Source organism: Lactuca virosa, chromosome 8 (genome assembly GCF_052849685.1).
Source record: "Lactuca virosa cultivar CGN04683 chromosome 8, Lactuca_virosa_CGN04683_v6, whole genome shotgun sequence".
NCBI lineage: Eukaryota > Viridiplantae > Streptophyta > Magnoliopsida > Asterales > Asteraceae > Lactuca > Lactuca virosa.
The window spans coordinates 161,722,575-161,794,663 of NC_136433.1; positions in this window are offsets into that span (position 1 = coordinate 161,722,575).

The window sequence follows — 72,089 nt, forward strand, 5'->3', positions numbered from 1 at the left end:
AAATTATGTTTTAAAAATGAAAAATTGTTGTGAAAATTCACTTTGTTACAAATTGGTATCAGAGCCTTGGTTTGAGGGATTCAGATGCATCTTCGGGTGTATTTGAACTCAAACTGAGGATTTGAGAAAGTTTTTCATAAAAGGAACAATTTTTCTAAAAAGTAAAGGAATTTGAGGAAAGCGGAAAGAAGCTGTGTGTACGATCAGCCAGCGCCCGAACGGTGATTTCCCAAAATACCCTTACATTATGTGTTTTGAGATATGATATGATATGTTATGTGTGCTAGAGTAGGCCAGGTATTCATACTAGGACTAGAGTGGCCTGATTTGTGATGCCTTAGCCTAGGAGATTACTGCTGCTTTGAGATGCTTCGAGAGTGAGTAGGTAGCAGTGAGGAGCTTACGAGAAGTCTACCAAAGGGTAGCCTATGCTTAGCGAGATGTAGAGTACTTATGACCTGGGATCCTAGGAGGAGGACTTGGAATGAACGCGGATGCGATGTGGAAGGTAGTATAGGGCCCGTACTACTAAAACACCGGATCAGTGCGCCGTTCAAGTAAGAATCCTCAGGGTACCAGGGAGCAAGTAGGGTTGAGTTATCGAGTGCGAGTATACTCGAGCGAGTCTCTAATATTTTTATGTTGTATTTCAGAGACATCATGGTTGGGACACGCCACAGACCAGGGACCAGCGGCGTGAGTGACGAGGAGCTTCGTCAGATGATCCATGATGAGGTGGCTGCGGCTATCCGATGAGCGGTACGTCGCGGTTACTGAGACTGCAGCCGCTGCAGCTACGGCAGCTATTGCTGTTGCTAGACCTCAGGGGGGTGACTCGTTGCTATTCCGAGAATTCAGCAACACGAAGCTGCCAGAGTTTGATGGGACGCAGGACTCGATTGCTGCAATGAGATGGATTTCTGATATTGAGGGATGCTTCTACACCTGTACGTGTCCGGAGCATCTGCGGGTACGGTTCGCGTTGAACCAGTTCCGCTTGGGAGCGAAGGATTCGTGGAAGTTTGCGACGGCAAACTTCACCCTTGCAGAGATCTCAGAGATGACCTGGGAGAGGTTCACCACTATGTTCAGAGACGAGTATGTTCCTCCAGTGGAGAGGGAACGGTTGGCACAGGAGTTCTTGACTCTCAAGCAGGGGACGGAGTGTTGAGTTTTCAACATTCTAACACTCCTATGGTGTACATGCAACCCTATAAACCTTAGATCTATGTGTTTCTCTATTATACATGCAAATATTAACTATTCCAAGGTTTCATCCTAACTAGCATATTATGAAGCACCTATACTACAAAGTTCTAGTTAGATGACATACCTTTTGATGTAGCTTGATGTCTTCAAGCTTTAAGAGCTTAGCCCCAATCGTGTGGAAGCCTCAAATGGAATCACAAATCATCAAAACACCTTGGAAGAACTTGAGAGAATATGTATGCACACTAAAATCGGTCCACTCTTATTTTCACACACTTGTGCCCATTTTCTGAGCCAAGGACCCCTTTATATATTATGGAGGATTAGGGTTACATCCATGTAAACCCTAATACCCATGACCTTTCATTTACATAGGATCCATGGGTTAAAAGCTCCATGGACCATCCATGAAAGCTTAGCCCAACCTAAATGAACTTGGCCCATTCCATATATATAAGAATCCATATTTAATTAGTTCTTTTTTATCACTTAATTAATTCTAAATTAATTCTTGATCAATACTAATTAAATAATATGATTCCATATTAATATATTAGAACTTATAATATATTAATATAAATCATAAATATACTATTCTCAAAAGACTATCCATATAAATTGTGCCGGTGAAGTGCAACCCAAATGGACCATGCCGGGTCGGGTCAAGTACATACCAAATATAGTTATGGACTTAGACATTAATCCAACACATAGTCCGTGACTGAGATTACACGGATGTTCCACGAGAGGGCGATGTTTTGCCCTGAGCACGTGTCGTCTGATCAGGCACGCATGAGCTGATATTTGAGCATTCTGAGGAGTGACATGCGGGAGTTCGTGGCGAACTCGACTTACCAGACATTTACTGAGCTCCAGGAAAATGCCCGGAAGAGGGAGATTGAGCTGGAGACTCAGGCTAGGGAGGAGGCCGAGTCTCAGATGAGGGACAGGCGACCGGTACAGGTATAGCCGGCAGCCAAGTGGACTAAGTCCACTGATACGAGATCTGGAGGCCAGAAGGGCCGCACTTGTGGGAAGTGCGGCAAGGGACATGATGGAGTGTGTCAAGCGGGTGCTTGCTATAAATGTGGCAAGGAGGGGCATATAGCCAAGGACTGCCTCAAGGGATTTATGGTTTTCTTGCACTGCAACCAGACGGGTCATCGGAGGGCCGAGTGCCCACATCTGCTACAGGGATCTGCCCTTGCTACTGAGGGTCGACCAGTGAAGGCCGAGGCACCGAAGGCTCGCAGGAGAGCCTTCCAGTTGACAGCGGTGGAGGTCCGCGCAGCGCCCGATGTCGTGGCTGGTATGTATTCTTTCATTTATTTATGCTGAGTTGAGATATTGTGCTTATATTATGATATGCGTAAGTACTTTTCTTGTGAGTTATGTACCTTCCTTGGTGTTATTTGACTCGGGTGCGAGTCGATCATTTATGTCGTTAGCGTTTAGTCAGCACATCAGTATTCGGCGAGAGGCATTGAGTCGACCTCTACGAGTTTCCATTGCTGACAAGCGAGTGATGTATGCTACTGACGTGATTCGAGGATGTGTACTCGAGATCTTCGGTGTTGAGTTCCCGATAGCTCTGGTCCCGATTGCGATGGGGGACGTTTGCGTTATAGTGGGCATGGATTGGTTGATCCAATTCGGGGCGGTTATAGACTACGAGCGACAAACGGTGACGATACGAGACCCTAGTGGGGGAGTGCTGATGGTATATGGCGAGGGTACCCGACATGGGTCAGCATTTTGCTCGGATGCCAGAGCGAGACAGAATTTACAGCAGGGTTGCAACGGGTTTGTAGCTTATGTGATGGACACTCGAGTGGCCGCAGAGAGGCCGAGTTCGGTTGATGATGTTCCGATAGTGCGTGAGTTCCCGGATGTTTTTCCCGAGGAGTTGCCAGGTGTCCCTCCCGAGAGACAGGTGGAGTTCCGCATCGATTTGGTTCCGGGGGCAGCGCCTGTCGCCAAGGCGCCTTATCACATTGTGCCGCCAGAGATGCAAGAGTTATCCTCGCAGCTTCAGGAGCTGGTGGGGAAGGGGTTTATTCGACCGAGTAGCTCGCCGAGGGGAGCGCCGATCCTTTTTGTCAAGAAAAAGGATGGTTCACACCGGATGTGCATTGATTACCGGGAGTTGAACAAGTTGATGGTCAAGAACCGTTACCCCTTACCGAGGATCGATGATCTGTGCCATCAGTTGCAGGGAGCGTCTTGGTTCTCCAAGATAGATTTGAGGTCTGGATATCATCAGGTGAGACTGCGGGATGAGGATATCCAGAAGACGGCATTCAGGACTCGTTATGGGCACTACGGGTTCGTGGTAATGCCTTTTGGGCTCACCAATGGACCGGCAGCATTCATGGATTTCATGAACAGGGTGTGCAGGCCGATGTTGGATCGATCGGTGATCGTGTTCATCGACGATATTCTGGTGTATTCGAGATCCCGAGAGCAGCATGAGGAGCATTTGAGGGAGATCCTCGTAGTTTTGAGATCAGAGAAGCTTTACGCCAAATTCTCCAAGTGTGATTTATGGTTACGAGAGGTCCAGTTCTTGGGGCATCTCGTTAATCAGAACGGGATATTGGTCGATCCGGCCAAGATTGAGGCGGTGATGAGTTGGGAAGTGCCGAGATCCCCCACCAAGATCAGGAGTTTTCTAGGGTTGGCTGGCTACTATCGGAGATTTATCAAGGATTTCTCCAAGATTGTCGCGCCCCTCACCAGGTTGACCCGGAAGGGCGTTGCTTTTGCATGGGGTCCAGAGCAGCAGACCTCATTTGAGAATCTTCGCCAGAAACTGTACAAAGCCCCGGTGTTAGCCCTTCCAGAGGGAATGGAGGATTTTGTGGTGTATTGTGACGCATCGATATCGGGGTTGGGTGCGGTGCTTATGTAGAGAGGGCATGTGATAGCATACGCATCGAGGCAGCTGAAGCCTCACGACGTGAGGTATCCCACCCACGATTTGGAGTTGGGGGCCGTGGTGTTCACCCTCAAGATATGGCGTCATTATTTCTATGGGGTTTGGTGTGTCATATACATGGACCACAAGAGTTTGAAGTACTTGATGGATCAGCCCAAACTGAACATGTGCCACAGGAGATGGTTGGATGTGGTAAAGGATTATGACTGCGAGATCCTGTACCACGCGGGCAAGGCTAACGTTGTGGCCGATGCCCTGAGCCGTAGGGCGGAAAGTGCCCCAATACGAGATATTTGTATGTGGATGACAGTGTTGACTCCAGTGTTGGACACCATCTGAGAGGCCCAGGCAGAGGCTGTGAGACCGGAGAACCGCAAGAGGGAGCGGGTGATTGGGCAGGTATCGGAGTTTGTTACCGATAGTCGAGGGCTTATGACCTTTTAGGGTCGGATTTGGGTATCGTTTACGGGTGAGGCACGTACCATCCTGATGGAGGAGGCGCACAGATCGAGGTTCTTGATCCATCCCGGGGCCACTAAGATGTATTTGGACCTGAAAGGAGATTATTGGTGGCCCTGTATGAAGAGGGATGTTGCGTGGTTTGTTGAGAGGTGCTTGACCTGTCGCAGGGTTAAGGCCGAGCACCAGTGTCCGCATGGCAAGTTGCAGCCACTTGAGGTTCCCCAATGGAAGTGGGAACAGATTTCTATGGATTTCATCACCAATTTGCCGATGACTGCAAGGGGTGTCGATGCAATCTGGGTGGTCGTTGACCGGCTGACGAAGAGCGCTCACTTCTTTGTTATCAGTAAGAGCTCTTCCACAGAGAGGCTAGCAGAGATGTATGTGAGAGAGGTGGTATCACGGCATGGAGTACCGATCTCGATTGTGTCAGATCGAGATGTACATTTCACTTCCAGATTCTGGAAGAAAATCGATGAGGAGTTGGGTACGAGGTTGCATTTCAGCACCGCTTACCACCCACAGACGGACAGACAGAGTGAGCGGACGATTAAAATGCTCGAGGACATGCTTCGAGCATGTGTGTTGGACTTCGAAGGAAGTTGGGACACGTATTTACCCTTGGCTGAGTTTTCCTATAACAACAGCCACCATTCAAGTATTGGTATGCCTCCCTTCGAGTTGTTGTATGGAAGGAGGTGTCGGACTCCCATTTGCTGGGGAGAGGTAGGGCAGCGAGTGATGGGTAGCACTGAGATAGTGCTTCAAATGACTGAGCAGATACAGCGGGTCAGACAAAGGTTGCTGACAGCTCAGAGTCGCCAGAAAAGTTATGCGGATAGGCGACGATCCGAACTCGAGTTTCAGGTTGGTGACTTCGTACTCCTGAAGGTTTCGCCTTGGAAAGGAGTGATCCGATTCAGGAAGAGGGGCAAGCTGGGGCCCCGGTACATTGGTCCTTTCAGGGTGACTGCGAGGGTGGGCAGCGTAGCGTATCGTTTAGAGCTACCTGCGGAGTTGAGCCAGATACATGATACCTTCCATGTGTCCCAGTTGAGGAAGTGTATAGCCAACGAGTCGGCGGTAGTTCCACTAGAGGATATCCAGGTGGATGCAAACCTGAATTATGTTGAGAGGCCGATAGCGATCCTGGATCGGAGGATCAAGGTTTTGAGGAACAAGGAGGTGCCCCTGGTTCAGGTCCAGTGGCAGCATCAGAAAGGGTCCGAGCTGACTTGGGAACCGGAGTTGGAGATGCAGGAGCAGCATCCAGAGTTGTTTGCAGAGCGAGACTTCGAGGGCGAAGTCTGATTCTAATAAAAACTAGCACAAGTCTATCAGGGGATGAAATTCTGTCCCACATAAATTCCCTCCAATGTCAAAGTTGGTGCAAGACTATTCGAGACTCAAATTCAGTCCCCAATGTGTTTCCCACCAAACCTAAATCGACGCAAACATATTAGGGACTGAATTTTAGTTTTGAATAAGTTTGGTTAGTTTCTAATAAGTCACACATTAAAATCAGTCCTAGATTGTATATGAGACTAACTTATCAGTCTCAGATACATAGTATCTAAGACTGATTAACCAGTCTCTAATATTTTAGTAACAGAAGCCCCTTTTTCTTGTAGTGGTTGATGTCTAGCAACAGATCAATGCCCCCAATAGCACACAAAGAGGTTCCATCAATCAACTACCAATTTCTAATTTCTTAAAAGGAATAATTGCTTATAGGGTGTGGTATTAGTTATTCCTTTGTCATAAACATCATGTTGGACATGAGACATAGATCAAAATCAATCTCATATTGTAACATCCGGAATACCAGGTATCGAATTTTAATTATTTATTTTGTGACTAGAAGAGGGACTCGACGAGTTGATGCTTAGAGTCGTCGAGTAGGATCGTGATTTCTGACTAGATTTAATGAATGGACTCGACGAGCCGATGAGTCGACTCGACTAGTCTGCGATGTGGGCGGAAACCCTAACTCCCCGGGCCTGTACCTTATTTAAGGGATCTTATGGCCCTCATTTGCGGCCACCTTCACCCTTGAGAGCACCAGAGAACCTGAGAGCATTGTGAGTGAGAAAAGAAGCCATTTTCTTCATTTCTAGTGTGATTTTTGCAAGAAAGAAGGAAGGAGGGCAAGCTAGGAAGATTGTGGAGCTCAGATCTTCCACCATTTGATCAGAAGAGGCTGTTAGAGGTATAAATCTATGCTCATTCTCGTGTATATGGTGATCTACTTGAATCTAGGGTTTTCTTATGCCTTCTTTAGCTTGGATTCAAGCATATGAGGTCCCAAGGTGGAATCCTTCTTAGATCTGGACCTTAAGAGGTCGAGATAGTCCTATCTATCCTGCTTTATGCTATACCTTTGGAGATATGAACCTAGGTTGCCATTTTAGAAGCTATTTCACCAAAAGAAGCCCTATGAGTGTTGCATGAGTGTAAAGGTTGGACCTTTACGTGATTATTGTGTATTGGAAGGTCAGATCTATAGGTTAGAGAAACAGATCTGACCTCAGAAGGTCTTTTGAGCATTGCCATAGAGGGAACTCACAAAGTCCATAAGGGGACTCGACGAGTCGAGTCGGGTTGCCCCGCGATTCGTGACCAGTGGAAACCCGTCGAGTGAAAGGTTCACTCGACGAGTCAAGTGAGGATTTATGAGGATTAAGAGGACATGGACTCGCCGAGTCATACGAGTGCACTCGAGGAGTTTGGTCAAAGTTTGACCGATTGACTAGAGTTGACTTCAGTTGACCTTAGGGTTTTGGTCAAACCGGTTCAAGAGAGGTCAGGGAGGGGTAGAATGGTCTTCTACCCATTCTTTAGAAATGAGGACAAGAGAAAGTATTGATTAGAGATGTTATAATGTTGATAGGAGGAGGCTAGATCGGTTTATCGAGCAAGAGAGATTATCCGACAGTTATGTGAGCCACGTAACAGGGCATGGCATCACCTTTCATGGCTCGTTTTGTATCCAGAATCTCCTTAAGTGGAGAGTGTTGAGTTTGTGTATAGATCTATACTGGATTGACTATCCTACACCTTGTTGCTCGCTACAGTGGGACTTGCAAGTCTACGGGTGCCAAACGTCATTCCTTCCGACGTCTTACATCGTCGTGTTACTAGTTGGTAGTATGGTACAGGCTGATCACATGATACTTTAAATAAAAATTGGTTTAAGGTAGTTAGTACAGCAGTAGTTACTTAATACAAAACTACAGTACTATTTTATTTTCCCATTGCATTCACTTTGTGATCTTCACACAATGAACAATAATGTAAAAACTATATTTTTGGTTAATGATAGTCATATTTAGGAAAATACATACTCTTACAAGATACATACACACAAACACTTGATGCCTTGGTCGAAGGCTACTTTTAGTAGAAAAACATAGGGTTTTCTAGGAGATTCAAACATTTTAGAAACATTCACAAACTTTTACAAATTTACACATCAAATACTTACAAACGCTTTCATACAAACACAGACACTAAAATACTTATGATCCCACCAGCTTTAAAGCTGATAAACTCTTTCAAAATAACTTGTATTCTCAGGTCACCAGTAGGAAGGTACTGATGCCAGGTTTTGAGAAGATGGAGCTCGTTCAAGACTCATCTTTCATTTTGATTTATATTTTTGGTGTCTATTAAACTTGACAGAACACACTTGTATTAAGTTATATTATTAATGCAATGGATGATGTTGTTGCTTGTTTACTACTATTCGTTGTTGTGATACTGTACATGACGTCCTCCACCCCCGAACGATTCCGCCGTTCCGATTTTGGGGTGTGACAATCTTCCTTATTAACTTGGTTTGAATGCATTCCTCGTTATGAATCAACTTATGTGTATACTTGATATAACAATTATTGTCATTTCCATTTCTTTACTTTTCCGCAACTAACTCTCTAACTATCTAACTCTAACTTATTAATATTATTGTTGAGCTTTTAGATCCTTCGAGATTAACTATTCTGCAACTATACTTGTTTTAACGTTTGGTCAAGTGTGTCTCAAAGTTTTTCTCTCAACAGAAACATATTATAGGATTGTACCTTATAAGCTGAATTCTAAAAATCTATCTAGTTGGATTAAATGAAATGACAAAATGAATGGAAAATATTAGATGCCTTAATATCACTATGAATAATACTTCGTTGACAACCCTCATGAAGATACAAAAGACCTGAAGCAACACCTATGGATGGAGGCATCAACTGCTAATGATGAAAGAAGATGCTCGGAGACTGAGATGAAGGAAACATGGCGGATGGCTTCTTTCTTGGACCAAGATCATTGCAAAAAAGTAATATCATTCATTTACCTACACCATTTTATTGGAAAACGGATAAGAACTTATAACAACAACTCTATACCTTCTCCTCCAAATCTAAAACATTTTTGGCCATAAAAAATTGTTTTTACACCTGTTGGACATGGAAATCAACTACAAAAAAGTTTTCTTAATTAAATTTAGTAGTAATTCATGAAGGAATTTAGTAATTACCCTCTATAACCATACATTTAAATCTAAAATTCTTAAAAAGAAACAAAAAGTGCAACTACCATTCAATAATTAAAGCTCGAAATATGAGCAGGGGCAAAGTGGTATTATTTCCTATCTTAAGACCATCTGTTTCAGAACCTAAAATAGTAGATTTACCTTGTTTTCAACATGAATACTGAAATCTTTAAAAGTTGGTAATACCGCGAGTTGCTCTCTTTCTGTCATCAGAAAGGGGATTTCTGTATAGTAGAAATTGTGATATGTATGTATACAAGAGATTATGATCAGGTATGTTATCTTGTATAATCTTGTTTATGCTTACTTGATATAACATGTTCCTCCAATTCACTAAGCCAATATTCCACTCGAGCCTAAAATTTAAACCAAAAAGAAAAAAAGAAAACAAGTGAGGCGTTTTTCATATGACATTGTTGATTATTAATATGGTTGGTGAAACCCAACCTGTTGAAGGCGAAACAAGGCTAATTGGTAGAAATTGCTTCAAATCTTCAGTTTAAAGTAGAGGAATAAGTAAACACATGAATGTTAATTATGTTGTGGTTGTCACTCGTCGTACCTTCCATCATAAGTAGTCTAAGATTTGAAGTCCCACATGTAGAACGTCTCTCACCTCCGTCACTTGGTGTTAGTCTACGTATTAGATCTACAAATCAAAAATAAAAAAAACATATATATATATATATATATATATATATATATATATATATATATATATATATACAGGAAGAGAGAGAGAGAGAGAGAGAGAGAGAGAGAGAGAGAGAGAGTCTTATTGTTCAATGAACGAGAAGTTCAAAGAACATATTTTTCAAGCGGTTGAAACACAAAAAAGACAAATAAATTCAAATATTTGTTCGCATAGAGTCACCTGCATCGAATCGAAATTGAGGGAATCAAATTTGTTGATTTCATAAGATAACTTTGAAATGGGAGATACAACCCTATATCAATTTCTAGGTATTGAAATAGTGGATGTGAGGAGAGGAGGTACTAATTAATTTACATCTAGGGAGCTTATAAAACATCCAATCCAAAATCAAAAGAAACTAAACAAATGGGAAGATCAAATTCTTTTAACAATTGCAATTGCCGACTCATGGTGTATCATCCCTAATCCTCTTATTTTCCTTCTCCATGCCCACCACTTTCCCATATTTAACAAGAATTTCCTTTAAAACATTATGCAGATTATGAACCCAAGAATCGAAAAGGGAAAATAGAGGAATGATGGAAGACTAGAAAACATTTCACATACCTGTTAGAGCCGATGTAGAGACATAGAATCCTGCCAATGTAGTAGACAAAGGAGAAGGGCGGATGTGCGAAGAGCAGGGGATGGTTTAGTAGCAGACGCAACCAAGAAGGAGAGTGGGAACTGAATTTTGTGATTATGAAATATACTTAGGATTTCTTTTTCCCTCTCTACAGTTTTGGCTCATTAAAATTTTGGAACACAAACACATGATATAGAGGGGGGTTTAAAATTTTGGATATAAAAAGATTTTTTTTATTCTTTTGCATCCTAAAATAACACTTTTAGAGTAAATTACATATTTGGTCCCTATAGTTTGACTAAATTCACATAAGTGTATAATTATAAAATGTATATGAAGCTTTTCTCTTGAAATTTTGTTTGGAATAAAAATAAAAAAAACATATAATTCTAAAATATATATGGTTCAGCTTATAAATGGAGTGGATTGGTGAAGCAACTTCATCTTCCCCTATGGAACTCATCGATGATCTATGTAGGTCGTGCCTCCAATATTTTGGCAATGCCTTCGTTTGTCAAAATTTATCTTTCACTGTCTCTCTCTTTCTTGCTCGATTTTGATTTGGAAAATTTTCAGTTTTGGTTTGCGATTGAAAAACGAAATTGATTTTAGTTTTCAAGTTTTTTCATGAGTGCTAGTTTGTTCATCATTCCTTAAGGAGTTTCTTTCAAAAGTCAAAATTGACGCTAGGATATTTGAGAATATAATGATTCCCCAATATGTTTCCCTCAAAACTTAAACTGGCACAAAAAAATAGGGACTAAATTGTTGTCTCGAATATGTTTGGTCAGTATCTGATGATACACGTTCTAAAATCAGTCTTAGATGATATCTGAGACATAATTTATCAGTCCTAGATACATGGTATCCAATACTGATTATGCGGTCTCTGATCATTTTACTCCAAATTCAAAAGTGACTATTATATCCAAAACTAAACTTCAGTCCCTAATAAGTTTCTTCGAAATAGTATTCATAATTGATTCGTTAGTCTCTGATTTATGGATTCTATCACAAAATAATCAGTATTAGATATTAAAATTCAGTCAGTTATAAGTGTTTATTCAAATGTCAAATAGTATATATCTATTAGAAACTGAAATTCAGTCGTTAAAAAGTTTCTCATCCAAAAGAAAAATTGGTGAAACTCTATCAATGAAAAAAATCCAGTCCCTAATAAGTTGCATACATAATAAAAACTAGCACAAGTCTATCAGGGGCTGAAATTCTGTCCCACATAAATTCCCTCCAATGTCAAAGTTGGTGCAAGACTATTCGAGACTCAAATTCAGTCCCCAATGTGTTTCCCACCAAACCTAAATCGACGCAAACATATTAGGGACTGAATTTTAGTTTTGAATAAGTTTCGTTAGTTTCTAATAAGTCACACATTAAAATCAGTCCTAGATTGTATATGAGACTAACTTATCAGTCTCAGATACATAGTATCTAAGACTGATTAACCAGTCTCTAATATTTTAGTAACAGAAGCCCCTTTTTCTTGTAGTGGTTGATGTCTAGCAACAGATCAATGCCCCCAATAGCACACAAAGAGGTTCCATTAATCAACTACCAATTTCTAATTTCTTAAAAGCCATAATTGCTTATAGGGTGTGGTATTAGTTATTCCTTTGTCATAAACATCATGTTGGACATGAGACATAGATCAAAATCAATCTCATATTGTAACATCCGGAATACCAGGTATCGAATTTTAATTATTTATTTTGTGACTAGAAGAGGGACTCGACGAGTTGATGCTTAGAGTCGTCGAGTAGGATCGTGATTTCTGACTAGATTTAATGAATGGACTCGACGAGCCGATGAGTCGACTCGACTAGTCTGCGATGTGGGCGGAAACCCTAAATCCTCGGGCCTGTACCCTATTTAAGGGATCTTATGGCCCTCATTTGCGGCCACCTTCACCCTTGAGAGCACCAGAGAACCTGAGAGCATTGTGAGTGAGAAAAGAAGCCATTTTCTTCATTTCTAGTGTGATTTTTGCAAGAAAGAAGGAAGGAGGGCAAGCTAGGAAGATTGTGGAGCTCAGATCTTCCACCATTTGATCAGAAGAGGCTGCTAGAGGTATAAATCTATGCTCATTCTCGTGTATATGGTGATCTACTTGAATCTAGGGTTTTCTTATGCCTTCTTTAGCTTGGATTCAAGCATATGAGGTCCCAAGGTGGAATCCTTCTTAGATCTGGACCTTAAGAGGTCGAGAGAGTCCTATCTATCCTGCTTTATGCTATACCTTTGGAGATATGAACCTAGGTTGCCATTTTAGAAGCTATTTCACCAAAAGAAGCCCTATGAGTGTTGCATGAGTGTAAAGGTTGGACCTTTACATGATTATTGTGTATTGGAAGGTCATATCTATAGGTTAGAGAAACAGATCTGACCTCAGAAGGTCTTTTGAGCGTTGCCATGGAGGGAACTCGCCGAGTCCATAAGGGGACTCGACGAGTCGAGTCGGGTTGCCCCGCGATTCGTGACCAATTGAAACCCATCGAGTGAAAGGTTAACTCGATGAGTCAAGTGAGGATTTATGAGGATTAAGAGGACATGGACTCGCCGAGTCACACGAGTGCACTCGACGAGTTTGGTCAAAGTTTGACCGATTGACTAAAGTTGACTTCAGTTGACCTTAGGGTTTTGGTCAAACCGGATCAAGAGAGGTCAGGGAGGGGTAGAATGGTCTTCTACCCATTCTTTAGAAATGAGGACAAGAGAAAGTATTGATTAGAGATGTTATAATGTTGATAGGAGGAGGCTAGATCGGGTTATCGAGCAAGAGAGATTATCTGACATCGTACGAGGTGAGTATTCTCACTATACTGTACTTAGAGTGGTAATTATGTGTGACCGGAAGGTCTTATGTGCTATGAGGAGTATGTGATGTATGTTGTTATATGATATATATGTGTTATGTTATGTTCTGAGTGGTATGGTATGGACTGGAAGGTCATTATGATACGGACCGGAAGGTCAAGATGTTAGGGACCGGAAGGTTGACAAAGGAGGGCCGGAAGGTCTATCCGGATTGTGGGACGGAAGTCCCCTGAGACACGTGGATCGAAGATCTTGTAGAGTTACAGCCTTTAGTGGCGTATGTGCGTATGTGGTATTTGGGGAACTCACTAAGCATTTATGCTTACCGTTGATGTGAAATGTGTTTCAGGTACCAGCGAGGATCGCGGGAAGGCGCCAGCGTGATCTGTACACATTGATGGAGTTTTATGTATTAGAGATCTTGGGATTGTTTTATTCGGATGACATGTGTTACATTGGGTTTTTGATATTTCTTATGAATGAAATTATGTTTTAAAAATGAAAAATTGTTTTGCAAATTCACGTTGTTACACATATGGTGTTTAACTTCTAGTAAGGGCTTATATTGTTAACTCTCAACGAATAAGATGAATAAATCTCATCTTAACTACATACGACTATCATGTAGTTCATGTTATACCCAACGATGAGCCTTATAACTGCTTTTTACCAGAACTTCGTTAAATCATGTAAAAGCACAACATTTCTTACACTCAAGTCCTAAATATGTATCATAGGTTAAAGAATACAAAGATACTACCTTTACCAAACATCACTCATGGCTATGATCCATGAAGTGATCTTGATGCAGATCATGTCTAATACTTGATCCCTAATTAAGTACCTATGAACTTGGTCATATCCCTTCGCTATTTTAATCTCCATGGAAATCAACCAATCTATTAATATTAGTCTTATTTCATAGATGCTCCCACAACTGTGAACGACTATGGACATTTAGAAAACCATTTAATTCAAGGGTTAAAGATGATAATATAGAACAAACCAACTATTTGATGAAAAGACTATATCCAATATATCAAGTCATTACAATATATGTTGTATATATTGTTCCACTATCAAAATATTAAATTTCAATAATTTTCAATCACTTAGAACAACAAGGTCCTATAGCACCAACGTGACTTTCATGCTTTAGATGATGAAGGAAACTTGTTAAGTAGATTCAACAAACTTGATTTGTATGAACTTTGTGAATACTAACATTTTCCGTTTCCTATATATATATATATATATATATATATATATATATATATATATATATATATATATATATATATATATATATATATATATATATATATATATCGAGAAAACTCTTGAGAATATTTTAGATGCTTAGAATTGACTGAGATACCAATACTCGTGTAATGGGATTATTCATAGGCATAAATGAACTAATCATTTAAGCATCTTCATATGTGGTTTCCTAAACAAAAATGTATTCTGACTCTGTAGTGTAACTGTAAATAAAGTTTGCATGGAACTCTTATCCATGCAACTTTTTCTTCAATCATAATAAGGACACGCGTGATTTTGACTGACGATCATCTCAATTTTTTTGGAACTTTAGCATGTGTGTATCTATTTAAACCAAAATTTCTTTCAAATACTCTACAAATCGTGAATATTTCTATAATTTTTTTGTAATTACTTTAAAATGTTCCTTTTTGCCAGCATATGACTTACTCCTAGATTATATTGGTATCTTTTCGTTATTCTCTAAGAATATATAAAATATATCAAGTCTCACGCGTAACATGTCATATATGATTAATCCAATTGCAAGATGTGACAACCTAGAACATACGTCATGAACCTCCATTATAATATAGGATCTCAGAGTCATGTAATAGGACTATAATGTAATATTTCGATATATGAAGGAATATATTCAATTTGTTTGTCTTTAACGCGTACAGTTATGTCAAATATTAGGCCGAAAAATATGTACACGAAAAATCATTTCATCTTATGAGTTGGCTAACATTTTTAAAATGTACTCGTCAACAGGATTCTAAAAATATAAAATTCATAAAAATCTGACTTCGTGTGGAAGAGCTATGATTTTTATGATAAATAAAAATCTACCGCACATTAAAAGTTACAACGACGAAAACTACGAAGAAAACTGTCATCTTTTAGTTAAAGTCACAAAAAGGAAAATCGTAGTACTTCTCAAAATAGGAATTTTGAGACAAAGAACACCTAAAATGGAACCTGAATAGAAGAGTTATGATTTTTATAAAATCGTAACGGTTATAAAATACGGGCTAAAAATGAAAGTAAAAATAGCCAAAACGACCTAAAGGAAAATTGTAGTGTACGTGGAGACCTACACAGGGACATAAGAATCATCAGAAAGGGACCTCATACGCGGGAGTTATAGAATTTCAAAACTGAATTCTCGTAACTCGCACACTAGTGTGTGTTTTGAGGTCAAAGATCCATCAGGATACTGTTGATCTGACACACTATATGGAGGATACGTGGCAGCTCCCTGATGGAGCCACACGCACAACCTGCACGGTGTGATGCATGAAAACCTAGTCGTTACGCTGGAGAAACTTCTAGGCAACATCATACTTAGTTGTTTCGCTGGCCATCCTATTGTATAACTTAGTACCTAGCAGTTACTATACCCATAACATCCAATCAAAGGAAGCATTTCTAAACTTAGTTTTATATATATATATATATATATATATATATATATATATATATATATATATACATATATATATATATATATATATATATATATATATATATATATATATATATATATAAGCATAACTTAACACAACAACTCGCGATACGACGACAAAATATGATGACAACAAAATGCTTAGATGCGACACTATTCATCTTTAGCAAAATGACCTTTAAGTAGCCCCAAACTATAATCGTTTAATCTTAAGTGAGCGGGAAAGATATGTATAGATCTATACGAGGTTGACACCCCCACCTGTGGGTGCTAGCTACAACCTGATTGTCAAATCGAAGCAGGCATAACTTTCTAAACTTTGGTGACGTCCAATGAAATGTCGTTGAGGGGAATACAAAAATCATAAGCTCGATTATAGGAACTCATCATAACATTGTTGAACTTAACTACCTACGAACTACTATTAGGAATAAACCTAAGAATGTAGGGATTGCATACACAACTCTAGGATGCGAGTTAGAAAATCATAACAATACTGACATAACAAAAGCTCTATAATCACTTTAAAACATATAAACCTTTGAACTCACCAAAATTATGTTGACCTTGCAAAACCATATGTATTCTCAGGGGAATGAGTTTGGAAGATGATAGAATCAAAAATGGAAGCCTATGTGTTATGTTCCTTTATTTTTCCTTCCTTATCTATTTGTACCTAGAACACTTGTATAATATTTATTACATAGTTATGTATCTATGATCCAACATCCTAACATCGCACAACCAAGTGTTTCTGGCGCCGGCCGGGGATCTGACAAATTGGTATCAAACCTATAAGTTATAGTGAATTAGTAATTCCTTAGGAACAACAACTATAACCTAGGGCTTACACTCTAAAATAGGTATAACCCTGAAGCTTAATAGCCAAAAGTATTATTACTAAATACACTACTGATAAACTACTTATGGGAGAGGTTTCTAGTTTGAACTGTCGCTTGGGTTGCTAGATTTTAGAAAGTTTATATGTTAAAATGGTCCTGCCCTCCAACACTTCTCACATGGCCAATCCATACATGATAGTCTTGAAGTAGAAAACCAAAATTTAATAAAGTACACTCGACAAAATAAAAATTTAAGATATAGAGTTATATATATGGTCATATACACATATATACTCACCACAACACAAATCCATGAAATCATCAACTCAATGTGTTAGGTAAAAAACAGTATCTAGAATTAGTATAGTACAATGGCCGTATCAAAACTAGACCTAGAATTTGCAACTAAATTTTATTATGGTCCGACCGACGCACGACTAAACTCATATATGGTAGTTAGAAAACTAAGCACTTACGGACTTCTGTATTGGATACTTAGTTCGAGGATAATATGTTAGGGAATTTCTAACTTAGAGATTTCTACACTTGATGATTACTGACTTAGATGACTATTGTACTCGATGATTTATGGATTGAAAACATATCTTCGAGTTACTTGAGGATTAGGGATTGACAGCCTAGTAGGGAGTCACAGGATATACAAGTACTATCTATTACATACTTATAGCTAGAAATTATTTGTATTTTTTCGATCACCACATTCTCTCATAAACATATGTCATGTTTGATGTCTTATGCAAGTTTTTCGGAGCGATATGGTGGATATGGGGGTGTAGATGATGGTTCCCCCACCATAGGAGGATCAGGTGGTACCCAGTACAGCAAACTCTAAGGATACTCTATCCCTATTTGTCCCTACGATGCTCATACCCATGTCTTCTATGGAGGAGCCAATGGACCATGATGACGAGGGATATGTTGATGATGCTACAGGCTTAGAATAATCTGAGCTTACTAAGGACGACTCCACCCTGAAGGAGCTTGAGCACATCAGTTCTGAATACGAGCCAGAGGAGGAGCATGGTACTACTACTTCAGTGGAGATCTATCAGCCACGACCTCCACCCACCCGTAGGACATGCAAGATGCATATTACTGGTCCTCAGATCCCCTCGTAGAAGAGGCCTTCATCTTCTCCAGCATCACCACCACCAGTTAAGAAACTATGCAGGGAGTATTCATGGATGCCACAAATCGATGAGTGGAAATAGGAGGTGTACATTGGGATCCACTTTGAGATAAGAGATTCTTCTACCACTCCAACACCAGCCCCCATACCAGAGACTCATGTCGAGAGAGATACATCATTCTTGGTAACACGGATAGCCCGACAGTCTGACTAGATAGGCTCTTTTGATTCTGAGCTTGTCATGATACAGATGGAACTGATACAACTAACGGAGCGAGTTGAGCACTTGGAAGAGAAAAGAGATGTTTTCGGGATATGGACCTTACTTGTTCAAGACTATTTGGATGAGGCTTGAGCTGAGATACAAGTCGAATAGATTATGATAGAGGATGTAGTGTTGGGTCACTCAATTGTATAGATTGATGTAAAATATATACACTATAGTTATAGTTACTTAGTTAATTTGAAGATATGGTGATGGAAGTTCATATGTCAAAGACTGAAGAACATCCCTTGATGAGTGAAACACCCTGAAGACTTTATCCGCACCAAATGCATGAAGAAACCATCTACTAAAGATTGATCAGTGTGTCCAGATGCTGATGGTTATACATTGATGACACACTGATCAGATGATAAGCTGATAACACTCATTGATGGTCATTCACTAACTGCTGAAGCTGAAGCTGATCAGCTTGACCCTAACACTGATGACTGAAGCTGAAGATGATCTCGCTGATGCTCAAGCTGATGCTCGGATAAGCTTCTGATGTGTTGGTGACAATATCTGAATCTAGAGAAAATCTGATCTGATCCATTCCTTATTTACATGTTCATTTTATATTTAGATTAGATACAATCCCTTATTGAAGGGATATACTTATATAGATTAGTATATATTCAACGTTAGGTTAAAACCCAAATGTGGTGAACGTCTTGGTGACCGTCTTTGTGACAACTCATTTCTTGGTGAAAACAAACCTTTCTTGGTGAAAGACAATTTGGTGATACTTCTGTGTTCTTCATTATTCTTTATTGTTCTTTCTTGTTTATATTCGATCTTCAAATATACAAAGGGTTTGGGACTTTCAATTAGTATCAGAGCTGGATAGAACATTCAATCTAGGATCTGTTGAAGATTCAGAAGGTTATTCACTATTCATAAACTCAAAAATCAGAAGGAGAAAAAGAAGAAGAAATCGTCTAGATATGAAGAATATTTCAGAATCAGAGATGAGAGAGTGTGGTATTTTTCCCTATCTATGGTACTTTATGATTAATTCATGTATGTTTGGTCCTTATAATATTACTTATATTAGAAAACAATTCTTAAGTGGAAGAATAAACAAAGATATATGTTGATGAGAAAGTAGTCTTATCAAATCAACAGTCGAAAGTAGTCTCATCAACTAACTCTCGTTTGAAAGTAATAAAAGGAAGCAACTTCATATGTTGTTCAACAAAAATATCAATAGAATGATAAAGATCAGTCAACTTAGCATATAAGCGTTTTGTAGTATTACAATAAATATTACATTGTTTGACTTACGGTTTATTATCCATCCTAAGACCATCCCTATCACACATGATCATACTGTTCTTATCTTCAAACCCATTTCGAGCTTCGTAAAGGGATGCCTTAGATTAATAAGTTTCACTACTCATCGAAGTAAGCATTTTATTTAAATAAGAGAAAATTTCATCAAAATCAAATAAAACAGAATGATCAGAATTTAAAGGAATATTAAGGGAAACAAGAAGATCATGCACCTTGGCAGTCATTAGAGATTTTGGAGTTATCGAAATAAAACACATTCCTATGGTCTCCACCCCTTCTTCATCACTTCCCTCAACTTTCGCATTCTCCTCCCATTTATCATCACTGTCTTCCTTATCTTTCTCAGACAAGCTTTTCTCATCAGATCCACCTTCCTCATATTTTGCGAATAACAGACCTTGAGTAGGATGTCGCATTTCTTTGTCATTAGATCTAGACGACCAAATTTGATAAGTTTCATCGCTATCATCACCTCCTTTTTCCATTAGCGAACGATTCTTTTTCTTAACACGAACTTCCTCAAGACTTTTTGCATAATAGGCTTCATCTTTCACTTTCTCTTTCTTCTCTTCCATCTTTCTTAACATGCATCCCTTAGCGAAGTGGTTGTGGCCATTACAGTAATTGCAGTTTTAACCCGAATCTCCCTTCAATTTCACCTCAGACTTTTTCTCTTCCTCTTTCTTCTTAACTTTCGACATCACTATCTGACTTCCTCCAACATTCGACATTGCCTTCTTCTCCATACTGTTTTTAAAGTTTCCACTCATAGGCTTCTTGAAAGACTTTTTCACCCTACTATTTGAATAATAGGCGACAACTTCATCATCGGATTTATGGATAAATCTTTCTTCATCTTCTTTCTTATCTTCTTTAGACTCATCCTCTTTCATATTCTTTTCGACACCAACGCCATAGGACCACCATATTTCAACTTTTTTTCTTCAGCAATTTTATAACCTCTGATTCATGTGTGTTTAGAATGTTGTAAAAATTCAATAACGAATATGTATCAAAATTATCTTGTGTCTTGATCATCAAATAGATGTTTCTCCATTATTTTTTGAGCCCATAAATGAAAGTGAGTTGAATTCCAAAGTTATTTGCATCACCCCATACTGATTGCACTTGAAGATCAGATCATTCATCCTGCCGTAATATTCCTTGATATTTTCATTTTCCTTCTGCTTGAAATCTGCAAGTTCAGACAAACATTTCGTTTTCAAGATTTTCTTTGTCCTCTCATTACCTTGATACTTTTCTTTCAAATTATCCCATATTTCCTTAGCAGTTTTTCATCCACGAACATAGTTGTAGACGATATAAGGTAGAGCTTCTCACAGTTCCCAAAGACACTGCTTATCATTAGCTTTGTTCTTATTCCCTTGTGCAATCATGTCTCCTGCTGCTCCGGCATTACCAAGGGCTTGAACCAGATCTGTTCGATAAGGTCCAGTCTTTATTGATCTCCACAAATCCTCATCGATTCTGTTAAGGTAATCCTTCATTCGATTAGCCCACTGATCATAGTACTCTCGGATTAGCGTCGGGATCTTGGTTGCGAATCCAAGAAGATGCGCGAAGTTCATTATTGTGTTTACATTGATATTAGCCATTTGAATCTATGAAAAGAAGAATTTCTTGAAGAGAATTGAGATGAATATATGGGATTGATTGACAAAAGCAATTGCAGAATCGATTAATCACACTTGATTAAATGAAGAATTACGCTTTCAATCTTGTGAAAAAATGAATCTGAATTAACGACTCAAAAAGAGTAAAAAAACAATACAAACTCTTCAATCAAAGTAGTGATTCCTGCTCTGATACCAATTGAAGAGTGAAACAAATTGTGTTTGAATCAATTGATGTAAATAAATAAAGTAAGAACACAGAGATCTAAACAAGATCTATTTCAGCTCAATTAGCTGTCCGAAACAATACAAAGATATTTCAAGTACAAGAGAATATATGATAAAGTTCTTACTCTAACCCCTAAGTACTTACCCAATTTATAGGGTAGTCACAGACCAAAAAATACAAGGGCTAGAAGTTACATGTTAAACTCTAATATGCCTTGTAAATAGATAACGATAATGAAAGTCCTTAAACTTTTTCTATTTACATACACTAATACAAAGACACTACTTTCGAATATTACAAGAACTTTCAACTCTACAGGAATCCCCCAAGTAGTATTGTCTACCTGTTGTTGATGATGATCCGTAGGATAGGTCCCTTGAGATCAATATTTTAGGAACAGTATGTGAGAATAACGGGAATGGGTAATCGGGTGAATTATTTGATGTGAAGTATATAATTAAAGAACTTAATTATTATGGGTTGAAAACCATATGTGCTCACCAGGCCCCAAGCCTGGCCCACTCAGTTTCTTTGTATCACAAGTAGTGGTACAAAAGCAGAGGGTTGATGTGTGATTTGAAGATTCGTTAAGCCATAGTATATTAAATTGTTGTAAGGCCTACTAAGACATATTTATGCTTATGTCTCTTTATTGAAGATGACATCCCAAGGTTTTCATATAATGAAAAATGTTTCTTCAAAAATACATTGGGAACAAAGTTTGCATCAAGTTTTATACTATGGAATAAATAACCATAAATAAAAAGTTTTAAATTGGTCGTGAAGATGGGGATGTCACAAAAAGGTAAATACCAACTAAAAAAGATAATGAATTACCTAAGTGATCTAGTTATTAACCAGTAATCATTATAGCTCAATAGACATTAACTTCTATTACATAACTTCTATTACAACATGACTAAACATATGTTAACTTCTTCTGATCTTCACACCTCCTTTGAAACATACATCTTCTGGAAACTGATTGCCTTCGAATGTGACAAGCTTCGGTCAGCAACATATTGTCGATCTTCTATGGAGGGTCACTTCTAGTTCAACATGAGTATTGAAATGAAGTTTGAAGCGGTGAAACAACAATCACAGTTAGTCAAAAACCTATTAAGTTATTAAAGTTTATGCAACCTTCCTCTTCCAAACCTCAATCATGGTTTGATCTACAATCTTCCTCGGAAGAAATGAAATATAATGGTGATGATTATGATGAAGATGATGATGAGAAAGAAAGAAAAGAAGATAATGATGATAAACAAAGCAAGGAAGATGATGATATGGAAGTTTAACACAAAGAGGGCTCTAGCTCGCATATTGTATCCTCAAATGAACGTATTGGTGTTCCTTTTTTCGTTCTTGAGATGAAATAAAAACTTGTCAAGGTTGATGCAAACATCGATTATGTAACTTCCCAAGTTGGCTCTATTGATTCAAAAATGGATCTAGTTCTCAATGCTATTTCAGTGATCAAGTCTACCACTCCCTCAATTCAAGAAAGAGAAAAACAAATTAGATGAGTTGGTCTTTCTAAGGTTGAAGCACTATGTGGAGGAATCCATGGATCACTACAAAGCCAATCTCCAACATCACATTGACACTATTTCACGAACGCCAAAGGTCCATGATGATATGCTCGCTACCAAAAATGAACTCATCAAGTAAAAGGATATTCTTCATGAGAAGCAAATTTAGAGATTAGAGAAAAGAGATCAAGGGTAAGGATGGCATGAAACTTGTTCTTCAACAGGATCTGATCAAAGTGATTCAGTCTGCCCAACATTTTATGGATATTCTGAATTACGAATTTGATGAGGTTATTTTAATCTTTGAAAAAACTTTGGATGTTGTGAAGAAGCAAGCTCCTACCGTCGATGCTTACAGAAATCTCACCAAGATTGTCAACTTAAGCTTTTAGAAAGTTTTTAAGAAATTTGGCGAGTTAAAGGAACACATAAAACTTGAACTGAAGTTGGGCTCTCTGATATAAGAAGGGAGAAGGGATAAGTGGCAGATGGAAATGGAACAATAATTTAAGGCTTAGAGATGAATCCTTGGATGAGGAGGCATGCAACAAAGAAATTCAAGTTGTCAATGAACAACCTACTTCCGAGAGGCTCATTTTCGATGAAGAGAAAGCGAAATGGTTAACCTGGAAATCTACTCTTGTTGACCCTATAAACAAGAGCATCCAAGCTACCAAATTGAAAACTCAACTCAAAGTTACCACCTTCCAAGCTACTCAACCGAACAAATTTTTGATCCCTCCTCCGCTAATGTTTGAAATTGATGAAGGCTCTCAAATGAAAAACGATGATGGATTGCCTTCCCCAAAATTGGACGCTCGGATTTTTGAAGTGATAGTGACTCCTACTGCCTAATAAATCAACATCTCATCTCTAGGTTATCCTATCAAGGACAAAGGAAAAGGCAAAGTGATTTGGTATATCAGCCCAATGAAGCCGCTTGAACAAACCTAGGGCTGGTCATAAGAACATATTGACATAAAAATTCAAGAAAGTATTTTTATTCAAGCAATCAAGGACAATATGAGTACTCTCTGACATCTCTCCATACTTCCCTAAAGTTCATCTTTACGACTTTCACTATATTCCAGTTGTGAGTTATTCTCTTCTAACCTCGGATTCAGAATAACTTGATATTCCAATCTCTCCTACGGCAAGTTCTACAAGAAGTTTTATAGCCTTCATTTATCCAATGAAATGGTCGTTCAAATCCAAACCGAAAAGGAATTATTGCAAGCATTCTAATCCACCATTGCTTTACGAATCAAGAATTCATGATCTAAGAGAAGAATTACCTCAATTAAAGATTGTGGGATGAAGGTTCTTAACAAATTTTGGCTCAAGTGTCAGCTGCACTCCTATCATATCATTTGTAACACTCCAACAAAAATCAAGATTTCGGATGCGAACTTTTCGTCAATAAATCCAAATAACATCATTGTCATTGCGTCTCACTTTCAATAGAAGCAAACAACTAATCTCACAAGAAGTTCCTACCGATCTTTATTAAGATTCCTAAAAGTCTACATTGCTAAGTTTACTCGTACTGACATTGAACTTGCTCCACTGTTTAAAACCAATAAATTTCTTCCTCCTCTCAACTCGGATTTGGATGGAATTGAAAATCTTCTAGTCGCTCATGTTGGTGAACCAGAGCTTGGATATATATTTAAGAAGAAAGACTCGGATCATAAAGAATTATTAAGAGTTAGGCAAAAGCACTTAGTTGACACCAATGTGCTTAAAATATTCATCTCCGGAACTATGAAATTGCAAGCCTCGGAAGAAATCAAGGTGCAGTTTATTAAGAAAATCAGTTGGTTGCTTGAATTTCACAAATAGATCCATAAAGAATACTTCTTTGTTTTTTACAATGAAGCTTGAGTGTTGCAGAGATAGCTAAGGTCATATAGGGGGAGATTGTTAGTTCATGAAAGTGACCCTTAGATTATCCGAGATTGTTGTGTTTCCAAGTTGAGCTTGCATCCAAAGTTAAGGTGTTCTGAGCTAGTGAATTTTTCAAAGACGAGGGAATGTCAGTAAGTGAAGACATGTATAATTTTGTATTGCTTTGTTTGTCTTATTTATTAGACCATGGGGACAAGATCAACGGCAACGCCTTGACAGGAAATAGGTTGTTGATCTGTAGTCCACACTGAGTACTTATTCTATTTTGTCAACTCATGTAATTGTTACGCTTTTATGAATCAATAATCTCATCTGTCATTCTCTCTTTAATACAGTCTCTTTGTTTATTCTCACATCTTTACTATTATCTTTTGCATTGAGTACTTGGTTATTGTTCTGTAAGGCTTGATATACTCCAGACTTGACTAGAAATCTTTACTAGCCTCCATTATTTTTGTTTACTCAGGGTTTCATTTATCAAACCTTGTCTAAGATATATCCTCATGATATCATTTGTTCTTTCAACTTCAACTAAAATCCTTGTATATATGTTATTTTTTAAGGATTCAAGTATGCTTGTTATTTATCTTATGTTTATGAATCCTAATTCTTCATTCTTATGCTTATTTGATACTTTAGTTCATGATCTTGGTATTTGATGAGTAGTTGTTAGTCTTGTTCTTTGATTAAGTAATGGATCATTGAATTGGTATAGAAAAAGAGCTTGATGATGGTAGAAATCATCTCTAGTTTATGGGTCATGACTCCTTTATGGTTGCATAAGCATTAACATCGTCCAAGAATTGGGAATTCCTTCATATTAAGTGTCGCACCCCAAACCAGAACGGCGGAAACGTTCGGGGGTGGAGGACTTTTAGGTAAGTATCACAACACATGCAATATAGTAATCAAAGTACAAACAACCATTGCATTAATAAGTATAAGTTTTACATAAGTGTTTAAACATTACATATTTAAACACTAAAGTAGGTACAATAGAAGACAAGAGTCGCGGTACGGTACTAGGTAGTCTTCTCAAAAGCTTCTGGAGTGTACCTGTCTACTGGATTCATGAGAATACAAGTTATTTGAAAAGAGTAGATCAGCATTTAAGCTGGTGAGTTCATAAGTATTTTAGTTCTGTTAAGTATACCCTAAGTTCTTTGAATGAGTTCACTGGTTTCTCCAGGAAATCCTATATCTCCTGAGGTGATTAACTGATAACCTTAATAGTTTCCCTCTGTAATTACTTAGTTTATACTGATTATACATAACATAATATTGAATTGTTAGTTAAATGGGTGTATCTGCCCTAAGCCCACAACCAAACAAGGAACAGGAAGTAAGGCGCAAGTCACACATTTCACTGTCAATCGGACATTACTTATGTACGACTCTGATGTAATAACTAAGGAATTATAGAATTAACCACTAAAGGTGTTTTATGTTATACTAGTTTACAAAGATTGAGTGACTAAGTTTCATTTGATAAGTGGTTTAATTCCATAAACCGTTTCTTTTGTATATGTGGTTTAATCCCATAAACCGTTTCATTTGTAAAAGTGGTTTAATCTCATAAACCGTTTCATTGGTAAAAGTGTTCTTAGTTATATCTGTTCTACAGTAACAACCTTAGTATTAATCATGGAGAGTATTCTATTATCCATAATACTGCCTTGTGGTTTTAAATGTTCAAAACCAGAAGTACAATACTTGATTTCATGATATATAACTCTTACTTTAAGTAAAAGCTACTGAAGGTATATCTGGTCGGGATGTAATTAACTTTTCTTACTGTTATAAGAGAAGTATATCACTTTGTAATTCACTCATTTTTTTATCCCTGTGAGTCCTATTAACCATACTAATATGACGGAAATGCCTGCAGCGACGTTCTTCAGGCGTCGGAACGGTATGATATTTGACACCCTAGGCCTGCCGGCCAAACTGTAGCGAACAGTAAAGGTGCGGGATTGTCAGTTCCATATAGATCTATACACAAATTCACGCTCTCCCTACAAGAGATTCTGGCTAATAGTTCAGGACTTAAAAAGGTCGTACATAGATAAGCACACCGTGAAGGGTCTCACAAATTTATTGTTTCAACGAGATTTCTGATGTATTATTGTTATTACCCGATGAATGCTAACTCTGGTACTTTGTATCGTACCCTTGGTTAATGCAAACCCGGTAAGATGTATTATTACCTCGAGTTTGCTAAATCGGGTACTCTGTATAGTACCTTTGCTAATGTCAACCCGGCAGAATGTATTATTACCCGTGATTGCTAACTCTGGTACTCTGTATATCGTACCTTTGTTAATGCAAACCCGGTATGATGTATTATTACTCGTGATTGCTAACTCTAGTACTCTGTATATCGTACCTTTGTTAATGCAAACCCGATATTACCACGTGTTTGCTAACCCTGGTACTCTGTATCGTACCTGTGTTAATGCAAACTAGGTATGATGTATCTTTACTTCGTTAATATGTTGTTCGTATATTAAAGGTATTATACATATCTTGGTATAGTTGAATGAATTTTGGTAATTTCCTTGGAAAGTATACAGTTGTAAATCATACTTGTATCTTTAGTTTTGAATGATAAATTATACCTATTATAATTTATATGTTCTATCTGATTAGCATGGTTTCTCATGGATGAACACCTTTGCTCAGCCTGATACAAAGGTGGTAATACCAAAAGGAGTAACCTTTTGAACTCATATATGTATAACATATATATAATTAAGAAGGAAACAACATTCGGACAAATAATACAACCCTAATTCCACATCCAAACAAGGAAAAAGATATAGGATAATTCATTAGTCCTAAGCCCTTCAAATCTTAGTTATATATTTATACATATATAAACATGATTTTGGCATATATAATTTGAAATAGTTTATAAAACATTTTTCAAAGAATTTAACGGAGTTTTTACATGACTTTAAGCATTTAACATGGCTTCACGTTATTTTGAAAGTATTTGGTAATTCTTAAAAGCATACGAAAATTCTTTGTGTGATTATTATCACATATAGTTATTAACACAATTTAATATTGTGTTAAACTTGTATTCCCCCCCCCCCCTAAAAAGCATATAAAACCATTTAAAAAGGTATATTTTAGGGGTATGAACTCACTTTGATAAGCGGTGATTTGGGCAGCGTTTCGTTTCCCGTAAAGAGTTTATTTAATGAGAAACCGGCTCAAACCGGGCAGAGTTTCGACAGGAGAGAGGATGAATTCTCAGGAATTTCGGGGCTCCGGGGCTTGCTTCGGGCTTTAGACGTGATACCGGGGCCTTCGAGGGTCGTGAGAAAGTTTCCGGGGCTAAAATGTGAAAAAGAGGAAATTTTGGGGTGAAAAATGGGGTTTCTTCGGAAGCCCTCACATGCTATATATAGTCCGAAGGTTCGGACCCGAAGCTGTGCGAAGGTGACACGCGCCGGACAGGTGGCGAGGTTTCTGGCTTACTTCGGACCGCAGGCTCGCAGATGGGAGGCTCGGATTGGACCGGACTTCGGTCCAATAGAAGACTGACACGTATGCGAAGGGGGTGTCTCCGGGGTGTCCGATGCGAGGTTGTCCGAAGCTCATTGGACCTCGGCTGCGGTCCACTCAGGAGGTAACACGTGTACCGTGGTCCAACCAGAAGATGGCACGTGGAGGTTCGCACGTGATGATGACGTGTCCGAAGGGTGACATGCGAAATTTCCCGGTTTTCAAGATTTTCTTGATTTTTGTGCCAAAAACTTGCGAAAATCATAACTTTCGCATACGAGCTCCGTTTTTTACGTTCTTTATATGCACGCGTAGGTAAAATCATACTCTATGACTTTCGTTTAGACTTCGTATGCTGGTTTTGATTTTATTTTTAATATTATTATTTTAAACAGGCCGGGACGGGAATCCGTTAAAAATTCATAACTTCTTCATCCGACGTCCGTTTTCGTCTGTCTTTATACCGTTGTGCTACTTTTAATGAGACCTTAGATTCTCGTTTAAGTTGCGTCGGCTAAATATCGATCGATTTATATTTCGAATTTTTAGCTGTCTATTGCTAAAACCGAAACTTCGAAAAATCATAACTTCCTCATACGAAGTCGGATTTTCACGTTCTTTTTATGAACGTTCTCGGTTTAAAATATTCTACAAGTTTCATTTACATTGTTAAGGCCAAAAATACTTTTATCGAAAATTCGCTTTTTACACTGAACAGTGTTTTGCCGGTTTTACCGCGGATTTTCGATTGGGCATAACTTCTTCGTTATAACTCGGATTTCAGTGTTCTTTATGTTTTTGGAAACCTTGTTACAAACTCTACCACTTGGTTCATCCCAATTATGATTATTGATCAATTAATTTTTGACCAAAATTTGACTAGTGTCACATTATCCCCCCGTTAGAGGGAATTTCGTCCCGAAATTAAGTCTAAAGTGATAGTCATGGACTAGGTCTAATCTTTCCTATCCCAAGTGAATTCAGGTTCCTGGTTTGTAATCCAGCGAACCTTCACTAACGGGATGAGACTTAGCGTGGTTCTTGAGATTTCCCTATCCATGGTTTTTATTGTTTCTTCTATAGAGTGTAGACTTTTATTTAACTTGATTTAATTGAGTGAAATAACAAGTGTTTTATCGGATAGACACCTCTTTAGATTTGATATGTGAAAAATGGGATGAACGTTATTAAGTTTTTGTGGTAGTCTAAGTTTAAAAATGGGATGAACGTTATTAAGTTTTTGTATTTCACGCTTTCTCAAGCGCATCTTGTCCTTCCTGAGTGAGACCTTCATATGACAAGGTCATCAATCCTGGAATTCCAAGGTTTTTCTTTTATCGAAACTGTAGCTTCTCTGGTTAACTCTGGAAGCTATATGGCGCTTCTTGATTCGTATTTTGTTTTTGGTAGTTTCTTGGATGAATTCCAGATCAGCGAGGGTGCTGTGTGGAAATTGGATCTCTAGCTAGTTGCGTATTACCTACTTTAGTCCAGTGCAGATAGAATCTGTACTTGTGACCACAGAAGGTTTCGAATGGAGCAACTTAAATGCTAGTGTGTGAAAGGACTCGACTAATTGGTGAATGGATATCCCATTCTTTACCATAGCCGATCCCATAGAATCATGACTACTCTGGTTCCTAGAGGTTTTTGAGTGACGGCCTGAACTAGGAGATGATTCTATTATCTCAATGGATATAACAGATATTGGCATACCGTGCACTCACACGTTCTAGTTATCTTATCTACTTGCCACATTTTTAGGTTTCAAGGCTTCTTGTTGAGCCTTCTTAATCTATGTGGAGAGATTTGAATGGGTTATCATAGTCTATGATTGGAACTATGACATGGGTACTCTTTCCGACTTAGGGTGTCAGCTACTATATTGGCTTTGTCGAGATGATAACAAATTTCAAATTCGTAGTCATTTAGTAGCTCGACCCACTATCGTGGTCTCATGTTGAATTCTACCTGGTAGAATACATGATACTGGATTTTGCTCCGAAGTTCATGATCAGACTCATATTTGGCTCATCCACCACAACCTCGTGTATACAAGTCGTATATAATTTAGATTTCACAAAACGTTCGGATGCGTGACTCTGCCCCAGGTTCACAACCAAACAAGGAATAGGAGATAGGGCGGAATCACACATCCTTAATCTTGTTAAGTCTAACATATATACCACTCTCGTGTATACACTTAGCAGCGATAGATTAACTTAATGAGTTCTTAGTCTCTATTCTTGAACTTGACCTGCGGTACAATGATTTTCCTATGAGATCTATTGAGGTACTTCGGTAGTTACTGACTTCTATGACTTCTTCGGTGCTTTTCGTTTGAAGTTTCCTGTCTACTGAGTAGGCTAGAATGACGGGGTACTCTTCGCATGGGTACTTCTGAAGTTTTGAAACAAGAGACAACCTAAGGGTTTTGTGTTATGGATTGAAAGAATTTCATCTTATGGCTGATTAAGGAAAAGTTCTCTTATACAGCATAAGAATTTTCACATGGTAAGGGTCAGGCCAAACCATGTCGAACGAGGATGTCAGAATTTTCTTGATGAAATAGATATTAAGTCGTTATGGGAGGAATGATTACTAGGGTGATATCCTATATACCTAAGTTTTCCGTGCTTCTGGTTTTATTCTGTTATTATCAGTACGAACCCCTTTTGATTCGAACTTGGCGGGTACTACCAATATGAGGGTCCTGATAATTTGAAATTATGAACTTTCATGAAACGATCCTTACTAGGTCTCTCTATAATCGCTTGGTGTATACAAGTCATGTATAATTAAGATTGGTAAGACCTTTGACTGAGCAACCCTGCCCTAAATCCACAACCAAACAAGGAACAGGAATTGAGGCAGGATTACTCACTCTAAGTCTACAAAACTTAATTATAAATGACCCTTATGTATACACTAAGTCATCATAGCTTACCTGTTAGGGTTTCAAATTTTATATAATGGTTGTGATTTAATTTGAACAGAAGAGTAATCATAATTATAGATAATTATCGGGGTTTGGAAGCGTACCAAAATATAGCAGGGTTCTTTGATGCTTTCCCATGTATTGGGATCAAAATCCTCCTGCTCCCCCGTCGTTCTTCTCTGTTGGACAGTCCCTCTTGTAATGTCCTATTTCACCACAAAGGTGACATATGGGAATGGTTCCAACATCGGTAGCTGAAGTGATGAACTCGACCGGAGTTCTACAGATGCGGGCGGTATGCCCCTTCATGTCGCATCTATTGCAATGCAGCTCTCGGCAAACTCCATGATGATGGTAGTTGCACTTGCTGCAGTGTGGGAGGTTTCCTAAGTACGGCTTGGTTGGTGCTAGAATAACAGGGCTGATGGGGGTATCGACTGTCCCAGTTCGTTGCCCTCTGCTAGGTTCTTGAGTTGAACAACTCCCTTCCGTGTTCTCGAACTTTCGTTTAAGGATATTAGGCTTAAGGTTCGAGGTGTTCTTACAAGTAGGTGCTCGTGGCTGTACTTGGCCATCACCATGATCGGGGTTACCCGATAGCATTATTACTAACATTTGCATTGTTAGCATTAAGGTGTGCCGTGACAGCTGCTACAGCTGTTGTGACTACAGCTTGAAACGTAGCCGTATCTATATGAAGGATTGGTGTTTTGCTGGTGGGTTGGTTACACTTCTTTGGAGGCATGATTCTGTTACATGATAAGAAAATGAGTTCGTGAGCGACTATCGTGTCTTTTGATGAATTCTAACCATTTGTATCTATGTATTAATCTTTTGTTTTGTTATTTTGTTCTCAATGATTCGACCTGCATCCCTATGATGCAGCCCTGGTAAGGAACAGGAATAAGTTTCTAGAATGGTTATGAACCGAGTATTATCCAAACTAAGTTACCTTTGTTTGGTGGATAGCGTTTCCTAATTTTCGAAAATATTCGAAAACAATTCATAACAGTGTCTACATAAAATAGACTTACGAATTTGAGACGTAATCACTATCAATTCAGATTCCGTGATCTGATTTATTGTTATTAGCCGTGACAGGAAAAGAGGATAAGCTTCAAACCTAATGTGAGTAATGAAATCACTAACTCACTAGGTTGAACCGATTTACTAGTTATTACTTAGATGAAAAGGTGCTCGAACACTTCACATGAATCATGTGTGGTTTTCCTTTGTTCTTTGTGCTATTCTGGATGGTAATGATTTGTTCTCTCCTGGTATCTATAGGGTGTCCTTCTCCTCTGTAGGTATATGGAATTCCCGAGCTATCTTACTTCCGATTCTGACACTGACCCCCATTACTTCGTAATGAAGATTTTGAATCTTGGAAGTTCATGCGAATATCTCATTGGTGTCCTTAATAGGGTAAAGGCACTAAATGATTTCTATAGTTTATGTACTTCTCATATGTTTCCTTCTTGGGATTCCCCTAATGAAATTTTTTTGGATCGTCCTTGACTCTTCTATTGATTGCTGGAGTAACTATGTTTATCTAACGGGTTTATACGAGAATGGGAATGTCTAAAGAATCTATGAGAGAATTTTTACGAAGGTGATTCTTTCTGGTCCTTTTATAATCACATGGTGTGTACCGATTATATATAATCCAGATCAAATAGACCTTTGAATAAGTAATCCTACTCTAAAACCACATCCAAACAAGGAAAAGGAAGTAGAATGAAATCACATATTCTAAGTCTATAAAATCTCGGCTATATATAACCTTAGCGTATCCACTTAGTAATTATAGATCTATCAGAACAGATCTTTTTAACATTTTCCCAAAGGTATGAAACATACCTCCATGTTATTTTAGTTATGAGTTTGATTCTTGGACTTCTAGATACAAGAACTTAACAAGTTCTCAGTTTTCTTGTTATAGCATCCTAAAATACTCCCATAGTATTTTAGTCTTTTTGTTTGGTTCTAGAATTCTTCTGGTAGTTAGGTAAGTTTTAGACCAGTTGCAACACTACAATCACTCCCCTAAACACATGGTGGTCATATCTTGGATGAATATAGTTGATCAGGCTATATTGATCCCAGATATGATTACATCACTGTCTAGGTTTAACTACAATGTCCAACATCTAAATACTTTTAGTTTTGTTCTTCTTGTGATACTCATTCTGGTATATATACTCTGCATGTACTTATACTTTTATAAAATATTGATATATTTTTAAAGTATAACTCTTGGTCAGAGTGTTTTTATCCCAATGGGTTTATAGTTGTATATCTTTTATGACTGATATACTGAGTTCACTATAAACACTGCTCGGATACCAATCTGTCGCACCCCCAAACCAGAACGGCAAAAACGTTCGGGGGTGGAGGACTTTTAGGTAAGTATCACAACACATGCAATATAGTAATCAAAGTACAAACAACCATTGCATTAATAAGTGTAAGTTTTACATAAGTATTTAAACATTACATATTCAAACACTAAAGTAGGTACAATAGAAGACAAGAGTCGCGGTACGGTACTAGGTAGTCTTCTCAAAAGCTTCTGGAGTGTACCTGTCTACTGGATTCCTGAGAATACAAGTTATTTGAAAAGAGTAGATTAGCATTTAAGCTGGTGAGTTCATAAGTATTTTAGTTCTGTTAAGTATACCCTAAGTTCTTTGAATGAGTTCACTGGTTTCTCCAGGAAATCCTATATCTCCTGAGGTGGTTAACTAATAACCTCAATAGTTTCCCTCTGTAATTACTTAGTTTATACTTATTATACATAACATAATATTGAATTGATAGTTCAATGGTTGTATCTGCCCTAAGCCCACAACCAAACAAGCAACAGGAAGTAAGGCGGAAGTCACACATTTCACTGTCAATCGGACATTACTTATGTACGACTTTGATGTAATAACTAAGGAATTATAGAATTAACCACTAAAGGTCTTTTATGTTATACTAGTTTACAAAGATTGAGTGACTAAGTTTCATTTGATAAGTGGTTTAATTCCATAAACCATTTCCTTTGTATAAGTGGTTTAATCCCATAGACCGTTTCATTTGTAAAAGTGGTTTAATCCCACAAACCGTTTCATTAGTAAAAGTGTTCTTAGTTATATCTGTTCTACCGTAACAACCTTGGTATTAATCATGGAGAGTATTCTATTATCCATAATACTGCCTTGTGGTTTTAAATGTTCAAAACCAGAAGTACAATACTTGATTTCATGATATATAGCTCTTACTGTAAGTAAAAGCTACTGAAAGTATATCTGGTCGGGATGTAATTAACTTTTCTTACTGTTATAAGAGAAGTATATTACTTTATAATTCACTCGTTGTTTTATCCATGTGAGTCCTATTAACCATACTAATATGATGGAAATGCCTGCAGCGACGTTCTTCAGGCGTCGGAACGGTATGATATTTGACACCCTAGGCCTGCCGGCCAAACTATAGCGAACAGTAAAGGTGCGGGATTGTCAGTCCCATATAGATCTATACACAAATTCACGCTCTCCCTACAAGAGATTCTGGCTAATAGTTCAGGACTTAAAAAGGTCGTACTTAGATAAGCACACTGTGAAGGGTCTCACAAATTTATTGTTTCAACGAGATTTCCGATGTATTATTGTTATTACCCGATGAATGCTAACTCTGGTACTTTGTATCGTACCCTTGGTTAATGCAAACCCGGTAAGATGTATTATTACCTCGAGTTTGCTAACTTGGGTACTCTGTATAGTACCTTTGCTAATGCCAACCCGGCAGAATGTATTATTACTCGTGATTGCTAACTCTGGTACTCTGTATATATGGTACCTTTGTTAATGCAAACCCGGTATGATGTATTATTACTCGTGATTGCTAACTCTGGTACTCTGTATATCGTACCTTTGTTAATCCAAACCCGGCATTACCACGTGTTTGCTAACCCTGGTACTCTGTATCGTACCTTTGTTAATGCAAACTAGGTATGATGTATCTTTACTTCTTTAATATGTTGTTCGTATATTAAAGGTATTATACATATCTTGGTATAGTTGAATGAATTTTGGTAATTTCCTTGGAAAGTATACAGTTGTAAATCATACTTGTATCTTTAGTTTTGAATGATAAATTATACCTATTATAATTTATATGTTCTATCTGATTAGCATGGTTTCTCATGGATGAACACCTTTGCTCAGCCTGATACAAAGGTGGTAATACCAAAAGGAGTAACCTTTTGTACTCATATATGTATAACATATATACAATTAAGAATGAAACGACCTTCGGACAAATAATACAACCCTAATTCCACATCCAAACAAGGAAAAGGATATAGGATAATTCATTAGTCCTAAGCCCTTCAAATCTTATTTATATATTTATACATATATGAACATGATTTTGGCATTTATAATTTGAAATAGTTTATAAAACATTTTTCAAAGAATTTAACGGAGTTTTTACATGACTTTAAGGATTTAACATGGCTTCATGTTATTTTGAAAGTATTTGGTAATTCTTAAAAGCATACGGAAATTCTTTGTGTGATTATTATCACATACAGTTATTAACACAATTTAATATTATGTTAAACATGTATTCCCCCCCCCCCCCTAAAAAGCATATAAAACCATTTAAAAATGTATATTTTAGGGGTATGAACTCACATTGATAAGCGGTGATTTGGGCAGCATTTCGTTTCCCGTAAAGAGTTTATTTAACGAGAAACCGGCTCAAACCGGGCAGAGTTTCGACAGGAGAGAGGCTGAATTCTCGAGAATTCCGGGGCTCCAGGGCTTGCTTCGGGCTTTAGACGCGATATCGGGGCTTTCGGGGGTCGTGAGAAAGTTTCCGGGGCTAAAATGTGAAAAAGGGGAAATTTTGGGGTGAAAAATGGGGTTTCTTCGGAAGCCCTCGCATGCTATATATAGTCCGAAGGTTCGGACCCGAAGATGTGCGAAGGTGACACGCGTCAGATAGGTGGCGAGGTTTCTGGCTTACTTCGGACCGCAGGCTCGCAGATGGGAGGCTCGGATTGGATCGGACTTCGGTCCAATAGAAGACTGACACGTATGCGAAGGGGGTGTCTCCAGGGTGTCCGATGCAAGGCTGTCCGAAGCTCATTGGACCTCGGCTGCGGTCCACTCAGGAGGTAACACGTGTACCGCGGTCCAACCAGAAGATGACACGTGGAGGTTCGCACGTGAGGATGACGTGTCCTAAGGGTGACATGCGAAATTTCCCAGTTTTCAAGATTTTCTTGATTTTTGTGCCAAAAACTTGCGAAAATCATAACTTTCGCATACGAGCTCCGTTTTTGACGTACTTTAAATGCCCGCGTAGGTAAAATCATACTCTACGACTTTCGTTTAGACTTCGTCGGCTGGTTTTGAATTTATTTTTAATATTATTATTTTAAACAGACAGGGACGGGAATCCGTTAAAAATTCATAACTTCTTCATCCGACGTCCGTTTTCGTCTGTCTTTTTACCGTTGTACTACTTTTGACGAGACCTTCGATTCTCGTTTAAGTTACGTCGGCTAAATATCGATCGATTTATATTTCGAATTTTTAGCTGTCTACTGCTAAACCGAAACTTCGAAAAATCATAACTTCCTCATACAAAGTCGGATTTTCATGTTATTTTTATGAACGTTCTCGGTTTAAGATATTCTCCAAGTTTCATTTAGATTGTTAAGGCTAAAAATCCTTTTATCGAAAATTCGCTTTTTACATTGAATAGTGTTTTGCCGGTTTTACCGCGAATTTTCGATTGGTCATAACTTCTTCGTTATAACTTGGATTTCAGTGTTCTTTATGTTTTTGGAAACCTTGTTACAAACTCTACCACTTGGTTCATCCCAATTACGATTATTGATCAATTAATGTTTGACCAAAATTTGATTGGTGTCACATTAAGGCTAATCATTTTTCTTGGCTTTAATTATTTCAATTGAACTGTTGACTTTAATTAAGAATGAGTAGTATGGGCTTCCCCAACCTCCATACTACCTTTGAGGAATTTTGGTATATCATGATTCATGATTCCTAGAACCAATTTGGGTTGAATGATAAGCATACACATTAAATCCGAATGATAAATAAACAAATATATATGGTGTTGAATTGCCTTAGTTGACCAATTCTCTCTAATATTTGAGCATCCAAACATCTTGCTTAATTGCAAGCATTTTAAATTCTTCAATTCTTTTAGTTATCAAACATATAACAACACCCCCTCCTCCGTTTTTTTTGTTTAATTTTAGTTCTTTAGTTGTACTTCACTTCTTCAATTGCATTGTATTGGTAAATGAATGCAACCATTTCTTCGTGGAGTCGATCCCCTTGTAACATTATATTACATTTTATTACCAAGCAAAAAGGGAGTAAATTTACTTGGTGGCTTGACATTCCACCATATATATATATATATATATATATATATATATATAATATATATATATATATATAGAAAAGTGAATATACCCAACAAGGTATATAAGCTTAGGTATCCAAACCCATTATAATGCGTTGTTTTGTATCAGACAAGCATTATAATCGTTCAAAGTTCGTCAAATTCAACTCCTAACTTGATTTACTTCCAAAAATTTTAGAAATTTCACCATTATCTTCATCTACATAATTTTATTTGCAATATATATATATATATATATATATATATATATATATATATATATATATATATATATATATATATATATATATATAGAAAAGTGAATATACCCAACAAGGTATATAAGCTTAGGTATCCAAACCCATCATAATGCGTTGTTTTGTATCAGATAAGCATTATAATCGTTCAAAGTTCGTCAAATTCAACTCCTAACTTGATTTACTTCCAAAAATTTTAGAAATTTCACCATTATCATCATCTTACATAATTTTCGTTTGCAACTATATATATATATATATATATATATATATATATATATATATATATATATATATATATATATATATATATATATATAGCCTAGTAGGTGTTCGGCAAAAAGATATGAGTTAATTGGAAGATAATAATGAAATTTCAAAAATCTTGAAAGTAATCAAGTTAGGATTTGAAGTTTAAAAGTATTGCAATGCATATATGATACAAAACAATGTAATATGGTGGGTTGGATAACTAAACTAATGTACCTTGTAGGATATATTCAATTGTGTGTGTCTATATATATATATATATATATATATATATATATATATATATATATATATATATATATATATATATATATAGCCAGGATCATACGTAAACAAACAAATATTGTCTTATTGTATAACTTATTCTTAGCCAATCATTTCAAAAATCTGAATATGGGTATTATTGTTAATTAGGATAATAATTAATTATTTATATTTTCAACTAATACACTAAATTAGGTAACTGATTAATCTGAAACCCTTTAATTGTGGAAACAAGCCAAAAAAACGGACGCACATCTTTTTTCTGTCGATTCCCAGATTTCCCCCCCATAAAATTCTTCCATTATTCTAATAATTCTACTCCTTCCGTTTCATACCAAACCTGCTACTGATCATTAGAATCGCGTAACAGATGGAGCCACCAAGTACAGGAACAATGCAAAACCACCATTTGGTTCAAATCTGCTTTTTGGTAGATGGATTTTCGGATGTTGGTGGTTGAAGATTAAGGGTTTATAATTTATGAATCAATGTTCTTAACATAATCATCTACTCGAATCGATCTTGTCTCCTTACAATTCATGTATTTTCTTCACCATTTTGCTTATTCTCCATTTGATTTTGGAAAAAAAAAATAATGATTATCAAATCCGAACAACAATTCTTTTTTGTGATTCTGGTTGTTTTTTCCTATCCCATTGGCATTCGATTAAGTCGGCCACATCATAAAAAGGGTTTCTTTTCCATCTTCATTGAATTGATCCCAAAAAACGTTGTTCAATATGTTAATTCAGAAACTAATAACCTCATCTATGTTCTTCATACTTTAGAACTTTCGATAAAGGGATAAGAGTTGTGATTGAAGGAATGGAAATTCAATTTAGCGAAAAGGCTAGGGTTGTGTTTGGTTCATGGTAGTTAAATATTATTTATTATCCAAGAATGTATTATTATTAATTTTTTAAGTTTAGAATATCTCTTTTTAGTCTAATTCTTCCTAGAATGTATTTTATTCTACAAGAAATAAAAACTTGTTCACGAGACTTGTTCAATAATGTCTTATTCTTCAATAATGTTATCAAAATTAATTTTGACTTCTTTTTTCATTCTCACATAATGGTTTTTGAGTTGTTTTATAAAATTGAGTTTGGATTCTTGATTCTTTGGTTTCAGTATGCTACTCTTGATTGTTTAATGTTTAATTCAAGAATTAAATCAGGCTTCGGTGCTAAATACTGGAAATCAAAAACTTTAAATGGTAAAACCCAATTCTTAGAACAAAAAATTTTATATATATATATATATATATATATATATATATATATATAATGAAAATGTATTCTGTCAAGAATGAAAACATATTCTAAGAAGAATAAAAATGCAACAAATATTCTTTTTATGGATTCGAATGAGTTTCCTAAAATCTAGTTAGCTTCCTTTTTTATCTATTCGTAAAAATGTCGAATTTACCCTTCTATAACCATTTTTAGAATGGTTGTAACTCCTATTGCTGGTACCCCTCTTGTGAACTCAACTACTACCACACATATGTCAAACATCATGCTGAGCGACCTTAAAATTTTTATGGTCTGAACTTCAAGAGGTGGCAACAGAAGATGTTATTTTACTTGACCACTTTGAACTTGGCTCGGTTCCTAACAGAAATTGCTCCTGTAATTGTTAAGGAACAGGCTGATGCTCAATCTTTTAATGCAGTGGATGCTTGGAAGCATTCTGAATTTATGTGTCATAACTATGTGCTGAATGAGCTAGCTGATGCACTTTATAATGTTTATTGTAAAGTTGCAACTGTTAAGGTACTATGGCAGTCCTTAAAAAGGAAGTATAACATAGAAGATGATGGTACTAAGAAGCATGTTGTTGCTAATTTCTTGGAATACAAAACAGTTGACTCAAAATCTATTATGAGTCAAGTCCAAGATCTCTAGGTCATTATACATGATAACAATGTAAAAGGAATGGACATTAATGAGTGTTTTGAAGTTGAATCGATGGTTGAAAAGCTTCCTCTCGATTGGATAGACTTCAAGAACTACCTTAATCTTAAGCGAAATGAGATGTCTATGGAGGAACTAGTGGTGCTTCTTTTCATTACAGAAGATAATCGAATGGATTTGAAGAAAGGTAGTGATGTTGAACCTTCTAAGGTTCATGTGGTGGAAGCTAGTCAAACTTCCAAGAACAAAGGCAAGGGAGTTTACAATAGGAAAGGAAATGGAAAAAACTTAGGCCCCAAGGTAGGAACTTTCAGGAAGAAGTTCAAGTGCTACAACTATGGCCAACCAGGTCACATGGCTTTGGAGTGCCCGCAGTCCAAACAGGAGAACCCTCAAACAAACATGGTGAATGATGACATGGACTTGGTAGCCATGATAACTGATCTCACGACTATGGTCTCGGAGGTTAATCTCATGAATACTAATTCAAAGTAGTAGTGGATTGACATGGGGATTGCTCATTATGTGTGTCCTTATAAGATCACTTTCAGCACCTACAAGGAAGTTGAAGATGGTGAAAAGCTCCACATGGGAAATACAGCTATCACAGATATCAAAGGTGTTGGTGATGTTGTTCTCAAAATGACATCGTGGAAAAGATGTGAAACTTAGGGATGTTTTGTATGTTCTAGAACTTCGTAAGACTCTAGTGGTGGGTGGTTTGTTGAATAAGTTTGTCTTTAAGCTTGTGTTTGAGTCGGACAAGTTTGCTTCATCCTAGAATGGTATGTTTGTGGGGAAAGGATATGTCGTGAATGGAATGTTCAAAATGAATGTAATTGTGACAAACAAAATGAATAAAGCAATTTCCAGTTATCCTTATATGATTGTGTGTTTAAATGTTTGGCATGGTCGTTTAGGAAATGTAAATTACAATTCTATTAAACGTCTAGTTAAACTAGACTATATACCAAAATTTGATATTGACTCAAATCACAAATGTCCCATGGGTGTTGAAGCCAAACAAACTAGATTATATCACCAAACATTCAAAAGAAACACAGAACCTTTTGATTTAATTCAAACTGATATGTGTGATTTGAAATCAATTCCAACTCTAGGTGGGAACAAATACTTCATTACGTTCGTCGATGATAGCATGAAATATTGCTACATATATTTACTTAAGAGTAAAGATGAAGCAATGGACAAATTTGTCTTGAACAAAAAGGAAGTTGAGAATCAACTCAACAAGAAAATCAAAGTAGTTAAAAATGATAGTTGTGGAGAATATGTTTCTCCATATGCTAAATTTTGTTTGCAAAATGGAATTCATCATGAATTCACATCACCCTTATCACCTCAATCTATTAACATTACTGAAAGAAAGAACCATACATTGAAAGAGATAGTTAATGCCATGCTAATTAGTTATGATGTAGAGCAATCAATGTGGGGGGGGGAAGTTATTTTGTCGACTAACTGTTTTTTAAATAAGATACCTCGCAAAGAAAAGGATGAAATAATGTATGAACTTTGGATGTCAAGAAAGCCATCTATAAGTACTTACGAGTGTGGGGGTGCCTAGCCAAAGTTGTTTTACCACCGCCTAAGGCACATTGGATATGCACAAAATAGTAGTGATTATCAGTTTCTTTTTCATGATTCTAAAAATCCTAAGATACTCAAGAATACAATAACGGAATCAAGGAATGCTTCATTCTTTGAAGATTTATTTCCTTATTTAAACAAGGATGTTGAAAGCCCATCTTTACCAAATAGAGAAGTTGTTCGAGAGGACGAACAAGCTCAGTCCGAGGAAGAAGAAATAGAACTTAGAAGAAGTAAGAGGACTAGAGTTGAAAATTCATTTGGTGACGATTTTTACACCTATGTGGTGGAAAGTGAACCTAAAACCTACCAAGAGGCTGTTACTTCTTCTGAGGGACCTCAATAGAAAGAAGCCATAAAAATGAGGTAGAACCTATCTTACAAAACCATACATATGAGCTATGAATCTACCTCCAAGTAGCAAGCCACGTGGTTACCGTTGGATTTTTAAAAGAAAGATGAAACTTGATGGTGGTATTGATAAATATAAGGAAATACTGGTAATCAAAGGTTATAGACAAAAGGAAGGTCTAGATTACTTTGATACGTATTTGCTGGTAGTATGAATAACATCTATTAGATTAGTTCTTGTCATTACAGATGTTAGAAACCTACAAGTTTATCAAATGGATGTGAAAACTGCTTTTGTAAATGGGGAGTTGGAAGAAGAAATTATATGGAGCAACCTGAGGGATTCATTGCCTCGGGACAAGAGAACAAGTTTTGTAAACTTGTTAAGTCTCTATATGGATTAAAAAGATCTCCAAAACAATGGAATCAAATGTTTGATCAAGTCATCATGGAAAGTGGTTTTAGAATCAATGAGTGTGATAAGTGTATCTATGTGAAAAACATCACTCATGGTTATGTCATTTTGTGTGTGTATGTTGACGATATGCTTATCATTGGTAGTGATGACAAGATGATAAGATCCAAAAAGGATATATTGAAATCCAAGTTCGACATGAAAGATACAGGTTTAGTGGATGTGATTCTTGGATTCAAGATCACAAGAACTAAGAACGGTTTGATCTTAAGTCAAACACACTATGTGGATAAGATTCTTGAAAATTTTGCTAAGGGAGATACTAGCATAGCTAGAACTCCAACTGACACTTGTCAAAATCTACGTAAATATAGAGATGATAGTGTTAATCAAGTGCAATATTCAAGAATCATTGGCAGTCTGATGTATCTAATGAGTTCTACCAGAACTGACTTAGCATATGTTGTGAGCAGGCTAAGTATATATATATACTAGTAAACCCAGTTCTAAACACTGGGAGAGTATTACTAGGCTGCTAAAGTATGTGAGATACACTTGAGAATATGGACTTCATTATGGCAAACATCCATCAGTTATCAAAGGATACATTGACGCAAATTGGATATCTGAAATAAAAGATTCCAAATCTACAAGTGGATATGTGTTTACACTTGGAGGTGTAGCTATAGCTTGGAAATCGCTAAAGAAACGTTTATATCCATATCTGCGATGGAATCTGAATTTATCGCCTTAGATATTTTTGTTGAAGAGGCGGAGTGGCTATGTCAATTTGTAGAGGACATTCCCGAATTGCCAAAGTCAGTAACGGTCGTATGTATATATTTTGATAACCAATTGGCAATTGGTAGAGCTTAAAGTACAATGTATAATGGGAAATCAAGGCACATTAGACGTAGACATAAGCCAAAACGCCAACTAATCTCTGCGGGGGTTATCACGGTTGACTAGGTGAAGTCAAAGGATAACATTGTGGATCCTCTTACAAAAGGCTTGAGTAGAGATGTAGTTTAAAAGTCATCAAGAGTAATGGGACTAAAGCCCTTGAATGAATATATTCATACAAAGTAAACCTTACCAAGAAGATCAGAGATTCCAAGATCTGGGTTTAAAAGGACAACCTAGTTGTATGAGTGAGGCAAGTCACTGTGAGGGAGTTAACATTACTTCCTAGTCCATTCCTACATGTAGTGAAAAATGAGGCTAAACATATGGTTTTTAATGTTTTTAGGAATCACATATATGAGAGAGAAGTGGGGTCGTTTCGAAGGAAATTATGGGGGCAATTTCCTAAAGCTCTTGAAGAACCAAGTTAAAGTTCATGACCAAGACAATCACGTCCATGAGGATATGACCTTGTCAGGGAGAGTCCTATGAGAATTATATTGTCGTCTACACAAATGGAAACTCGGTTCAAAGACATCGAGGTCTACTGACTGTTAGAAGATTAAGTATAATTCTTAAGGGGAGGTTCAAATTATAACATCTACCTATCCTATGCAGGGTTTAATTGTTGAAAATTTCTTTTGGAAATTTGATGTTCAAAGATCAATCTCCATACATGTTGGGGATTGTTGGAAATTTTTAGTATAAATATGTATAGTTTTACTAACTTTGTGTTGGAAAGTGTGTCCAACGTCATTAACTATTGGTGATATTTCTAATAATAGCAGGGTCCTATTGGGTTGCCCTCAAGACTCAAATTAAGTAGAATAAATAAATGAGGATTTAGTTTATTAATTATTATGGTTTAATAATTAACTAGAAACTAATTGGAAAACAATTTCGGAATTAATTATCAGTTCAATTAATCAAAAAGGGTTAAATATCAATTAATCAATAGTTGATTAATCAGGAATATTCCAGAACCCTTCAAAGAAGGGTGTGGACGAAAATTCCCTTTGGATAAGGGGAATTTCGTTCTAGGGCTATCTCATCCCACATGGGCTTGAGGATAAAACCCTAGGAGGTATCCAAGGCTATAAATAGGGCCTTAGGGATTCATTCCTGCTTGCTCATTCTTGGCTTGATTTTTCGCCACTTCTTTCTCCTTCCTTGTGGAAGAACTCTCCTTATAGTTCATCCCCTCCTAGTTATTTTTTATTCTACTATTTTGATTTCATCGGTTGTGAACCAACAGAGTGATTCTGGTTTGGGTCCTTATCGTCCAAACAAGGTGGCACGCACGAGGAGTCAAGCGCGAAGATCTTTGGTTGCACAAGAAGTAAGTGATTCTTCTTTGTATTTTCAGTTTTCTTAGGGTAGATGTAACATTATGAAACCATAGATCCATAGGTTGCATGTATACTTAGGTATATCGTTGTTTTTTCAATTTTTCTGCTACCTGGTTTAGAGTGTATTTGATGCTTAGAAAACCTAACAGCATTATCAGAGCCATTGGCTAATGGTTACATTCACCCTAGATCCATGTTTTCTGAAAATACTTGTTTGAAATTTAATGAAAGAAGGAAGATTGAAATTTTCGCAACTGATAAACCTTTAATCGCTGCTCACAACGTGAGAGCATGGTTCTCACGACCTGAGCACGACAGATTTAGCATTTCGATTTTTTCTTAATTTTTCAAATATGAAGGTTTTTTAAATATGGATAAATACCAAATTTAAAATGTTTTAAATCTCGAAAATTGATAAATATTCTTTAAATATGTTTATTTGAATTTGAATATTGATTTGCTATTTAAATAGTGAATTTAAATATTTAATATTATTTATAATAGAGATTTATAAATTTGTCTACCTAAAATACTTTGTGGTCTGTTTAGGGCATCCCTATACACATCATGAAGCCAAATATGGATCCTAGCCTTAATCTAATAATTTGATTTGGGGTGATTATTTATTAAGTAATTTATACATCAAACTAATTGGAATCTTATATTTTGTAGATGTCGATCCCAGTCAACAACAACAACAATCCTCCTCTTCCGCCTCTTCCTCTAACTCAAAACTCAAGCTTCTATCTGATGTTAGTTCTAAACAAGGAAATGCCCAGTAAGGATGGATCTAACTATCTTGATTGGAACAGGACCTTGAGATTCACGTTGAGATATGAGAACAAAGAGTATGTTCTCAACGATGATGTTCCCGAACATGGAGAGAATGCTACCCCAGATGAAATTACTGTCTACACCAAGCATTATGATGAATGGACCAAAGTGGATTGCCTTATGTTAGCGACCATGGCTTTTGGTCTCCAGAATAACTTTAAAAATTGGAGCGCTTATGACATAAACCAGCAGCTCGAGGACATGTTCCAAGAGCAAGCTAGGCAAGAACAATTCGAGATGATTAAGTCCCTCATGGAATGTAAACAACAAGAAGGAGCTTCTATGTGTGTGCACGTCCAAAATATGAAGTTGTACATCGACAGACTTGGGAATCTAGGTGTCGAGCTACCTAAGGATTTGACCATTGACATGGTCTTGAACTCGCTTAGTAGTTCATATTCGCAGTTTATCATGAACTTCAATATGGACAACTTCGATAAGAACTTGATGGAGTTGCATGGCATGCTCAAGACAGCTGAGGCGAGCATGAAGAAACCCAGCAACAACTCCAACCCTACTGCTCCATTCTTGGCCATTGATCGTGGTTCTGCTAAAAGGAAAAGGGTTTCTCATCCCAAAGGAAAGGTAAAGGGTAATATCGGACCGTCTGAACAAGTCCCTAAGAGAAAGGTCCAAGTTGAGATTGCTCCTTCTGCTGATCCAAGTGAGTCCATTTGCTTTTACTGCCAGTCAAAGGGACAGTGGAAGCATAGCTGCCCTAAACACCTCGAGTACCTTAAGAAGGGAAAATTAAAGGTGACTGGCACCTCAGGTATGTTTATGATAGAACTCCATAGCACATCTACTTCTAACTCTTGGATTCTTGATACAGGATGTGGTACTCACATTTCCTTTTATATGCAAGGTCTAAGACAAAGTAGGAAGTTGAGGCATGGTGAGCTCAACCTGATCATGGGAAACAGGAAGAAATCAGTTGTTACAAGGATTGGGAACTATGAGTTCATGCTTGGTGGTGGTGTTTATCTTAGTTTATTAAATTGTTGCTATTCGCCTGATATGCCACGAAACATTATTTATTTTCATGCACTTTATAAGGATGGTTGTCGATTTTCATTTAATAATGATAATGGTGACATTTTGGTTTATAAGAATGGTTGTTCTATTTTCAAAGCTAGTCCTTGTAAAGGTGTGTATGAAAGTGTGGTTTGCGTTGGTGAAATTCATAAACTATTATTGAATGTTTGTTCTTCTAATAGTGATTTAGATAAAGCGTGTTTGTGGCATTGTCGACTTGGCTATATAAATAAGAAGCGCATCGCCAAGATCCAGTCTGATGGGATATTGGAATCATTTAAACTCAAATCGGATAATGTATGAGAATCTTGGTTACTTGGTAAGATGACAAAGGCGCCATTCATAGGCCACTGTGAAAGAGGCAAGGAATTGTTGGATCTCATCCACACACATGTTGTGGACCATTCAAATCCGCCACAAGACATGGAGAAAGATACTTCATGACTTTTACTGACGATTTTAGAAGATATGGATATATCTATCTAATCAAGCATAATTCACAAACCTTTGAGGTGTTCAAAGAGTTTCAAAACAAAGTAGAGAACCAATTAGGCAGAAAGATCATGATGCTCCGATATGATAGGGGTGGAGAATATTTAAGTCTTGAATTCTACGATCATCTTAAAAATTATGGAATAGTTTCATAATTGTCTCCTCCCAGAACACCACAATTGAATGGTGTGGTTGAGACAAAAAATCGAACGACATTAGATATGGTTCGATATATGATGAGTCGAGCTACACTTCTGATATCTTTTTGGGGGTATGCCTTAGATACAGCCGCCCACATCCTAAACCTCGTACCCATTAAGAAGGTTGCTAAAACACCCTCTGAGATGTGGACTGGGACAGGTCCTTCTCTAGCACATATAAAAGTTTAGGGTTGCGAGGCTTTCGTTCGTCGTGAGACGAATGATAAGCTCGAGCCCAGATCAGAGAAGTGTTACTTCATTGATTATCCACAAAAACCATTTGGATACTTGTTCTACAAGCCTTCTGAGAACAAGGTGTTTGTTGATCGAAGGGGATTATTCCTCGAGAGGGATCTCATTTCCAAGTAGGAAAGTAGGAACCATATTGACATAGAAGAGCTTCAAGAGTCAAGTGAAGAAGAACCTTTAATGGAAACTAGCACTCAACCTAAGGTGAAACAACATGTTGAGGAACCTCAACCTTTTGAGGAACCTCGACCTAAGGCAGAGCAACCTGTTGAGCAAAATGATATATCTCCAGCCCCCCCCCCCCTTCGCAGATCCAATAGAGTTCGTCTTCCTCCTGAGTTATATGCTTTACATGTGAGAACAGAAGGAGAGGTATTAATTAGTGATCATACATTGATATGAATGAGCCATCCAACTATAAGGAAGTGATGACAGGCCCTGAGGCTGCCAAGTGGAAGGAAAGTATGGAGAGCTAGATTCAGTCTATATACGATAACCAAGTTTGGAATTTGGTTGATCCCACACCTGGCACTAAAAATTTTGGGTGCAAATGGATCTTCAAGAAGAATATCTGTAACATCTTGTTTCGGATCGTCCGTGATTAGGGTTTGTGGACTGAAACCCGGGCATGAGGAAGTTTCGGGGTTGCGACGAGTTGCTAGGAGCATAAGGTATCTCGTCACCTTTCCGTGGATATGAGGTTGATTGGAAACGGAGTTATATCAAGGAAGCAATGGAAGTTTGAAGTTATGGCAGAATGAGTCCCTTATTTGAGAAAAATGGCAGCTGAGTACGCTGGGCGTACTTGTGTGTACGCTTAGCGTTCTCATGTGCGTGATTTTTAAGCGAAGCCACCTAGTACACTGGGCGTACCAGAGGGTACGCTGGGCGTACTAGCCATAGAAGGAAAACCCCAATTGAGGGGATGTCCCTATATAAAGAATCAGATGGCCTCATTCCTGGCCACCATTCTCAGACAACAAACCCTTCAAAACCCTAAACCTTCGTTTACAGAGATTGTGAGTGCATTTGAGAGCCTTTGACTGACTCTGTGTGTTCTTGGAGTGAAGAAGAAGCTTTGGAGAAGAAGGAGTGAGAGTCCAGGACCTTGGATCTAAGCATATCTGTGTTAGGAGCTTCATATTGAGCTATAAAGCTTCAAGCTTTCTCATTCTTTTGATTTTGTGCATTATAGTAGAGTATTTTAGAGTTTTTGTCCCAAAAGTTTGAGACTTTATGAGATATTGAGCTCCAAAGACTATGATCAACCCTTTTGAGTGCAATTAGTGGTGTAGTGTCATAAAAATCAAGCCTTGGTCATTGGAATCAAGCCATGCATGAGAAATGAGCTTTTTGAGATGAGAGAGTGTGTGTTTTGTGTGTTTATGACCATATCAGCCATGCAATGGCTTAAAGTCACTGACTTTATGGAGTAAGAGCTATTAGAGAGTCCAGATCTAGGATATGAGCCAAGGTCTTAGCTGATTAAGACCACAAGAGTAGAAAGAGTGAAGCTGGCAAGTATGTTGAGCGTAATTCTAGTATGCCCCGCGTACTGCCCGAGTGTCCCCGATGGCCAATCTGGATTCGTGAGTACGCTGAGCGTACCAAGGGAGGTACACCCCGCGTAACCTCACTGTGGACTTTTGGGCTAAGTCTCATTTTGGGCCTTGAGTGTTGGGCATGGAGTTTGGGCTTGTTGCAATAGAGTTTTGGACCAGAGAAATATATATATATATATATATATATATATATATATATATATATGTGTGTGTGTGTGTGTGTGTGTGTGTGTGCTTTGGGCCCTTGAGTTGGGCTTTCCATTTAGATTTGAGAGTTGAGCATCGGGGGAGCCCATTTATTATTGCGCCTTGGTGGGCCCAATGGGGTTTAGGTCATTGATGAGCTAGTTAGTGGGCTACTTTTAGACCTAATGAGTGAGAGTTTGGACTTAATTCCTAATTGGGTCAATTGTGGGTTTGGCTCAGAGATAGTCGCTGGTGCGTAGCAGCAGCGTTTATAGGGGTTGTGCATCATCCGAGGTGAGTCTTCTCACTATATTTTAGCTAGAGTGGTAATTCTTGTATAACCAGAGGGTCTTATGTGTTTATATTGAGTACTTTGATATCCTGTATTATGTCTATGAGATTTATGTTGTGTATTATTTTGAGCTTATCGAGTTAGGACCGGAGGGTCCATCTGAGTTAGGACCGGAGGGTCCACCCGAGTTGTGGGACCGGAGGGTCCTACTGAGACACATTGACCGGTGGGTCTTATTGATTTATAGCCTCGTGTAGCTAATGAGCCGTGTGTGGTATTTTGGGGAACTCACTAAGCTTCGTTCTTACCGTGTTATGTGATATGTGTTTCAGGTTCTTTGTGAGGATCGCACGAAGGCGCCGGCTTGATTGTACACACTAGAGAAAGAGTTATGTTTTGAGGATCTTGGGGTTTATTCAACATAGCAGGAATCACCTAGAGAGAGTTCTGAGTTGGGTTATAACCTAGACGTGCATTTGAGGAGTTTACTGAGAGAGTGGTGAGATCCCCGCGAGAGGTAGGGATGCCTGAGTACGGTAATGCCTCTCAGAGTTGCGTATATAGCAAGTGGAGTTGTGTGCTAAAGTGATTTTATGTGTCGATGAGGGTGATTCGATGCTCGAATGCTGCTTGCTTTGTGCTTTGTGGACTCTTGATGATGGGAGACAACTACTAAGTGAATTTGCCGATATTCAGGAGGTAGATGGCTGGCATCATAAGGAGATCTTCAACAGTTGATGGCAGAGAAGTGTGAGAGCCTAGGAAGTAACTTGAGTCAAATGAGTACGTTGATAGAGGAGGATATTCGTTGGAGGGTGAACATGTGTAACGGGATTGGTGATCGAGAAGATTAAGCAACTGCTTAGGAAATCTGGGACGATCTGTGTGGAAAGTATGGGTAGATGTGGCAGGTAGTATGGGCCCATACTACTGAAAGCAGAGGACCCATACTCGAAACAGGGAGAATTCCAAAGGTTCTAAGTAGCATATTGAGAGGTGATAATATGGTTCGAGTACCATGATTCCTAGCAGATTGCGAGGTGATGACATGGTTCAAGTACCATGATTTGTAGCAGATTGAGAAGAGATCACATGGTTCGAGTACTATGATTCGTTGCGGCTAGTGCTTCTGGGTTTACCAGTTATCCCGTTGTGATTGATTAGACTGAGATCAGATATGATAGAGTGCGGGGCCAGAGGGCCATGTCGAGCGAGTTTTAATGGAGCATACCTGGAGAGGGAAATCGAGTTAGTTTTGAGAGATTTTCATTGGTGAGATGCCAGTTGGAGTCGCAAGACACCGAGATGAGTATAGATGAGACTTTATGGAGAATTGCGGCCTGAGTTGAGCAAACGGCCGATGGTTGAGATGCAACTTTCTGTGACAAGAGTTGCGCTGTTCCCGTTTCCTGGGAGAAGCAAAACGAGATATTGAGCTTCCGGTGTCAGAGTTGGAGGTAAACTCCGTGGGGTAACATAGGGCTGCAAACTTTTCACCAGAGTAGTAGGGCAGTATGTTTGCTGCGAGGTATTTCTTATACCACTAGAGAGTTATTAGTGGAGACTGAAATGAGGACAAGGAGATGCCTTAGTCGAGTCAGGCATACTTTTAGCAGCAGATTCAAGTGATCAAGAAGAGTATACTGGGGCGGTGGCCCTCGTTGTCTACGTTGTGTATCGACTGTGAGAGAGAGGTCTCTTGCTTTATGATGATTCCCGCGATGGGAGGTTGGTCGAGGAATCAGAGACGAGGTGTGTGATTGTGCAGTAGTTCAGATTGAGAGTCGGGACTAATTCGTGATAGTTGGGATATCGGGCGGTGTGTCGGTCTAAGGCTTCAAGATGACTAGAGGCAGTCACGTCCGGAGAATTCTGAGAATTTTGTCTGAGTTATGGGATATTTGGAGTTGCTTGGTTTTCATCGGGAAGATCACTGAGTGATTACGTGGTACGTACCAAGAGTTAAGTGTGATGTACTTGGTAAAACAGTCTGTGGAGTAGGCTGTTGGTATGCCAATTGGTGATAGGTTTGAACCCTGAGTGGGGGAGAGTTGGGTGTTCCATTAAGAGGATCAGCGATCTGTTTAAGGGCGGTTAGAGCATTGGTTATGGATATCTGCGGTGCGGACACACAAAGACTTGGTTTATGGGTGGACAAGGTCAGATACAATCAATATGATGTATGCGCAGGTGCTTAAGTAAAGGATGGAGTGAATCCATGGCAGGTGGCCGTTGGTCATAGAATTTACTGTGGCCAGGAATCTTTCGGGTTTCAATTGTTGAGTTCGAGGCAATTGGGTCGCTAAGGTCAGGGTGCAATAGCTGAGATTTGCGGGTTTAAGTATAGATTGTGATCTATACTCCAGGAGGGCCAGCAGTTGATTTGCAACCAATTTCAGAGTCGGTATGAGTAATTTTGTATGAGTTGTGATCAGTACGGGATGGAGCTTCAGATTTTTGTCAGCATGTTTTCAGTCATTGACGATTCCTCCGTGTTTCAATTTGTAAGATTGGAGTATTTCGAGGTTATGAGTTGCGTGAGTGTAAGATCAGTGGTTGAGGCAAGATATCGTGAGATGCTGTGATGGTGTACCGAGGTACCTAAGTATGAGGTCCTAAGTTTTTTGTCATATTGAGACTCGAGTTGTGAGATAGCAAGTGGAGTACCGAGCCACTATTATTCCAGTGGGAACCCATCAGTTAATTGTCGCAAGAGCAACACTGTCTAAGGGTATACCTGTGTTGAGAAAAGTGCCTTGCCTACGAGAATTTACATCAGGAGTGGTGGTGCATAAGTTGGGTGGGTGTGTGCACCTATCTATGTTGGGTTGTGGAGCATGAGTTAGTGAACTCAGTGTTGTGATGACTTGATGATGAGATTATGAGGTGATAAGAGAGCGAGTGGATCTGAGTGGGGGTAATCACTTAGGATTATTAGGGAAAACCATGGAGTGAGCCCATGGTGAGTCAGTGGGTGAGAGAGTGTTGTAAGACTACGGGGAGTCGTAGCATCCGTGAGTCAGTGGGAGAGAGTATTATGTGGTTGCAGAGAGTCGTAGCATACGTGAGGTGGAGTAAGGGTATCGTGTGACTACGGAGAGTCGTAGCATACGTGAGTCAGAGAAAGGGTATCATGTGACTGCGGGGAGCCGTAGGATATGTGAGTCAGAGAGAGTGTTGTGAGGCTGCGGGGAGCCGAAACATTCGTGAGAGAGAGAGAGAGAGAGAGAGAGAGAGAAAGAGAGAGAGAGAGAGAGAGAGAGAGAGAGAGAGAGAGAGAGAATATCACAAGACTGTGGGGGCCGTAGCATTCACGAGGCAATGAGAGAGTGCCATAGGACTACGGGGAGCCGTAGCACGTGTTAGTCAGTGAGATAAAGTGTTGTATAACTGTGGGGAGCTGCAACCTTATTAGTGAGGGTATGACGCAGATGGGGTCTTATGCATGGGTAGCCTTACCAGAAGAGTCTGTAAGAACCTGGGGGCCGAACCAAGGGCGAGACTGGGAACTCGGTAGTGGTCGAAAACCGTTGTGTTTTGAGTTAAATAGGGCTTGTCGCAAATCGGATGGATCTAGGTGTAATGCATGCGTATAATTGTGGAACGTGGGTCATAAGTTAAGTGCTATATTGGGACGAGTGGTTCCAATTATGTGTCGGAGAAAAATCTGGTGGGTGAATTTGGTTCTATCTGTGTGGAGGACGAGCAGTTTGAGATTTTGGGTGGATCTCATTCTGAGAGAGATGTGTTTCCGTCTGATTTTTTAGACTTGAGTGAGCTAGTTCGTTGGTTTGGGAAGGACCACGAGACACACGGAACTAATAAGTAGTAGACGACAGAGGTTGGAAGTAAGGTGAATTCAGGAGGGGATTGTAATGTTCGCTTGAGGTAAGGCAAACTTCGTGATTTTGCGTGTCACAAGAAGGGTTGAGATAGCTAGTGTGAAAGGGAGATATAAAGAATGACTGATTAGACGAGAAATGAGTAGCCTTGGAGGTCCAACTATCGGGTAGGGAGTTGACCGTGTGTTCTATGTCGGAAGGAACATTTGAGAGGAACGGGGGCTTATGATTATGGGAGTTGAGGAGCATTCCTTCAGAAGAGTTCTCTACAACATATAAAAGTTTGGGGTTTCTAGGCTTTCGTTCGTCGTGAGGCCAATGATAAGCTCGAGCCCAAATCAGAGAAGTGCCACTTCATTTATTATCCACAAAAACCATTTGGATACTTGTTCTACAAGACTTCTGACAACAAGGTGTTTGTTGCTCGAAGGAGATTCTTCCTCGAGAGGGATCTCATTTCCAAAGAGGAAAGTAGGAACCATATTGACCTAGAAGAGCTTCAAGAGTCAAGTGAAGAAGAACCTTTAATGGACACTAGCACTCAACCAAAGGTGAAACAACATGTTGAGGAACCTCAACCTGTTTAGGAACCTCGACCTAAGGCAGAGCAACCTGTTGAGCTAAATGATATATCTCCACCCCCCCCCCCCTCGCATATCATATATAGTTTGTCTTCCTCCTGAGTTATATGGTTTACATGTGAGAACAGAAGGAGAGGTATTAATCAGTGATCGTGCACTGATATTAATGATACATCCAACTATAAGGAAGCGATGGCTGGCCCTGAGGCTGCCAAGTGGAAGGAAAGTATGGAGAGTGAGATTCAGTCCATGTACGATAACCAAGTTTATAATTTGGTTGATCCCACGCCTGGCACTAAAATTGTTGGGTGCAAATGGATCTTCAAGAAGAAGATATGTAACATCCTGTTTCAGATCATCCGTGATTAGGGTTTGTGGACTGCAACCCGAACATGATGAAGTCTCGGGGTTGCGATGAGTTGCTAGGAGAGTAAGGCATCTCGTCACCTTTCCGTAAATATGAGGTTCATTTGAAATGAAGTTATATCGAGGAAGCAATGGAAGTTTGAAGTTATGAAGGAATGAGTCCCTTATTTGAGAAAACTAGCAGCCAAGTACGCTGGGCGTACGTGTGTGTACGCTTAGTATACTCATGTGCGTGATTTTTAAGCAGAGCCACCTAGTACGCTCGGCATACCAGAGGGTACGATGGGTGTACTAGGCACAGAAGGAAAACCCTAATTGACGGGATGTCCCTATATAAAGAATGAGATGGCCTCATTCCTGGCCACCATTCTCAGACAACAAACCCTTCAAAACCCTAAACCTTCGTTCATAGAGCTTGTGAGTTCATTTGAGAGCCTTTAAGTGACTTTGTGTGTTCTTGGAGTGAAGAAGAAGCTTTGGAGACGAAGGAGTGAGAGTCCAGGCCTGGATCTGAGCATATCTGTGTTAGGAGCTTCATATTGAGCTATAAAGCTTCAAGCTTTCTCATTTTTTTTATTTTGTGCATTATAGTAGAGTATTTTAGAGTTTTGTCCCAAAAGTTTGAGACTTTATGATATATTGAGCTCCAAAGACTATGATCAACCCTTCTGAGTGCAATTAGTGGTGTAGTGTCATAAAAATCAAGCCTTGGTCGTTGGAATCAAGCCATGCAAGAGAAATGAGCTTTTTGAGATGAGAGAGTGTGTGTTTTGTGTGTTTATGACCATATCAGCCATAAGGCTTAAAGTCACTGACTTTATGGAGAAAGAGGTGTTAGAGAGTCCAAATCTAGGATATTAGCCAAGGTCTTAACTGATTAAGTCAAAAAGAGTAGAAATAGTGAAGTTGGGATGTACGCTGAGAGTAATTCCAGTACGCCCCGCGTACTGCCCGAGTGTCCCCGATGGCCAATATGGATTCGTGAGTAAGCTGAGCGTACCAAGGGAGGTACGCCCCGTGTAACCTCACTGTGGAATTTTGGGCTAAGTCTCATTTTGGGCCTTGAGTGTTGGGCCTGGAGTTTGGGCTTGTTGCAATAGAGTTTTGGACCATATATATATATATATATATATATATATATATATATATATATATATATATATATATATATATATATATATATATATATATATATATATATATATATATATATATGTGTGTGTGTGTGTGTGTGTGTGTGTGTGTGCTTTGGGCCCTTGAGTTGGGCTTGCCATTTAGAATTGAGAGTTGGGCCTTGGGGGAGCCCATTTATTATTGGGTCTTGGTGGGCCCAATGGGGTTTAGGTCATTGATGAGCTGTTTAGTGGACTACTTTTAGACCTAATGAGTGAGAGTTTGGACTTAATTCCTAATTAGGTTAGTTGTGGGTTTGGCTCAGATATAGAGGTTGGTGTGTAGCAACAGCGTTTATAGGGGTTGTTCATCATCCGAGGTGAGTCTTCTCACTATACTTTACCTAGAGTGGTAATTCTTGTATGACCAGAGGGTCTTATGTGTCTATATTGAGTACTGTGATATCATGTATTATGTCTATGTGATTTATGATGTGTATTATTATGAGCTTATTGAGTTAGGACCGGAAGGTCCATCTGAGTTAGGACCGGAGGGTCCACCCGAGTTGTGGGACCGGAGGGTCCCACTGAACCACATTGACCGAAGGATCTTATTTAGTTATCGCCTCGAGTGGCTAATGAGCCGCGTGTGGTATTTTGGGGAAGTCACTAAGCTTCGTGCGTACCGTGTTATGTGATATGTGTTTCGGGTTCTTTTCAGGATCGCGGGAAGGTGCCGGCTTGATTGTACACACCATAGAAAGAGTTATGTTTTGAGGATCCTGGGTTTTATTCAACAATTGATAATGTGTTTGGATAATTTGACAAATTGGGGATTTTTGTTAAATGTGTTAATGAAATTTATGTGAAATTAAAATGAAAAATTTGTTTGAAAATTTACGGTGTTACAAGATCGGCATGGATGGGAATATGCACACATTCAAGGCTAGGTTGGTTGCAAAGGTTATACTCAAACTCATGGGATTGATTATGAGGAAAAATTTTCACCAGTAGCCAATATCAAGTCTATTAGGATATTGGTTTCCATAGCAGCCTTTCATGATTATCAAGTATGGAAAATGGATGTGAAAACCGCTTTCCTTAACGAAAAACTTACAGAGGAAGTGTATATGGCACAACCTGATGGTTTCATAGATCCAAAATATCCAAATAGAGTGTGTAAGCTTGAAAGGTCCATATATGGACTGAAACAAGCGTCTCGCAGCTGGAACCTTTGCTTTTAAGAAAAGGTCAAAGAGTTTGGATTTCCGAGAAGTAAAGGTGAGTCATGCGTATATATCAAATCTAGTGGGAGTATTGTAGTCTTCCTAGTGTTGTATGTGGATTGCATACTCCTTATAGGAAACGGTATCCCAACGTTGCAAGGTGTTAATACATGGCTTCAGAGTTGTTTCTCTATGAAGGATCTAGGAGAGGTTTCATACATATTTGGTATAAGGATCTATAGAGATAGATCAAAACGTCTAATAGGACTGAGCCAAAGTACATACTTGGATAAGATCTTGAAGAGGTTCAAGATGCAAGACTGCAAGAAAGGTTTTCTACCTATGCAACATGGCATCAAAATGAGTAAAACTCAATGTCCTAGTTCTAGTGATGAACAAGAAAGAATGAGTCGAGTCTAATATGTTTCTGCTATAGGATCGATCATGTATGCCATGACATCTACTCGACCTGACGTCTCATTTTTCTCTAAGCATGGTGAGTCATTTTCAGGACAACCCAGGCGACAGTCAATGGACAGCGGTAAAGAACATTTTGAAATACCTAAGAAGAACAAAGGATATTATTCTTGGTATATGTGGGTAAATATGAGTTGAGAGTTACAGGTTATACAGATGTAAGTTTCCAAACTGACAGAGACAACTCATGTCCGCAGTCAGGATGGGTATTCTTGCTTAATGGAGGAGCGGTCACTTCGAAGAGTTCCAAGCAGTCGGCAGTGGCAGACTCTACGTGCAAGTCAGAGTATATAGCGGCTAGTGAAGTTGCAAAAGAAACTACATGCTTGAAGAATTTCATTGATGATCTTGGTGTCGTTCTGAGCATCAAGGACCCTTTGGAAATCTTCTGTGACAACGAGGGTGCAGTCGTGTTGACTAAAGAACCCAAGGACCATGGTAACTCAAGACATATACTTAGGAAATTCCACTATATGAGACATCGAGATCGAGGATGGAGACATTGTCGTGAATAGGGTATCGTCAGAGGAGAATTCAGCCGATCCGTTCACAAAGCCATTATAAAGGATCAAGCACGATAGTCATACTATATCTATATGCATTAGATTTGATGTTGATATGGTGTAATTGTTTATTTGTTTAGTTTGATAATCTTTGAAACATTTTACAGTATGAATTTGTAACTGAATTGATGTTTATTTTGTGGAGACTTCATAAAGTGCTAGTGATGCTATCATTTCTGTTAATTTGTTACTGTGTTTTACTTTTGAATGTTTGGAATCCACTTCCTGAGTATTAATTTACTCAAACCTCCACAGTCGGTCATACTCTTAGAAGTAAGTAGTGATTCAAGACTGTCATGAGTATTGGTGGATGGACCTTTCTAATTGGGCATAGCATAATGACTGTGCCAACACTCATGAGTACTTAATGGAGATTTAAGTATTGGAACAACCCGCACTTAGAGATTACTTCATTGATATAGTCACGAGTAATTCTAAGATGATAATATATTTTGTTCTTTAAACCGAGATACATATTGATCTATGATTATGTTATGTATTGGTGTACTCCAACACTATCCGTAACTGGTAGCTATAATAGGTATATCCATATGTGACATTATGAAATAGACAAAAACAATGTAGTCAAACTTTATTCGTCCCTTCTGCTTTAACATGAGAAGCGATATCTATGGTCCCCTCGATGATTTCGTGTTGACATCATAAATACCTGGTCGGGTCTTGACTGAAACTGATTTGTTTAATTTAGTAGTCGAATGCAGTCACCATAAGTCTTTATCGATAAACATAATCTTGAATTATGAGATTGACCATTATCCATGTCTCGAATTCATACAGATATCATGAGGATGAAAGAATAGTTGATCACTTATCTGAGAGCTGAAATTGATTATATTAGAGTTCAGTAGATGCATTGGATGGCATTCTCTCTGTTGATTATTAGAGAAGTATTGGGCCATATATAGTTGATGACTTGTCCAAGTGGAAGACTGTTGGAAAGTGTCTCCAAGGTTATTAACTATTGGTGATATTTCTAATAATAGCAGGGTCCTCTTGGGTTGCCCTCAAGACTCGAATTAAGTAGAATAAATTAAGGAGGAATTAGTTTATTAATTATTATGATTTAATAATTTGTTGGAACCTAGTTGGAAAACAATTTGGGAATTAATTAACAGTTTAACTAATAGAAGGGATGAATATCAATTAATCAATAGTTGATTAATCAGGAATATTCCAGAACCCTAGAAAGAAGGGTGTGGATGAAAATTCCCTTTGGATAAGGGGAATTTCGTTCTTAGGCTATCCCATCCCACATGTGCTTGAGGATAAAACCCTAGGAGGTATCCAAGGCTATAAATAGGGCCTTAGAGATCCATTCCTGCTTGCTCATTTTTGGCTTGATTTTTCGCCTCTTCTTTCTCTCTCCTTGTAGAAGAACTCTCCTTATAGTTCATCCACTCCTAGTTATTTTTTATTCTAATCTTTTGAGTTCATTGGTTGTGAACCAAGAGAGGGATCCTGGTTTGGGTCCTTATCATCCAAACAAGGTGGCAGGCACGAGGAGTCAAGCGCGAAGATCTTTGGCTGTAAAAGTGGTAAGTGATTCTTCTTTGTATTTTCGGTTTTCTTAGGGTAGATGTAATAGTATGAAACCATAGATCCATAGGTTGCATGTACACTTAGGTATATCGCTGTTGTTTTGATTTTTACGCTACCTAGTTTAGAGTTTATTTGATGCTTAGAAAACCTAAGACTTTGGGCATATATAAATATATACATATTTTGTAAATATAATTAACTTTAAGTGGGTTTGTGTTCTTCTCCGTGAGAGCTTGGAAACGTTATATCGTATGTCCAAAATGGAGTATATGTGAATGAGATATCGATACTCAAAGTTGCCTATTTGACAATAGAACTTACCAAGAGTGGAGGGTCTAGGAATGAAACCAACATTGGTAGAAAGACCATACTCGAGTGAGTTTATAAGATTGAATGAATGACAAGCTTACAAGCTTGTGTGTATGGATTCTGGTTTGGGTCCTTATCATCCAAACAAGGTGGCAGGCACGAGGAGTCAAGCGCGAAGATCTTTGGCTGTAAAAGTTGTAAGTGATTCTTCTTTGTATTTTCGGTTTTCTTAGGGTAGATGTAATAGTATGAAACCATAGATCCATAGGTTGCATGTACACTTAGGTATATCGATGTTGTTTTGATTTTTACGCTACCTAGTTTAGAGTGTATTTGATGCTTAGAAAACCTAAGACTTTGGGCATATATAAATATATACATATTTTGTAAATATAATTAACTTTAAGTGGGTTTGTGTTCTTCTCCGTGAGAGCTTGGAAACGTTATATCGTATGTCCAAAATGGAGTATATGTGAATGAGATATCGATACTCAAAGTTGCCTATTTGAGAATAGAAGTTACCAAGAGTGGAGGGTCTAGGAATGAAACCAACATTGGTAGAAAGACCATACTCGAGTGAGTTTATAAGATTGAATGAATGACAAGCTTACAAGCTTGTGTGTATGGTTTTACTCCAAGTCCTACCCGTCCGTAGGGGGGTGCGAGTCGTTAATTTCGTAGGCCAAATTTGCCAAACTCGTGCATGGGTGCGACCTGCGGACACGAATGCAGCTCCGAAAAACTAGGGGTTGCTGATGTATTTATTACGCATTCATTGTGAAAGCAATGGCATTTATTAGCACAATCAATTCCTTAATAACAAATTGAATTCTTGTTGTATAAACCGGACCTTTCCTGCCTTATTCGACACACAGATACGAATACTTATCTTCTTCGTCTTTTTCTCTACAACTATTTCTAGCGATTCTTTCAGGCAAGTAGCCTTATCCAGCAGTACACACTGTTACGGTTGTTATACCATAGGAACAAATAGCGGGTCTGTTTAATGGAATCGAGTCTAACTCGAGCCTCGGCCACTGTGTTTATTAATAATATTTTCTCTTGAAAATTATTCGATTCAGAAACGAAGCCAAGAACTAACAAACCGTGTTGACTGTATTAAGATGTGAATTTTGTGAATTGAATGTGAATTTTTCATAAATTTTGTGTTAAATTATGAATGATTTATGTATGAATGTTTGTATTAATTTCTTGTGAATATATTTTTTTTGTATAAATATGTAAAAATGAATTAGGTTTTATAATTATTTTGCATTAAACTCTGAATAAATGAATTAATTAGTTTATTAAATTGTGAATATAATATTTAAGTTGTCAATCAATCATTTTACATACAAAATTGATTTGGAAGGAATGATGATTGCAACGGTGGCATTAGTGGTTGGTGGTGACGTGTGGTAGGTGGTCATGGTGTTGGGATACTTTGAGTTTAACTTATTTAAATATGTGAATTAGTGTATAATAAACTGTATTATATTATGTTCTAAGTTTTATGTATTAAACTAAAAATATATTGTATTAAGTTATATATTTTATATTTATTTTGTTTTAAAATATGAATGAAGTTATGCATGAAAATATTAAATTGTGTATTAGTGAATTATTATGTTTAGAAAAAACATCATGAATTGTGACAACCCGAATTTTCTATCTTGTAAAGCCATTCAATTCAATCAAAAGTCAGACTTGTTTCTGCGATCTTTTAGCATTGTTAAGGGTCTGTTTGAGTGATTAAAGCTGTCACACCCCCAAACCAGAACGACGGAAACGTTCGGGGGTGGAGGACGTCATGCTCAGTATCATAACCATAGTGAAGAAAGTAAACACAACCATCATAAATATAATTTAAAAGGTTACATCGTTTCAAAATCACATGTTTCCAAATAAATTACATATGATGTCAAAATATAGCAAAAGAATCTACGCCTTAGCGTCTTGACTTCAGAAATCTTGTGATTACATGTATTACTGATTACCTGAGAATACAAGTTTTTTGAAAGAGTATCAGCATAAAGCTGGTGAGTTCATAAGCAGTTTATGAATGAAGAATGAAAGTTGTTTCCTTAAAGTTTGATACAAGTTTGTTTCCAGAAAATCCAATATTTTGTAAAAGGTTTATTGTAGTCTTATCTAAACCAAGACTTAGTATATGTAAGTAAATCTTCATACTTATGTGTGGTTTCCAGAAAATCCAATATTTTCTAAAAGGTTTATTGTAGTCTTATCTGAACCAAGACTTAGTATATGTAATTAAATCGCCATACTTATGTGTGGTCTTATATTGAAATAAAACTCCTTTGTGTAAAGTCTTAGAATTTCCGTGAACTGTATCTTTTGTTAATACCCCATGTGAGATGTTATAACCATACTAAAGACTAGAAGGCCTTGTATGCGATGTTCTTCAGGCGTCGGAATGTTATGACACTTGTCACCCCAGACCTGCCGGTCGAGCTGTTGCAAGCAGCCTAGGTGCGCGTTTGCCAAACCCAGTATAGATCTATACACAACTATCACGCTCTCCCTCCAGGAGATTCTGATTATAACTACAGGACTTTTCTATGGTACTTAAGAGTACCCCGAAGAAGAATGTCTCATAAATTTATTCATTAACAAGTTCACTAGTGTGTAATGAAATACTTGTTTTGTAAATCGATTGTGTCACTGTTTTTCTTTGTGGAATGAAGTGTTCAAACTATACCTATTATAGTTTATCAAAAGTGTTGTATGTTTGAATGAAACCTTGTTATGCATGTCTTTTTATTTCAATAAAATGACATTGAAAATACCAAGTGTAAATCTTACACACCTTGCTCAGCATGTTACAAGGTGTGAATAACCCTTTAAGCTTGTTTTGACAGTTTTATCCTTAACTGTCCCTGTTTTAGAATATTCATAGAAAAATCATCGTAAGTTGAAAGTTGCATCCGTAAACTCAGAGAGTTTGGAAAACGAGTCTACTACGTTCATAAATTTTCCTATAATTTTCGGTGGTCTCAAACTAGTGTGAAAATTTTCATCTTCATAACCTTGTCCGATTTTGTTGCTGCAGTGATAGGCAGTTTTGTAAAAATCATCATAAATGTAGAAATATTGTATGGAGATGTGCAAGTAGTCATTTTAAAGGTATAAACCTGAAATATTTTCATATTAAACAGTTTTGAAAAAGATTAAGTTTACATTGGGTAAAACAGTTCGTGAACAGGTCATAACTTTTCTGTTGTAAGCTATCAAGTTGAGTTTTAAATAAGTTTTGGTGTTTTAACTTGTATTCCCCCCCCCCCCCCCCCGAAAACTAGAGAAAACTAGAAAATGTAGGGGTATGAACTCACCTTGAGTGATTTCTTGAAGAGTGGAAGGTTGAAGTCAAGGAGTATCAAGTCAAGAACACTTGATGAACACGTGAGAGTTTGGACGGTCCTAAGAACGATTTTTGGTGTTAAAATGTAGGTAGATGATCCAAGTGTGTTAGGAAAATATGGAATAACACTTGAGTTTAGAGGAAATACTTACCAAAAATTAAAGAAATAGCTCAAGAACACTTCCAAAAACTGGCTGGAAGTAGAGAGAAAAAGAGGCTCTTTTGGTGGTTTGAGAAGTGTAAAAGTTGGAATAATCAAGGTAAACCAAGAAATCCTCCAGGGATTTCTTTATATAGTGAAGGTTGCTGGAGCAACTTGCAAGTTGAAATGATGTTTACCTTGGTTTGTGTGATGTGGATAAGATTGGGCCAATGAGAGGATGACACAGGGCTACAAGTGGGCACACTTGATGTCACACCCCAAAACCGAGAACGGCGGAAACGTTCTGGGGCGGACGACGTCATGTAATGTATCACAACAATGCAAGGTAGTAAACAAGCAACAACATCATCCATTGCATTAATAGTATAATTTTAATTACATGTGAGTTCTTTCATAGTATAAATCAACACAATGAATATTCAAAATAAAAAAGACGAGTCTTGACGGCTTCGTCTCCACAAAACCTGGTCGTCGTACCTGTCTATTTGTGACCTGAGAATACAAGTTATTTTGAAAGCGAGTATCAGCAATAAAGCTGGTGAATTCATAAGTATTTATGTGACTTTGATTTGTAAAACTGTAAAGAAAGACATGTAAATGTTTGGAGAAAAATTTGTATCAATGAACATGTTTGAAAGTAATTGTAAACGTTTGAAAACCCTAGAAAATCCCATATTTCCTACTAGTATAAAAAGTAGCCTTCTACCAAGACCCGACTGTTTTGAAAGTATGCATTACTGTAAATGTGACGGTTTTTCCCTTGTATAACTAATATTATTATAAAACTATCGTCTACCTCATCGTTTATGTGTATGTATCACAAAATAAAGGTAATAAGGAAAATAATATAATAACTAAAATTGTATCCTTTTGCACTAGGATATTCACGGCGTGGTAACTCGCCGAACAGTACAACCGTAGACATCCGTCGATGTGCATTTTCCCTACTGTAGCTAACAGCCTTGGGTGTGGAATGGTCAGTCCCGAAACGCATGTAATAGAATCTATGTAATAGTATCTATGTAAACGTATCTATGTAATCCTATTTATGTAAACGTATCTATGTAATCTTATCTCTTGTAATTGTATGTCTTGTAATTGTATGTCCTGTAATTGTATGTCTTGTGATTTTATGTAATCGTATCTCTTCATATAGTATGTAATGTGTTCGTAATTCATATAGTATGTAATGTGTTCGTAATTCATATAGTATGTAATGTATTAGTATAGACTCATGAATGAACTGACTCTTGTGTGATTCCTTGTACTTGGAATAGTAAGCAATATCTCCTAACTATACCTATTATAGTTACTAGTATTGTACGTGTATAACCGGAGTATGCCTTTGCTACCCAAAGGTACTGAATCAACTGATGGAACTTTTACGTCTATGTATGTATACATGATATTTAACTAATATTTAGACGACATTCGGACGAATAACCGATGCCCTAAGGCCACATCCCAACGAGGAAAAGGAAATAAAGCGAGCTAGCCGTCCTAAGTCCTTTAAACATTACTTATATAACTATACATATATAGGCATGCATTTGACAATATAAAAGTATAGAAGAAGTTTTTTTTGGTAAAACCTTTGAAAAGTTTAATAACTAAGAAATGATGATTTGAAAGCAGTTTGTTTAATAAGAACAGTTTTAAGTATAAGAAAACCTTTGTTTGAAGCACGATTGTAACAGCGTTTGAAAGGAAACACAAAGTATGTAATACAGTTTGATAAAGAGTTTTAACATGTAAAAACGTTTGAGAAGGTCCTTTGAAGTAATATGTTTGGTGAAACAGCTAAACGTGTAGTAAATCCATTTGTATACTAGTTATAAATCACATAAGATTGATTAAATAACAATATAGAATACATAGCAAAGGATAGATATTTTCACACGATAATAACCGGGTGTTTACTTGTATCCCCCCCCCCCCCTTAAAAGTATTTAAAAAGCATTTAAAATGTATTTAAAGTGTGTTTGTAGGGGTATGAACTCACTTGATAGATTGAAGAAGGTGAGACGAAAACCGGGCAGAACTTTGACAGGAGAAAGTGGATTTCTCGGGATTCTCGGGAATCTCGGGAGCGTAAAACTTCCTTCGGGGCTTGGGTATGAAAATTGGGGCTTCGGGATATTTCTTGCACGCAAAACGGAGTAAAAACACAAGAAAAGGAGAGAAAATGAGCACTTATGCCCGGAACCCTCGCATCCCTTTTATAGGGGCTGGGAACCCTCGGTACGCTGGGCGTACGAGGTTACGCGGGTCGTACTCGTGCGTCACTGCTTACCGCATCATCGACTGCCTGACTTCGGACGGGACGGCATAGAGGCGTAGAGGGGCGACGTGGACGATCCGGAGCCTAGCATCCGAGTACGCTGGGCGTACGAGGGTACGCTGGGCGTAAATTGTCTTGGTGTGTGTGCCTCAACTTGTAAAATCCGTAACTTTCGTATACGAGCTCCGTTTTTGACGTTCTTTATGTGCACGCGTAGGTGAGAATGTACTCTACAACTCTCGTTTAGACTTCGTTGGCAAATTTTGAATTTATTTTTAATTATGTATTTTTAATAGGCCGGGACACGAAAAGTCTGTTTAAAATCCATAACTTCTTCATCCGATGTCCGTTTCTGTCAGACTTTTTACCGCTGTGCTACCATTGACGAGATCTTCGATTCTCGTTTAGGTTTTGTCGGCCACAAATCACTTGATCACTGTTTCGAGTTTTTAGCTGTCTACTGCCACTTCGGAACTTAGAAAAATCATAACTTCCTCATACGAAGTCAGATTTGGGCGTTCTTTTTATGTATGCTCACGGTTTAACGTAATCTATGACTTTCGTTTAGACACCTAAGGCTAATAATTATTGTATTGAAACTTCGCGTTTTACGTTTACCAGCATTGCCGGTTTTTGCCGCGAATCTTAGATTGGTCATAACTTCTTCGTTATAACTCGGTTTTTAGTGTTCTTTATATTTCTGAAACCCTTGAAACGATATCTATCATTTAGAAAACCCAATTAAAACTTTTTGAACATTTTATTTTCGAAGATATTTTATTAACTTAAAACGAGTTACAAGGTTTGACTGGAATTCATTATATTGGCTGGAAATTTCAGGTTGTCACATCATCCCCCCTTTAGAGGGAATTTCGTCCCGAAATTTAAATGTAAGGTACATATTTGTGGATTAGGGAAAGAGATGCGGGTACTTTTGTTTCATCTGATCTTCGTGCTCCCAAGTGTATTCAGGTCTTCGCATGGCACTCCAACGAACCTTTCACTATCGGGGTACGGCTTTGTTTCTTTTGTCTGCCTTCAATGGGGTGATAACTCTTCCTGGTAACTCCTTAAGCTGACTGGAAAGTTTATGTATCTCAGCTGGAGCTAGATGATAAGGCGATTTGGCTACTGGGGTAGTTCCTGGAACTAAGTCGATTCTGAAACTTGACATAGCGCTGTGGTTGAAAAGTTGCGTACTTCTGGAATGTTCTGAATGTCTTTCACTTCTTGGCTCGTATCGACGAGGTGTGCAAGGAATGTATGCCATTCGTCGCTATAAGTAACTAGGGTTTCGTTGTTTAGGGAGGTTAGGACGAGCTGATCTATCAAAGTACATGATGTCGGCTCGACGTAGACTTAACCAACTCATACTGTTTATGACGTCAAAACCTTAAGGTGGGTTAGATGTCGTGAAGATCTAAAAGAAAGTATGATTACTCATGAATTAAGGAAGAAAAGATAGATACTTCTAAGTTTATTCTCACGGAAGCACGATCACTCGTAGTCTTGGGCAGTCTACGTCCTAAAGTTCATAATAGAACTCATACCTGGTTCATCAATCACAGTCACGGGTATACGAGTCGTATATAATTAAGATTGAAAAGGTAGTCGAATAAATGATTCTTCTCTAAGTTCACATCCAAACAAAGAAAAGAAGTTAAAGCAGAATCATCAATTCTAAACCTGTAGAACCTTAATTATGTACCACCCTTGCGTATACATTCCTCCGTGATAGATTAACCGTATGGGCCTTCGGATTGAACTTGACGTACTATACGAGTGGTATTTCGGGGAGGTTTGCTGAGGTTACTTCGGGAAAGCTACGAAACATAAGGAAATCTATGCATGAGTGCCTCGGAGTTCTGGAATGATGGCCTCGCTAGAAAGACGTTTACGGAGAAAGAGATGTACGCATGAACTGGTATTGTGAGGGTCGAATTGACTCAAGTTATCTGATAGTATCAGACTCACTTGGGAAAATATGGGCATTAGATTAGATCATAAAGGTGCTACAGACAAAAGACAACAGTGCAACTTTTAACAGAGTTACAGTACTTTGGATTAACTACAAGACTACTGCTGCGAACAAGGTATACTACAAAAGACAAGTATACGCAGCACGTAAGTCCCTTTGACTGACGGGATCTCGCAAAAGATAAGACTCGAGTTGCACTAGTTTTAAACAGTTTAGGAGTCTGTTACAATGAAATGCCTTAACTACTTTAACGTGGGTCCGGAGTAGCCTCTCCTGCGGCGGTGATCCTTGGTATCTTCCCGTCTGCGCCGGAGTTCTTTGTTATTGGACAATCCTTCTTGAGGTGCCCTCTCTCACCGCATTGGTGACATATCTGGCAAGTACTAGCATCAGTGGTGGAAGTGATGTGTCGAGTCAGAGTTATGTGGACACGGGTTTGTTCTTTGTTCATCCACTTTGAACATTTCCTTTTATAGTGTCCGGTTTCACCACCACTATAGTAAGCCTGGTTGACTCCGATGTCAGGGGCTTGAGTGATGGGTCGTGTCGGTGCTCCACAGCTACGAGCATGGTGCCCTATTTTGTGGCAATTGCAGCATTGCATTTCATGGCAAGCCCCATTATGATGAAAGCTACACTTGCCACACTTCATGAGTTTTCCTTCGTATGGTCTGATCGGTGCTGGAATGGCAGGGGTTGCCACTTGTTGTTGTTGCATGGCAAGTCCTTGGGATCGGTTGCGCTCCTTTTGGGCTTGGCGCTTTCGTTTCTTCTTCTCGGTTTTACGACTTTGCAAGTCCGTGACTGTTGTCATTTGTTGGCTTCTCGGATCGATACAACAATTGGAATTGTCAACTCCTTTGCCAGTCGTGTTTGCGTTGCCAGAGTTGAGGTTTGCAAGGACAGCTGTCACGGCAGCTGTTACCGCGGCTTGGAATGTAGCGGCGTTGATATGAAGGACAGGGGTTTCGTTGTTTGGATGGTTATTTCTGGGTGACGACATGATTCTGTTATACAAAAGAAAATGAGTTCGTGAGTGATTATGGTTGAACCTAGATGTATTCCGATCATTCATGTAAAGAGTAAAAATGTGTTCTCGAGGGTTTGACCTACATCCCTATGATGCAGTCCTAGTAAAGAATAGAGGTAAGTTCATAGAATGGTTACAAGACCTTTGTCGTCCAAACCGGGGTGCCATTGGTTGGTGGATAACAAGATCCAACCTTTGAAAGAGGATTGGGAATGATCCCTAAGCTAAATTACCATAGCTCAATAACCTGACTAGAGTGTGTTTCAGATAGAGTTCTAACGATAGTATGATAAAAGTTTTTGAACAAAGGACGACACAGAAATTAGTTGACTGTCCATATCGTTGGTATTTATGATGCAATAAGTTTGGGAAAGTTGACCTTGTAGTAGGTCTTACATCATGTCTGGAGAAGGGAAGTTTTGACAGCATAATGGCCTAACTAAACGTAGTCACGGTACTGTGGTAGTCACATAGAAAAGTGCTACATAGGGCATAGACAGGAAAATGATTCCTTATAACAAGGAAGGAAAGATAAAGCATCTTTTACTGGTGACGGTCATCCCTCTGGTGAACCCTTAGTTCAGCCAGTTGACGTTCCATATCTAGCAGGTGTCTTTCGTACACCCTGTGGCGTACTCGGAGCTCTATGACTTCGGCTCGAGTTTCAGCTAGTGTTTGCAGTAGGGCCTCATGGTCTCCCCTAGATCTCTCACGAGCATCTTCCAGACGAATGGTACGGAGGGTATGCATTCTCGCATTGGTGACAACTTCCGTGATTTGGTGGAGTGTTGTCCTGCCCTGAATGTTGTTTCGGGCAACTCTGCGGACCAGGATTGGCAGAACCCTGTCTGCTGCGCTTCCCTCGCTCAGGTTATAGAAACTTTTGTCTCCGTTAAACGGCATAGGTTGGTCTTGCTCTACGCTCCACGTCTCCAAACACTCAACCCAAGGAGGTGTCAGGCCATGAAAAGTCGGACGAGGGTTAGGATTTGGAATGGGAGCTTCCGGGGGTAGGTTCTCATCTTCGGGCTCGGAGTTAGCATCATCCGAAAGGTCTTCAGTATGGTCATCATTCAAAGGGATTGGATGATCATTTTCTGGCTCTTCTCCAAACCATGCAGCATTGCCTTCGTTCGGGAAGTACGGGTCGCCGTGGGGATGGGGTCCAGCCATGTTATCTATGCGATAATTGGGGTATAAGAATCTAACACATAAGTAGTTTATAGTAACACACAAAATACTCCTATAGTATTTTAGGTTTATGTTCTATTATTATCATTGTGGTATTGTGGGTAAGTTTTTAGACTTGTTGTAACCTCACAACCACACTTAGGCACATGCTAGTCAACCCTCGGATAATATAGTTGATCAGGCTATATCTTCCCAGTTTTGACTATATGTCTCTAAGTCTACTTGTGCTACCCAACAATCGTAATACTTTTGTTCTGTCCTAGTGACACTGTTTTTAGTATGAATGCAGGTATGTATACGTAATTAAATATTTTATTATTTAAAAGTATAGACTCTTTATCAGAGTATTTTAATCCCTATTGTATTTATAGTCTGTATATCTTTTATGGGTTGATATACTCAATTCACTATAAACAATGCTCTGATACCAATCTGCCACACCCCAAAACCGAGAACGGCGGAAACGTTCTGGGGCGGAGGACGTCATGTAATGTATCACAACAATGCAAGGTAGTAAACAAGCAACAACATCATCCATTGCATTAATAGTATAATTTTAATTACATGTGAGTTCTTTCATAGTATAAATCAACATAATGAATATTCAAAATAAAAAAGACGAGTCTTGACGGCTCCGTCTCCACAAAACCTGGTCGTCGTACCTGTCTATTTGTGACCTGAGAATACAAGTTATTTTGAAAACGAGTATCAGCAATAAAGCTGGTGAATTCATAAGTATTTATGTGACTTTGATTTGTAAAACTGTAAAGAAAGACCTGTAAATGTTTGGAGAAAAATTTGTATCAATGAACATGTTTGTAAGTAATTGTAAACGTTTGAAAACCCTAGAAAATCTCATATTTCCTACTAGTATAAAAAGTAGCCTTCTACCAAGACCCGACTGTTTTGAAAGTATGCATTACTGTAAATGTGACGGTTTTTCCCTTGTATAACTAATATTATTATAAAACTATCGTCTACCTCATCGTTTATGTGTATGTATCACAAAATAAAGGTAATAAGGAAAATAATATAATAACTAAAATTGTATCCTTTTGCACTAGGATATTCACGGCGTGGTAACTCGCCGAACAGTACAACCGTAGACATCCGTCGATGTGCATTTTCCCTACTGTAGCTAACAGCCTTGGGTGTGGAATGGTCAGTCCCGAAACGCATGTAATAGAATCTATGTAATAGTATCTATGTAAACGTATCTATGTAATCCTATTTATGTAAACGTATCTATGTAATCTTATCTCTTGTAATTGTATGTCTTGTAATTGTATGTCCTGTAATTGTATGTCTTGTGATTTTATGTAATCGTATCTCTTCATATAGTATGTAATGTGTTCATAATTCATATAGTATGTAATGTGTTCGTAATTCATATAGTATGTAATGTATTAGTATAGACTCATGAATGAACTGACTCTTGTGTGATTCCTTGTACTTGGAATAGTAAGTAGTATCTCCTAACTATACCTATTATAGTTACTAGTAATGTACGTGTATAACCGGAGTATTCCTTTGCTACCCAAAGGTACTGAATCAACTGATGGAACTTTTACGTCTATGTATGTATACATGATATTTAACTAATATTTAGACGACATTCGGACGAATAACCGATGCCCTAAGGCCACATCCCAACGAGGAAAAGGAAATAAAGCGAGCTAGCCGTCCTAAGTCCTTTAAACATTACTTATATAACTATACATATATAGGCATGCATTTGACAATATAAAAGTATAGAAGAAGTTTTTTTTTGGTAAAACCTTTGAAAAGTTTAATAACTAAGAAATGATGATTTGAAAGCAATTTGTTTAATAAGAACAGTTTTAAGTATAAGAAAACCTTTGTTTGAAGCACGATTGTAACAGCGTTTGAAAGGAAACACAAAGTATGTAAGACAGTTTGATAAAGAGTTTTAACATGTAAAACCGTTTGAGAAAGTCCTTTGAAGTAATATGTTTGGTGAAACAGCTAAACGTGTAGTAAATCCATTTGTATACTAGTTATAAATCACATAAGATTGATTAAATAACCATATAGAATACATAGCAAAGGATAGATATTTTCACACGATAATAACCGGGTGTTTACTTGTA